General features: G+C 38.4%; 3 protein-coding genes across 8 annotated transcripts; 1 reads left to right on the top strand and 2 right to left on the bottom strand.

Moving 5' to 3' along the window:
• Positions 1–33,089: 33,089 nt before the first annotated feature.
• khdrbs1b (KH domain containing, RNA binding, signal transduction associated 1b) lies at positions 33,090–43,173 on the bottom strand. 4 transcript variants are annotated; one of them, XR_008905969.1, is made up of 12 exons: positions 42,721–43,173; positions 41,109–41,230; positions 39,979–40,095; positions 39,688–39,834; positions 39,093–39,229; positions 38,806–39,016; positions 38,653–38,720; positions 38,340–38,398; positions 37,871–38,066; positions 35,804–35,868; positions 35,613–35,731; positions 33,090–35,181 (listed from the first exon to the last, which is right to left on the bottom strand). XR_008905969.1 is itself a non-coding variant. In XM_056741740.1 (9 exons), the coding sequence occupies exons 1-9, from the start codon at positions 42,812–42,814 to the stop codon at positions 37,954–37,956; spliced, it is 1,068 nt and encodes a 355-aa protein (XP_056597718.1). In that variant the 5' UTR covers positions 42,815–43,172; the 3' UTR covers positions 36,844–37,953. The 4 variants fall into 4 exon arrangements, 1 of the variants encoding a protein (XP_056597718.1); XR_008905967.1 differs by lacking the exon at positions 35,613–35,731; XR_008905968.1 differs by having other exon boundaries at positions 33,090–35,731.
• Positions 43,174–51,272: 8,099 nt separating this feature from the next.
• On the top strand, positions 51,273–57,170 carry tspan13b (tetraspanin 13b). The gene is made up of 6 exons (XM_056741495.1): positions 51,273–51,470; positions 52,955–53,122; positions 54,733–54,813; positions 54,982–55,095; positions 55,277–55,387; positions 56,049–57,170. Exons 1-6 carry the CDS (start codon positions 51,408–51,410, stop codon positions 56,121–56,123), a joined length of 612 nt encoding a protein of 203 aa, XP_056597473.1. The 5' UTR covers positions 51,273–51,407; the 3' UTR covers positions 56,124–57,170.
• A 315-nt stretch (positions 57,171–57,485) lies between these two features.
• agr2 (anterior gradient 2) lies at positions 57,486–60,481 on the bottom strand. Of its 3 annotated transcripts, none has more exons than XM_056741526.1 (8): positions 60,437–60,481; positions 58,828–58,953; positions 58,486–58,549; positions 58,323–58,375; positions 58,138–58,214; positions 57,995–58,058; positions 57,829–57,912; positions 57,486–57,745 (listed from the first exon to the last, which is right to left on the bottom strand). In XM_056741526.1, exons 2-8 carry the CDS (start codon positions 58,943–58,945, stop codon positions 57,696–57,698), a joined length of 510 nt encoding a protein of 169 aa, XP_056597504.1. In that variant the 5' UTR covers positions 58,946–58,953; positions 60,437–60,481; the 3' UTR covers positions 57,486–57,695. The 3 variants fall into 3 exon arrangements, with proteins under 3 accessions (XP_056597504.1, XP_056597505.1, XP_056597503.1); XM_056741527.1 differs by having other exon boundaries at positions 60,411–60,474; XM_056741525.1 differs by lacking the exon at positions 60,437–60,481 and adding an exon at positions 59,130–59,221.
• Between the last annotated feature and the right edge of the window lie 579 nt (positions 60,482–61,060).

The following is a 61,060-nucleotide window of genomic DNA, read 5'->3' on the forward strand; positions in this document are numbered from 1 at the left end:
TTAAAATTACGATTAAAATTATTTTAAGCTTATTGTGAATTAGTTTTCAACAGAGATTTTTTTCATGTATATATAATCGAATACTACTAATATACATATAATAAATACTTCTAGCCAAAAGTAGTTTTTGTTTATTTTCAAGCTAAAAATAACGATTTTCAGCTTTAACACTTCTAAGTAATTGATCAGCTTAGAATGTTTATCTAATCAAGTCTCAGATTCTACTTAATTTTTCAGATTTAACATGAGTTACTTCTTTTCTCTGACAGTGAGTAATCGCGTCACATTCACCGCATTGAATATGCATATGTTAAACAACTAAAAAAGTGTATTTTATCTGGAATGGTAATCAATCTAAAACGCAAATGTAGTTGCTGGTTGTTGATCTGTCATAATAAATCTGCATTTCTGTCACAAATTAGACATCTCCAAGAATAGATCAAATATGATTAAGTCTTAACAGATGCTTCTTTCTACTGAACACCTCCTTGAATTCGCTGCTCCAGACTCCTGCTAATTACAGCAAAATGTTAACTTACAATAACTTCCAAACTCACAGCCTTAGCAATGTATCTGACACTACAATATGTTACATGCGACACGTTTTCCATGTCTATTGCAATGCAAAATCAGGAGGCGGCAAAAACCTAATTTGGGAGATGGATGCAATAAACATTTATGCATGACAGCGTGACCAATTTTGCGTGTGCTGAACACCCATTTCTTTCTTCAAGTAAACATGTACCTTCACTTCACTACTCTGTATTCATTAGTTATTCACGAGCACAGTCATATTTGCATGCATTCAGCCATGAAGGCCTAGGGATTTTAGATCACACTGCAGTTTTATATCACAGTAGTTGAATCCTTGACTCTCGCACACATTATTATGGAGTTGATTGTTAACTGTCGACAAAAAAAGTCCAGGTATGATAACAGTTGAACAGGCACTTTTCAATTGTACCATGCATCATGAATTATTAATGAAGGTATTATTTATATTTCAATTAAGTACATGAACAAATTTATAAATATACAAACTCTGGTGTGTATTTCTTATAAAAAATGTAACATTCTTACATCAATTAATATTACTTGCTAAACAGAAAATGACTCAAATAACTGCCCCTATTGTACCTAAAGTATGAACAATGCAGTATGTTAACATTCTTTCCCATCACACACTTATATATTTCCATATATATGTTTAAACCACATGTTTTATTATTATTATGTTTAAATTGATGATTGCTGTTTAAAAAAGTACTGCTTTAAATGTACAAATAGTCACTGACATCTCATATGACAAATACACATAACAGTAAAGGTAATATATTTTTTCCCACACTGTAATTTTTTTTTAATTTTACAGTTTTTCCACGTATAATGTAAGAAAATATTTTTGTTTTGTACAGATTTGATTTGTATGTATTTTTTTAAAAATGTGTAAAATATTTGTAATATTTTGAAGTTGGTCTTATCTTACATTTGTTGTTTTAATTTATTTAAATTTAAGTTGCATTTTTAGCACTTGTCATGAGCCTTTTATGATTTTATTGTTTATTTGTTTATTTTTATATTGCTATATGCATTTAATTTTATTCATTTATTTTCAATTATTAATTTAAGTGCCTTAACATATTTCTTAACTTACATTTATTTCAATTTATTGCTGCGCCAACATTTATAGATTTGTTTAGTTCAAGTAATACTTAGGCTGCTATTTTTATTACAAGATTTTTACTAGTTTTGTAATCTATAATAACTTAAATCAAAACAACTTAAATATGTTATAATAAACTTCTGAATCACATCCCTGCTGATATTCAGTACAGTAGCGCTCTTTTCTTCCAACATTACTTATTTCTATTCTACATCTGGGTACTTGACAGATTAATATCCAAATTTGTCCTTGGGTGTGAGGAAAATGAAAGAGAAAAGCTAACAATGAAGATAAATCTCTATAAAAAGAAATATTAATAATATAAAACAATGTAATATTAAAAGTTTGTTTTGTCGCTATATTACGCCATAGGACACATGTTTGGTTGATTCGTCAACTACCTACAGTCCATATTTACAGAAATATTGTTTTTTCATTCATCACATTTTTGTAACCAAACCAATAGTGGTAAACTAGAAATCATATCCTCATTTTCACCTCATGCAGGTGAGGTCAGGGGTCATTGCCTCACAGTTTCCTCGCAATTTCAGGTTAGAAATACAGGAGGAGCAAAGCCCCTCACAGAAAACCTTAGAAAACAGAATCTTTAATCTGCTTTTATTTCATTCCTATTTTATAGCTATCTTTGATACTGAACTCCTCCTGTGACAACACACCACATATGTCTGAGCGCAGACAACCATCTGCTAGAATCTACATTACCACCTCAACACCATTTCTACATATGTACAAGACAAATATAGCAAACGTCTTCCCTACAATTAGAAGAGACGAGAGGGGCCATGGGGTGGATGTATGAGACAAAATTAATACTGTACCTGTCAAGACTGTGAAATTATTACAATCAGATCCTGAAGCGAGCCGGAAAGCCTGTCAGATCGAGCCGTCTCCCTTTCAGCATACAGTCGCAGCTAACAAGCAAATGGGCCGTTCTGCGCCGAGAGGTGTGGGGAGCAGGTTCAAAGGTTCTCATACATGACAAGCCTAAATTTACTCTAAACTTGATGAAATGTGTTAGTATAACGAAAATTGTCATGCCGTAAAAATGCACGTGGGCTTACAATCCTGTTTGGCAGCTCTGAGTCGATTCCAGAGAGTCGGCAATATGTAAGCAATACATCTTTGTCATCTGACAGTGTTGTTTCTTTTGCTTCCTGCACAGGGTCATGACTTCACCTACTTGAGAATTTACAAGTAATGAATTGAGCGGCTAAAGAAAAAATGGAAATACAGAAGCTAAGTATCACAGATGCTTTGCTCCATAACCTGAAGGGTTCTCTTCCTGAAGACATCACAGATATGCTCTCTATGCAATTTCTTTAGGATTTAATACAAACTACAAAACTACATTCTTGCTGAAAGATGTTGAATCTTATCTGCCTGATAACATCCCACCAACTAAACCCGACATATTATCACAAGAGACCATCGGAGACCATTTCAATTAATAACCAATGCAATTCCTATGATTACCATAAAACCCATTTGAATTTATGTGATGGTTTCTATTGTGTTTCTTTGCCGCAGCATTAGCAAATATTGCATGCTGTGAACTATATAACTGCTGTAAAGATGCCAAACATCATGTGGCAGAAACTTTCTAGTCCAATGGATCAAATACAAGAAACGGAGAATGAAAAATTGCGTGCACAGATATCGGGTAATGATTCTCTTTTATACGAAGTACGGTTGAGAGACAGAAGAGCCTGATGTCTTTCATTAAAATGCAAAACAGGTACAAAGGTGCAGCTGGTAGACAACGTGTTTGATCAATGCGACCTTGCCATTACATCTCTGCTAGAATGAATCTTTCAAAAGAATGAGATCTGGCTAAATCTACAAAATCTGACATTAAGAGGGTAATTCACCAAGAATGAATTGCACCCACTAATAGTGTAGTTTATTTGCGCACGCCATCTGCGTCATTTTAGTACCCCATGCCAATGGATAATAGTCTAAAACAATGACTTCATTTAAATACACACGGCCCGGTGCGATACCAACTAGATTGCGTGTGGGTTGTGATTAAGATGCAAGGCTTCACACTGAATAACTGCTTAGTGAAATTCAACCCGTTTTTCACGGGTGGAAATTTGAATATCTAATATGATATTCATGTTTTAAATTGATACAAATCCATTAGATTGTTGCTGTAAATGTAGGAGTAGAAAGACAACAGGTAAGCACAATGAGACCTTAGCATCAAAGAGTGATCAGCGGAATGATTATACTTGCTCCAAATATGACACAATACAACTCATATACACTTAATTATGTTTATAAAACAAATTTGAATTAGTCGAACTCGAGCACTTCCAACCTAAACTTTGGAATTTTGTAATTGTTTGGGCTGTTCAATTCTGAATGTTTGGAGTCGATTCCGATTCCCGGTTTGGGAATCGAAAGGATAAATTCCTTGAATCGATTCCTAGCTGCTGTTTTCGATTTCTGCTCAATTCTCTGTTTTACTGGAGATTTTTATTTAATATAAAAAATACACAATTTAATGCCATACAATTTTCAAAGCTGTCACTTTTGACATTTATTAATTGTTTATGGTATGATGCAATTCCAATGTATCATTAATAATATAATTATAAGTGTTTTAAAAAAAATACAGGTCAAATTACTATTTTTAAAGTTACTCAGCAGGGTACACAAAAAAGCTTGAGGAATAAAGATAGACAGATCGATAATCAGTGAAATTTATAAAAAATATGTAAGAATACTGCGCGTATTAATATAACTGTGAAATGCAAGCAGTGCAGCAGAAAGGTGTTGGAAAAGTTCTGTCCTATTTTAACAGTTTTAAACACAGTAAATATGTTGTGAGACATATATACATACATGTTATTCTCTTCAGGCACATAGTAAAAGAAGATTGTCCATTTTCAGTCCACCTGGAAAGCAAACTTACTTAAATGATTTGTTAAATGTGTGCATACATGTAATTATATCAGCATTGTGTGTGCAAACAAAACTTTTGCTTTTATGGATGCAGAATATTTTAAGTCATTCCACAGCTCTAGACTTCATCCATCAGTTTTAGACAAGAAACTAATGTGATTTTATTGCCCAATGACATCAGCTAAGGGGCGGGGCTTGTTCTTATGAAGGCACTTAAAGAGGAGTCGATTCCTTTATTGGAGTTGATTCCAACCTTTGGAATCGACTCTCAATTTTAACTCATTAGAATCGAGGAATCGCTTCTTTTTGGAATCCATTCCAAGCCCTACTGTATGTAACTACTTTACAATGAGGCCAACTTGTATGAATTTGCATGATGTGAATCCAACAAAAACGTTAGATTATTCAAAAAAATGATGTGCGTTTTCTTAAAATGACAACTAAAATCCAACATACTGATGAAAATGCGGGACATTTTCTCAATATTCGACGTGCGGGACAAGCGATGAAAATCCTACTATACCTACTATTACTGCAAAGCGGGACGGGTGCTCACCCTAGTGTATCTTGATTTAGAGTTTTAGCTGTACTTGAAATCAAGAAAAGTACTATTTAAGAAATGTGTAGTTATGATCCCATCAGAATGGAACGTTTATGTGTATCAATCCAAAATGTATGTCTGATCTGCGATTAGGTTTCTAACAAATATCGTCTGATAATGATCTATGACTAATCTATTGGTGCATACCTATTTTTATTATCTAAACACTCAAACCAGGACTGTTCAGTAAGTCTGTTTCTCATGGTATAACGTTTGCTTTTGTTGGAGAGAAGGATCCGATGACTGTTATTTGCATAACTTTAAGATAGCCTAAAGAATGCTTCTCTGCAGACATTCACACGGCAACGTAATATATTCAGGTGGCTGGGAACAAACTAAAGCCAGATCATGTTTCGGCGCTGAACGTTCTTGATTTAACGTTTGAGAAGACAGACGTGCTCTTTGTACTTCAAAACCAACCACCTGCACTTGACAATCAAAAATCTCTTCATACGCACGTTGCACACATTCGCACATTCACACAAACATTGCGTGTAGGCCTGCAAGATGTTTCTTGATAACGTGATGCGATGCTAAGATAAGTCAGCATGAAGTTTTAAAACAGTTGATATAAATAGCCTATCTCCGAGGAATATCTGGCATGGAAAAGGAATATTTTTATCAAAGGGCTTGGGACATATTGAGGTCAGTCTGATGTGGTGGAGTTTGTAGATAGAAGCGGCAGGAATTAAACGCAGTATGGTTTCTCTTTAATACTATGCTATTTACGAAAAACACATCTAGTTACATCTGTAAACAACACATCGCACGCACAATTTTGTGCAGTGCTGCTTTACGTTTGGAAAGAGATTCGTAGGCCTCTTATCGGTTTCTATGTTGTGATGCCCCCTAACTGAGCAGAGACAGGCTAATGCATTCCCTTTGAACGTCCTGGATTGCATGGACGTGTCAATCGGATGCTAAGTTGACTGCATCCAGCCTCTCTTCCTCGCTTCTTTACACACTATCTGGACTGTTCATCCAGTACTTGCCTTGACAAAAGTCAAATAGGGGTGACTACAGCGACACAGCGCTGAAAACACAGCCGGTCTCAGGAGACTGTGAGACTGCTAATAACCAAAACACAGCCCCGAAGCGTTTTACTGCTGTCCCTCCAATCATTTGATAGAAATCTGTATTTCAATTTAATGTGCAGTGACAGAAATGGAAAATTGGTGTTGAAACTCTTCTTGTTTTATTCCTATCTATCTATAGTCATAATTTACTCTCATGCAATCCGTATATGACTTCACTAATATTTAAGTTCGTGAAAATAAATTTGAAACCAAAATACATTCAAATGCAAAAATCAAACATGATGATAACATTGATTCAACTCTCATTTGTCATTGCGTGTCTCATGACAAAATACATGACAATAAGTAGGAGACACAACACACGACTGAGATGTGAAGTTATCAACCACAACAAATTTAACAGGGTTTGTTCCAGTTTTCCAGCGGCCGGATCGAAAGCTTCCAGGCTGTTTGGGGTCATGAAGGAGGTCCAGGTCTGCGGTCGATGCCCAGTCGGACAGTTCTTGGTCATTGGGGTTTTTGGTTTTGTAGCCCCATTCGGTGTGCTGGCTATTGAAATCACCGATGTAGATTGGTGTAGTGGCAGAGGTGGAGTTTGCCAGGTTTTTGACGGTGGTTTGTACACATTGACGATGGTATACTCGTCTATTTTAACCGTTGTGTACAGCTCGGAGTTGTTGGTCATCGTTGCGGCATTAGTGATGCCAATTTTTAGGTACGTTGCCAAACCATGCTTTGCAGCGTTAAAGATGCTGATGATGCGTTAGCCATGGATGGTCTTCTTTACAGCTGGGTTGGTGTCTCCACTATGGGTCTCTGGGAGTAAGGCCACGTCGATGTCGTTTTCTTTGAGTAGTTATGCGAGAATTTCACACTTTGCTTTGGTCAGGCCTAGACATTTAGCTGAAGGAGGCGGAGAGAATAGCCCAACTTCATTGTTGAGCGTCCAGGTTGGTGCTGAGAGGCACCGTTTGTTCTTTTATCTGTCTGCGGTCGGGGTCACCGGACCGACCGAGTCATTTACTGAGATGACGTAAGGGTAAGTAAATCATAAGAGAACACTTTTAAGGTTTTCACAGCTATGCCTTAGAAGAACCATTTAGAGATTCAGGTGAAGTCTCCTAGAACCATAGAGGTTCTTTCGGATGTCAAAACATTGACACTGTTACATTTTTATTTTAAGAATGTATTTTCATTTTTTAAATAAACATATATTTTTCTTCCATATATTAACTTATTTTATTCAATATATTCAATAATTTAATATTTGAAAATATATAGCGAAATAATTTGTTAATATATTATATATGTATTGTTAATATATTCAATATTACAATCTATTGAATAAAAGCCCTTCATAAGAAATTACCACTTTTTATATATTTATGTTCAGTATAACTTGGTTCCAATATATAGAAATGTATACTATTATTACATATATTGCATTAGATTGTCCAGTATATTCCCATATATTTTTGTTTTGTAAGGGATTCCTTTAACTTAAAAGATTTGTGTTCAGAATAGCAAATACATCTGCTACTAAACCCATTCATCTCACTTTTCTTGTTCTTGTTTGTCTGCTATGATGGATACAACCAAACAAGTCCAGAACCCAGTACAGAGCTGTTACATGACCTCTGTTTTTTACTTTGATCTGACAGCGTGATGCCAATCAACACTACACTAGCCTCACTGAGCCGAGCTAGATTTAAAGCAAGACAAAGAGAGAAAACAGACCCCTCTCTCCACAATCTCATCCGTGTCTCTCTTTCTATGGCTTACTACCTTCCATTTTCTTCGGGAATTGTCAGAAGGCCAGCGGGATGCCCTGAGAGGGTCCATGCAGTTGTCACAGACTGTTGTTCTGCCTACTCCCTGTGACAGACTCCCCATCATGCACTGGGCCACAAGTATCAATAACCAGGAAAGGGCAGAGGATGTGATTAAGTAAACAATCTGAATCATAAACAAAGATGAATAGTATCATGAGTTTTATTCCACTCAGACTGCAGACGGACACTGCATCCTCTCTGACTGGTGTGTTATTGCATTAGGATGGATTGGAAAGCAAAGCCGACACACAAATGGAGGAATATGAACGAGTGATTGCTTTTCTTTTTCCCCACTCCATCAACTACACATTGCGTTCTCTTTTTGCGAAGTAAACTCTGTCGGAAATAGGCCGAAATTTCCGGCCTCTAAAAAAGGCAAAAGATTCAGTTACTTCTTGTTTCACTTTTATTTTTCTACCCAAACTAAATTTTCTTGCAGCTTTTAAAGCAACCATCTCAACCTGTAATTCTTGATTAAATCACCTCTCTATTCATAGGTCGGTAAAACTCTGTGTATGATGGGGTTATTGAGTGAATGAATGCGTTTGAAAATAACATAATCAATGATCCGATCGAAACAGAAAAGGTTTATTTCTTTTGAAATCCAAAAGGAACATCAGGTTTGCTTATCAATACAGTTTCCCTCTCCTTCCAGATAGACAACTAACTTTGTAGGCATAGTTGTTTAAAGGTGCTATGTGTTTTTTATGGAGCATCCATTGACAGAAATGCAAAAAAATATACATAACTTTGTCTTTAAAGGTGTAAGATGACCTAACATAATGAAGCGATATGTTTTTATAACTTTAGAATGAGCTATTTTTATCTACATACACTGCGTGTCCCATTGCATTGAATGCACCATATTGTTTCTACAGTAGCCCTTAAAGGACAAACTGCTCTACAGAGCGCTTTTCATAAATACGTTTTCTCCCTCAGCAAAGAAGCTAAAACTTGATGACATCTAAGTTCTGTGTCAGCCACCGTAGTGATTTGAAAGGGATGGGTGGAGTGAGCCATTGGTTACAATTCGACATCTCACCACTAGATGCCGCTAAATTTCATACACTTTACATTTGAGACAGGGAAAACAGGTCAGTGTGCATCAAGAAATACAATAAGTTGTTTTGGAAACCAAGAGAAAGCTTTCTTCAAGGGTGAAATTGATGGAGGAGAGAAAGAGCGAAAGAGTGAGAGAGAGAGAGAGAGAGAGAGAGAGGAGAGAGATTGTGTTTGCTGGATGTGTTTACCAGCCCGTTGTTTTCCAGCTCCCCACGGCTTCAAATCAGAATGTTTGACCCCCCGGGTTCGGATAGACAGAGAAGGCATTCGGTCATTTCACAGCTCATGCGTCCTACATAACAATGCTGAAGAAATGATGTCTAATTGCATTCTAATCTCTCTCTTTCCATCTTATATCTTGAATTGGCTGTGGCGCCCAAACCCTCACTCCAGATTTCAGACGGCTGGTATCAAAATGGACTCATTCCAAATTTGGAGATCTCTTTATAAAACCTCACAAATTGACACGATAATGCAGTTGTTATTCCTGTTTTATGTGTTTGATATTCAAACCGGACATTTGGGTATGTCCTATCCACGGGCGTATCCTTTTTAAAAAGAAATAATAGGCTGTGTACTTCAGAGGCTTGTTTGCTACATTCTACATTCTTACAGTGTGTCTACACCGGACGCGACATCACAACCTGCTTGTTCATAATGGGCTTGGCCGGGTGGGTTTGGTTAATAACGGGTCATGCCGGATCCAGTGTGAAGTTGTAATGCTGTTTATTTGCAAGCATTTGTCCAAATATTTTTCTCTGTGTTCAATCAAACAATGACATTTATACAGATTTGGAACAATTAGAGAGTAAGTAATTGATGACAGAATTTTCATTTTTGAGTGAACTATCCCTTTAAGGCAAATATGCAACTCTGGCAAAGTTATTCATTTTATTTTGATCGGTATGCATGCCTGTGTTGTTTGTAGTTTCTGTAGTTCAACCGGTAGAGCATTGCTCTAAGAATGCAAAAGTTAAGGTCAATTCCCTGGGACAACACATACTAATAACAAAATGTGAAGAGTTTGCTTCCAAAATTAGATAACTCCGTTTTCCTATTTTTAGAAGTCAATAATATCAATCAAACTGCAGTTGGTTGGGTTTGATTTAAGCCATAATAACTAAAAAATGCAGCTAACTAACATAATAAAACACAATTAAAAAAAGATTTTTAAAAAGTCTTGTTGAATGAGAAATTTTCAGATATGTCAGGAAGCATTTGTCCTCTTAGAAGTAAAAAAAAGATATTATTTTGCAGAAAGTTTACATTCCTGCAGGTCTTGTAATGTGGCTTAAGTTTACACTGACATTAAGATGTCAATCACATGACGAAAGATCTCCATTAACCAAAAGCTGTAACTGTTGATATGCCCAATTTGATACCCTGCCTCATACTAGAACATATACTTCTGTGATAACCACACAGTTACATACCTGTACGTAAACACTGAAGTTAAGATTGTGAGTTTATAGTTGAAAGATTGTCATTACCATGATGCACATAACATTTTTTCAAGTGAAGGAAAATGATTAAACGTTTTGCACTGTGTTGCATCTTTGTTATTCATGAGGAAAATTGTTTCTGATTGTTTAAACACGGTGAATAAGTGGTAAACTGATTTGAAAAACACAAAGGACAGATTTGAAAATAAAATGTTCTTACATTTGCTTTTAAAATATATGTTGCTTAAAGTATTTGACATTTTATTTGCGAGTAAAATATGAACACGTACTGTAGGTACAGTAACAAAACAGGTGGAATGGCCGGCAGGTAAAACCATTGGGGTGGAAACCAAAAGATCTTAAGTTCACACATGAGTCATCACCATTGTGCTGTCAAACGATACGGTTTGCTTCAGAAAACTGTTCTTGATAAATGTACCGACAAAAGCCAAAGTGTCAGTAACATGACTAGTTGGATTGGTTTTAAAAGGTGAAGTGTGTTGCCTTTTTTCTGTTGACACAGTTTGCTAGAACCACTTAATATGCAGAAATAACCAACTCTACAATGATTTCCACCAAAATATTATTAACATTTTGCCTCACCTGCATTGCGTTGTAAGCTGCTTATATGTTTGCACTATTAAACAGCGCTAAGTCAAAAGCAGAAACCCGGCTCACTTTTTAAAGCCTGGCTTTCATCCAATGGTTGTGAACTTGTCAAAAGAGGCTGTGACGCTGTCAAACAAACTGTGGTTTGGCTGAATTTCTCACATGTCATAAACCAACTTGCCGGTAACATGAAAGTTAATTTAAAAGATCAAACAAAATAATAAAACAACTAAGATTTTGTGGGCCACCACAGTGACTTTAATAGAGTAAAAAAGGAGTAGCTTATTATTTTCATTTGCACCCTCTCTGACAATATGGTATGGTTATGATCTGATATAAACACTTGTCTTTATTTAATTTAATAATTCATTTTGTAGTTGAAATGGACTAAATAAAAAATAACATTACATAAATAAAACGTAAAATAATAAAACCGTTCAATGTTGTCCCATGTCCCACACAATCTAAATACCTGTCCCACATTTGTTTTGTTGGGTGGTGGTCACACTAAACCAGAGTGAGGTTTTCAGGAAACCTGTATGAGAAAGTTGTTTCAGCCAATTGTTTAGGTGTCACTAGATTGACTAAATGAGAATTTACCTACTTCATCTTCAATTTGAACTGTTATCCCCCACTGACAAAATTGTCACAACATTCCTGTATACTTGTGCAGTAAAGCAAAAACCACAAACTGAATTGTTAATGTGCTTCACTGTAGTCACTTTAAAGCCAACTTTCGCCCTAGTTTCTTTCTGCACTTGAAGTTTTCTTTTGGTTGAGCCATCATGCTCATGACAGAGCGAGCAGTCAAGCAGGCGTAGACAATGAAGAGTGCATTAGGAGCTAGGTTTGTTAGTTTTCCGCCTGCCTGCACCAAACGTTGGAACTTTTTTTGGGGGCTTTTCATTCGAGGAAGCCCGCGGCGCCTCTCTGCCTACTTTCTGTCCAACACAGATGGGCGCACAGAGGCGACAGACCCCGAAAAAGACAAACAAAACAACAGAGAGGGTGAAAGAGAGAAGCATTTGCAAATGGAGCTGACCCTATCATGCGTAACAAATCCTTATCCTGACATATTTGTTGCACAAATCTAGCGCAATGGTTACTTGAGATGATATAGCTTTTATAAGACTGTTGAGATTGTAAAATAACGAAAGCTAAAATCATTCACGTAGTGATTAGAAGGATTTATGCGAGCCGAGAAAGCCAGGCATCAAAGCGAGAGTCCAAGGTCATTTGAATAATAAAGCTGGATTATGCCATCTGTCACAATAAGAATGCAGTCTCAACCCACCAGACAATGTCCAATACTGAAGGCAAGTTCTGTAAAGCAGAGACGAGGACAACTGTCCCATGAGGACAATAAGATACAATGTCTTCAAATGCAGATCAGCTCTTCTATATGCTTACTCTTAAGTGTCTCGAAACTCTGCTTTGTCCAAATGGGGGATAATATAATCGACGTTTCTTGTCACAAATGGACAGTACATACACATTACAACATTACACAACATAGCAAAATAGTGACTCCACAAAGCTACAAAGAAAGGGCGTCTGCCTATAAAGATCGTTCCATCATAAGATAGATGCTTATTAAGGTAGCACTAGCTTTTCAAAGCAAGCCCTGATGGGAGAAAGAAGAATTCCCAAAACCGTCTCCATTACTGTACATCTGTCACCGTGGCAACGGGGGTCCACTGCCAGCGGTGATGAAGTAAAGACCAGTGGAAAGCAGTTAAATACTTTAGCACGCCTGTCATGGACCCGCCTCAACAGAGTGAAGACAGCCGGCAAAAGGAACATGAGAAGTCCATTATCACACATCCTCTCGCTCTGTGTTTTGCTCTGGTACAGGGTGCTAAACATGCCGTCTGGGTAGAAATGCTCTCTTATCTGGATAAAACATCCCAATCATTTGGCATCCGTGAATAATTCCACATTTTAATTTTCTTTTCTTCACGACAGTTTGAGGCCTGAATCGAGCCATTGAAGGCAGATGTAAAATTTCCTGTACATGACAAACGTCCTCCATGAAATAACAAAAACGACTTGATTCTTCACTTAAAAGAAGCCAATGACACTATCATAAGTAAATAGTTTCCCCCATAAATGAAAAAAATGTCGCCATAAGACCTCTTTTGGAGAGGAATTGTAAAAATGATAAGATATCATCTGTTTTTACGGACAAACAGACGTCAGAGATGGTGCAATAAATGTTGAGGTTCAACATTGTGACGAAATGTCATCTATTCACCCTTATTTTTCGAGTCAGTCAGAACGACTTTCGGTTTTAAGGTTAGAAACTACCTTCAAATGTCACAAACAGACAGTTCGATTTTATCATTTGTAAATGTAGTGTCATATGTGTCATTTAAAGACATATTTATATTCAATTTGTCCAAAAACATGTAAAAATGATTTGCTGTATCCGGGTTATTATTTTGTGCTGTAAGTTTTGAAAGGTTGTTATCTGAGAATGAGCAGAGTCATTGAGAGAGAGAGTTCTGCCAATGGAAACCCTGGAGCGTCACGTGATTCATGGAGCCTTCAGATAGCTCCAGGAAGTAATATGTTCTCTTTAAATGCTTTATTTATTACATTTTTTATTCATTATATAACTTTCGACTTTAAATGGGTTAAAAGTTTACCTCAATTGGTTTGTTTAGTCGCAGCTTAATGCGTAAGTAGTGACTATTGAGAGCCTCGATGAACCACCATTGCTGTGAAAAAACTGTTCCATTGGCGTCAACACACGCCACCTTCAATGGCTCTGAGAATAACGAACCTGCAAATGTTGTGACTGGCCAATCAGAATCTAGTATACCACAAGTTGTTTACTAAATTATGTGATAAGAGTATCCAGTCCTCAATATTTCCTGCACATCAGTTGCATGCGATTGGCTATGATGCTCAACGCTGCAAAGCACGCTGCAATTAGCAGCTCTTCAGACAGAGCTTGAACACAATAAGAACAAAAAATCAGCTTCGTATCTGAGTTGAGTGGAAATACTCTTGTCTACTGGGACTGCAGCTCCTGGCGACATGTTGACGTTTCGTGAAGCGAATCATTTGATATTTTCATAATACTGAATGCCATTTTTTATAATATTAGCTATAATGTGCAGCCTCTGCACACACTCGCAATCTTCTTCTTGTAGTATTTGGTGGCGGATGGCATACCAGCATCTGGTACGTTTATCGCCACCTGCAGAATAGGAGTGTTGAGTCTGTACAGGATGGCTAATATTATTAAAAACGAAGTGCAAATTTATGAAAATATCGAGAAAGTCACTTAACGAAATGTCAAAATGTCGACAGGAGCTGTTTTTTGGAATTAAGTGCTTTAGGAACTCTATGACAGGTGGACCCCCTAGACTCACATTATATGAAGCAGAGAGGGCTGTGGATTTACCAAATAATCTTCTTTATGGTTCTACTCAAGAAAAATTTCACCTACGTCTCGGACGGCCTCAGGGTGAGTAAATAAACGGCAAATTGGAGATTTTGGCTGAACTATCCCTTTAACAGACTGTCATTTGTAACTGCAGTTGCTACTTTACGCCACAATGGAGGCGCTGTTTCGATATCAGCACACTAAAGCGCTAAAAAAGTTGCAGAACAAGAGCTGGCTGTGTTTGACGGCTGTTTGTTTTGCATTCAAGTACGTTAAATTTCTTGAAATTTCTTTAATGAACATGACGTACATCATTGTTATGTCTTTAGCTTTGCAGTAGGATCGTTGAATCAGCGTATACTGTGCACAGCGAGTTCGCCAGTATGAATTGCGTTCAGAACGACTCGCACACGAATGACTCACTTTAACTGATTCATTTAAACTATGGAACTTTTCAGTCTCTAGCGAATATAAGAGATCATCGAATCGTTTAAAGTGAACCACAGGGAATGCAAGATGTTTGCTTTAATGTTTTACATAACTTAATAATTGTCATTTTCAACTAATTTTATTAGAACTTTTAATCTTTCAAAGTCACTTAGGTTAAGCCACTTAAAGGTACTGTAGGCCTATGTGTGTGTACAAGATCAAGATGGCACCACCTCCGCCTCATTTTGAGCCTGGAAAAACCCTGGCTGTGCATTGGATAAAGTGCATGTCATGAGGAGGGAGGGACGAGACGTGAGGCAACCATGCAGGGCCGGTGACGTGAGTGATAGTGGGAATCAGATGTACGCACACCGGTCCCGCATATCTTACGGCTCTCGTTCGGCCTTCCTCGTTACAGTGCACAAGTATTTTTTATACTTTTTCCATTTGTTTTTGCTTTTTTTTGTGCCACAGAATAAAGTCACAGAAGTTTGAAATAAAGTGAAATAAATGGTGACTGAATTTGGAGTCCTCGTGAAATTAAAATTGCTAATGCAAGTCTAAAGCTTGACAAAACAAAGCTGTACTGTGTAAAATTTACAGTCTTTCTCTTTCTTTACACAGATCAGACACTCTCTAAATACCGCCTACAACTGGTATTTAATGAAAGGAGCCGCAGCTTCATCTATCAACACTATTTCAAATAAGTCAACACTGGAAAGAAAACTGTGCCCATCGACCTGTTTCAAGGGCTCTTTAAGGCCATTCTTAAAAAAATAAACAGCCTTTTCATTTACACTATAAAGCATCCTTTTAACCCCTGATTCAATCCCACTAGAATAAAACATGACAGCGGCATTGAAATATAACGTGAGCTGGTGTGTCCTCAGGAGGATGGAGGTCTTTCTTTGAAACTGTGTAATGATGGCTGGATTCAATCAAGTGCTTATAGGCACAGGTGCTCTGAGTCAGCACTTCACAAGGAGAACTCCTCCTGATGGATCCGGACTGCTCGCTTTCTGTACAACTGCAGTCTCCGAGTCTGATAACTGCTTAGGCACAGAGACGGAAATTAAAGCTGAATTGCTTGGGCTGATAGTGTTGTTTATTCTCATGCATGTTGGTTTAGCACCTAAAGGTGTTAAGCGAATTAGGAAATGACACAAATACAATTTAGTTGTTGACTACAATTAAGGTGCATGTTCTGTTTCTCATGCTGAAGATAGAGCAGATATTTTGAGAAATGTGTCAGTGGTTTTGAGTTCAAACAATGGAAGTAAATGGGGTTCAATTTTGTTTGGTTACAACCTTCTTCAAAATATCTTCTGTTGTGTTCTGCAGAAAGAAAGTCATGCAGGTTTGGAATGACATGAGGGTGAATAAAGTATGAATGAATTTTCTTTTATGGCTGAACTATCCCTTTAAGTGCTTAACATCTTTAACAAGGTACTATGCTGATACAATGAGAACTTCTGAGACATTTGCAAAATTTTAATACAGCATCACATCTTTGAAATATGTTTAAAAATGTATCAAATATTTGAAATGTATGATGTTTAAAATTGCATTTAAGTTGCAAGTAAACAAAACCTTCACAACCAGAACAGTATACATTGATTGCTTTTTTTCTTGTTATTTATTTAAATCTTTGTTCAAGACATGTCACATTATGCGACATGTGACTGATTCATGTTTTGCATCTCGACAAGCTTGAAAATGTTATGCAATATAAAGCATTTTCTCACTCGCTCTCTTCCACATAAGCTAGACATCATCCAAATGCCTGGGGCCAGAACTCACACTATAGTGCTAGAGAAACAACCTCATCTTTGTGTTTACAGTACATAACGCTTATTGTTTTTTCTTCTCTTCTGAAAATCCACACAGACAATCGCTCTAGTTTTCTTTTATTTGGTATCTCTCCTCTTTATCTTGACCGTATTTGTGTATGTGCATGTACTGTGATGTGAAACCTTTCAAATAGCTTGAGATCTTTTTACATTATGTCAGTAAAACAGATTAAGTATATTATTTATCTGGCTAATTCAACCCTAGCTGCGTTTCAATTCATAGGGTTCCTACCAGGGCTGGGCTGGTAAGAAAAATCGCCCCCCCTGGCTTATTTTTGGGGGGGGTGCATGTTCAGGTCTGTCGACCGGGGGAATGCATACTTGTCTTCTGCATTCGCATTTATAATACGTCAGTCTGAGCGGCCCAAGCCTCTGGCATAAGACCAGTCCACCCCTGGTTCTTACGCAATGTTCATTGCTCCCACTCCTTGAGCACGGGATATCCATTGAAGTGAACTACCTTGAAAATCATTGCTCATTTGAAATGCCCTGCAACGTCATTAAGGAAAGTCAATGGTAGGGTTGCGCAGATTATGGTAACAAAATAAATATTGCATTGTACTATGCTTTTACATTTAAAATTAAAAAAATTGAACCATGTATCTACACAATATAATTATAACGTTTTATTTAAGTTTGTATATTATTTCTTTGACTGCTGCAGCTTTGACTATTCTGATCTCGTGAGCTTTTTCCCCATGTGCAGTGGAAAACAGTCCTAAGGTAACTAATACAAAATTATGACAAAATGCATTTACATTAGTTTCTACAACAGCAATACTCACACGAATATGTTAACTTTATTATAATTGCAGATTGCAGTTGGGTGATTTTCCCCCTCCACTTTTGGGGAAGTGATGTGTCGATGTTCCCTTATTCCCTACGCCATTCCCAGTGCCCTTCTAACTGAACATGTTCGCTTCCAGTGGACGATGAACAATGAGATAAATCTTGACAACCTTTTTCCAAAGGATAGAATTTAAGTTATTCACTCTAAAATCAAACCATTCATGCAAAACTATTATGCACTTCTTAAATTTTAAAGGAAGGAAATGCAATATAATATACATAACTGTCTTCAGAGGTGTATAAAGACCTATGAAGCGTAATGTTTTTATTACCTTAGAATGAGCAATTTCTATCTACATTCACAGTGGGTCCCCTTATAACATGGAGACCCTAAACGAACAAAGAGAATTTTTGTAAATATGTTATCTCCCCGGATTCAGGAGGAACAGTGTGGTTTCCGTCCCGGTCGTGGAACACTGGACCAGCTCTATACCCTCTCCAGGGTGCTGGAGGGTTCATGGGAGTTTGCCCAACCAATCCACATGTGTTTTGTGGATTTGGAGAAGGCATTCGACTGTGTCCCTCGCGGCATCTTGTGGAGGGTGCTCCAGGAGTATAGGATTAGAGACCCTTTGCTAAGGGCCATCCAGTCCCTGTACGACCGGAGCAGGAGCTTGGTTCGCATTGCTGGCAGTAAGTCAGACTTGTTCCCGGTGCATGTTGGACTCCGGCAGGGCTGCCCTTTGTCGCCGGTTCTGTTCATAATTTTTATGGACAGAATTTCTAGGCGCAGCCAGGGGCCGGAGGGCGTCGGGTTTGGGGACCACACGTTTTCATCTCTGCTCTTTGCGGATGATGTCATCGTGCTGGCCCCATCAGACCAGGACCTCCAGCATGCACTGGGACGGTTTGCAGCCGAGTGTGAAGTGGCCGGGATGAGAATCAGCACCTATAAATCTGAGGCCATGGTTCTCAGTCGGAAAAGGGTGGCTTGCTCACTTCAGGTAGGTGGAGAGTTCCTGCCTCAAGTGGAGGAGTTCAAGTATCTGGGGGTCTTGTTCACGAGTGAGGGAAGGATGGAACGGGAGATTGACAGACGGATCGGGGCAGCTTCTGCAGTAATGCAGTCGCTGTACAGGTCTGTCGTGGTGAAGAAGGAGCTGAGCCGCAAGGCGAAGCTCTCGATTTACCGGTCAATCTACGTTCCTACTCTCACCTATGGTCATGAGCTGTGGGTCATGACCGAAAGGACAAGATCCCGGATACAGGCGGCCGAAATGAGCTTTCTACGCAGGGTGGCCGGGCGATCCCTTAGAGATAGGGTGAGAAGCTCGGTCACTCGGGAGTAGATCCGCTGCTCCTCCACATCGAGAAGGGCCAGCTGAGGTGGCTCGGGCATCTTTTCCGGATGCCCCCTGGACGCCTTCCCGGGAAGGTGTTCCGGGCATGTCCCACCGGGAGAAGACCCCGGGGAAGACCTAAGACACGCTGGAGGGACTATGTCTCCCGGCTGGCCTGGGAACGCCTCGGTGTCCCCCCGGAAGAGCTGGAGGAAGTGTTTAGGGAGAGGGAAGTCTGGGCATCCCTGCTTAGACTGCTGCCCCGCGACCTGGCCCCGGATAAGCGGAAGAAGATGGATGGATGGATGTTATCTCCGACGGAAAGAAGCGGAAACGTGAACATATTTCTCCTGTGTCAGCCACCCTAGTGCTTTGAATGGGGTGGAGTGAGCCGTTGGTTGTAATTCGCAATCATACAACTAGATGCAGCTATATTTCATACACTGCCCATAATAAACCGTAATTTATACATATCTGGTAAGATGTTTCTCTTTTGTGGAGTGCTGGGTAAGATTTTTTTAATGTTAAAAGATTTTAACTTTTTTAACAAAAAACTTTTTATTGATTTTAACAAAAAATGCTCTCATATTGGAAATTGTTGTTATGGCTATTTGTTGGTGTTTAACACCAAGATAATTTGGGTAAACTGTCGCGTTTAATACAAAGAAAGTAAAATCTGGAACTGCCAGCGTTACAGTGACTGAAATGTGCACTCTACAAATGCAAAGTGAATCTAATTCATTTATTAAGTCCATTAGAGTTTATGGGGCAATGGACTGTAACTTACTGTTTATTACTTTCCAATCCCATATGATAAAAGTGCCATATTTGGTTTCAGTGCATTAAAGATAACTCAATGGCAGGGAATTCGAATGTTAATCACACGGCAGATGTGTTGTATTTAAAGACACAATATGGAAGAATTTTGTTATGAAATATCTATAAATCACTTGCACAGTGTCATATATTTCATGCAGTTGTGTACTTACATTATCCCAGATGTCCCAAAGAAATTCCTATTTAAAATAATGGCCCGTCACTTGTGTGCCTTGTATTTGTCGCATATCATTGACTTAATATCCGGTGCTCCGCACAACCCTCAGTTTCCGGTAGTAGAAACTATTTTTATTGTCCACAAAATACTCATGCACAGATAATTTGAATAGTTATGAATGCAGTTACCCTATGAAATCCATATTGTGGCTTTAATAGTTAATCAAAGCCTCACATTATATATGGATAAGATAGAAACCTGTTACTAACAAAATGACCATTGTTAAACAGATTTCTGAAAATGTGAAGATCCATTAAAACATTTCCTCAGTTTAACTGCCCCCTAGTTTTTCACATCCTTGTTCTAGACGTTACCAAAACCCATGCATAAGTGTACATGCATATTCCTGAGCTTTCGAATGAAAAAACACCACCATTTCAATATTTTACTGTCATTTTTACTGTTATTTAACTTCGCAGAGCTCGGCATACTGCTGGTTTCCCTCCTGTGTTGTATTGAGAGAGCGATCCGAGACTCCAATACTTATGTGTTAAATCCCTCAGTTCAGCCAAGCCTGCACTTATAGCGACCGGTGCATCTTGAAACAAGTCGGATTAGGCCTGGGGATTAAGACAATATAAAACTTGAGAAAAAGAATCCTCTTTCCGCTCTGCAAGAGATGAAAAGACGCTTCACTACAGCGTTAACTGTTTAGCACTTCACGTATGTAAAGATAATGTACATACATGTTCACAGAGTGTCCCTAGGGATTACAGGTATAAACCAAGATAGAAGCTGATGACTTGATTTTAGAACAAAATGTGGAATTTAAAGGGATTTAATAAAGCAATAAACTTTTAAGAAGTCATGGTTTAGTGAATCTATAAGGGGGAGTTCTTATGATGTGTTCATACTAAAAGAAAAGCATTGCGTTTTACGTTCTTGATTACTTGTTTATCTTTTTCTTGTGTTCGTTTCTTTACATTGACTTTGTATGTAATCTACTCATGCAAATAATGAAATTTGCTTCGGTGTGTCCATAGCATTAAGCGCGACCGACATTGGGAATTAACATAAACAGGATACAAAAAACTGATACATTACCGATACAATACAGGAAACGTAATCAGATTAGTTACATTTTGTAAAAAAGAGGAATACCATCACGATAACAATAGTTTCATCTAAAACGAAACAAATCAGTATTTTGCATGATTCTAAAGTAGTTTCTAGTTCTGTTTTCAGTGATGACACATGTGAGCCAGAGATGGCGATAGAGAGACGAAAGAGATTCAAGAGGCAGGAAATATGTGGAATACGATGGACATTCTTATTCTGAATTATTTTCTTATTTCTTCCCTTTATAGCTGCTTTGAAACAATGAAAGTTGTAAAACGAATAAAACTGAATTGAATTCTGCAAAAATAAAGCTTTAATGCTGTTACGCTAAATATCAACACTCTTTAAACCCTGTTTGGCCAACGAAAAGAAGTAACTGCTCTTAAATTGATATTACCAAATCCAAAAGGAAGCACGCGGTGGCAGGATGTTGATGAGCAGTTTTTTCACAAGACGTTCTGGACAAGTGAGAAGAAGCAAGTGAAGTTATTACTTTCGTTTAGGTCCAGCTTCTCTCACCTCACCTAAACACCCACAAGACGAAGACACATCCAGCTCACTGCTGATGGAGGGAGAGTCAAAACAGAGGTGCTCATAGAAGAGAGAGAGGGAGGGAGGGAGGGAGGGAGGGAGAGAGAGAGAGAGAGAGGGAGAGAGAGAGAGAGAGAGAGAGAGGGAGAGAGGGAGAGAGAGAGAGAGAGAGAGAGAGAGAGGGGGAGGGAGGGAGAGAGGTAGAGAGAGAGGGAGAGAGAGAGAGAGAGAGAGAGGGGGAGAGAGAGAGAGAGAGAGAGAGGGAGAGAGAGAGCGAGAGAGGGAGGGAGGGAGAGAGAGAGGTAGAGAGAGAGGGAGAGAGAGTGGGAGAGAGAGAGAGAGAGAGAGGAGAGAGAGAGAGAGAGAGAGAGAGAGAGGAGAGAGAGAGAGAGAAGGAGGGAGGGAGAGGTAGAGAGAGAGAGAGAGAGAGAGAGAGGGAGGGAGAGAGGGAGGGAGAGAGAAGTAAATATCAGGAGAGAGAGAGAGAGAGAGAGAGAGAGAGAGAGAGAGAGAGAGAGAGAGAGAGAGAGAGAGAGAGAGAGAGAGAGAGAGAGACTCATTAAAACACGTGTTGCTGGGGTGTCCAGTGGGGCCCAGAACAGAATCCAATTATCACCTGTTTTTTTCCTCAGCACCATTGCATCAATACTTCATTACAAAAGAAGCATCCAGAGATTCAGTTTCAACAGGGCCGTGTCTCCAGCTCTACCAGTGCAGCTCTGACGCCTGGCCCTCATCTCTCAGATCTGACGCAGATGCTCATCCTACACCCTGATATTTACTTCAAAATAGCTAGGTGAAAATACCAAGTTACGAAAGCATTTTTAAGAACACCAAGTTCAGGTCTCATAGCAATACACAAGCAGATTGTGAGAACCTGGATTTCCCTTTTGCACTCCTAAAGTAAACTGTGCAACGGGACTGAAAGCGTTAGACTTGTGTGCTATTATGCTGTTATTTGTGCATTTAATATTGTTACGTTTTATGGTGCTACTTTTCATTCAGTGGGGGTGTGAGACCCCCCTTTGCCATTCCTTTTTTTATCTAGTGACTGGATATTTTTGCATTTTTCAATTGGCACAACGGCATACTATCACTTGTGGAAACAGTCGGTTTCTTACATTTAGCTAAAGAACTTTATCTGTGCCAGTTAAAAAAGTCACTAGAAAAGATACTTTTTTACTCCAACAAATTCTTTCCGCTAGAAAGGATCTATTCAGAATAACATTTTGGGTGACACCCTGTACACCGCACATGGACGGAGCATTGAGACAAAGAACCAATTATAAACAGAAAATCTGTCATATGTTTTAGTCAAAAAATACCGTTTGCCTTAAGAAATAACTCAAATTCTTCCAGCCTTTAGAGAAAATTCATTCTTCTACTTACTCATCCTCATGTCATTCAATCTGTATGACCTTATTTCTCCTGCAGAACACAAAACAAGATATTTTGATTGAACATTGGCAACACTGGCCCCTATTCTATGGAAACCACTGAGACATTTCGCAAAATATATTTTTTGTTCCACATAAAGAAAGAGCCATATACAGGTTTTGTATGATATGAGGGTGAATGGAAAAAAATATTTCATTTTTAGGGGAACTATTCCTTTAATGAATCCGAGGAACTGAGGACCTTTTGAAGAATGTAAAGAAAAAAACTCACAGTGACCTACAATAGCACTATTGCTAATTTTAAATGTTTTTATTTATTAAGTTTCGCTCTCAGAATTTTGGATCCTGCTGTCCATCCCCAAACCTGCTTATCCCTCACCTGTTCGCTTGAGGGCTTGAGCTCATCCATACATGTTGTGCAACAAGCAGGGTACACCCTGGATAGATTGTCAGCATCCGGGCCATTTGTCAAACACATTTTTTTAAGGTCAAATTTCCTTTCAATAGCTGTGATATGCAGTGGGGCAAAGTCAAACAGAATCCACACTAATGTTAGCTTCCGCTAATTGGCTGCAAACAACAAAATAAATATAATTTAATATTTTAATACCTGTTATTATATCACAGCAGAAGGCCTGTGAAAGCCCACATGCAGAACAGCAGATGTGATTGAATGGTGTTACATCATCCGCCGCATTTAAGCTACCCACAAGCTCCGGTGGTTCTGAAATAACCTGGGGCGTCCAATCAAAGTGCTTCGTTGGAAAAGTTCAAAGGTCGGAAAGGTCACACCAACAAGACCGCTCACAAATTGGATGTTTGCTTTTTCAAGACATTCGCAGTGCATAATTGAGGGGCAATTTCAAACGGATCGATTGTGCAAGCAGCTGCTAAATGGCAAAGGGAAAGCGAGAGCAAATAAGAGAAAAATATAAAGGAACGTATAGATTTATTTATCTTTTACAGTCCATATTTTTCACAGGACTTATTTTAAAGGATCTGTGTAATTTGGTATTCTGCTGAAATGCGTGTTCATTGAGTGCCTGAAATAATGGAAACAGCGTGATAGCATTGATTTAGTGTAATGCAAGCAGGTGCAGTCATAAAATGACAACGTGCGAATGTGAAAAAGACTTTTTAATGACACTACATGGCAATATGACCTGACGGACATGGATGATGACACAAAGCTGTGTTACTTTCTCACCGAATACAATGAACACTGACAGGATGATCGTGTCATATTACCCGTTCTGGCAACAAGTAATATTACCAATGACAATTCACTCATATACTCTCGCTTATTTAATAAAATCATATCACTCTTATTGATGCACTTATTTTGCTTAAATGGCCAATTGACTGGACATTATTAAAGGGCGGTCTGCTTTAATTCAGTGGACCTGTTCTTTAAAACAATTGGTTTCGAATTAAGAGGCCGTTTACACAGGACTGTTTTCAACTAAAATTGGAAAACGTTTTAATTTACACGACAAAAGTGCTTATTACTTGTTCAGTCAATAATGGCGGCCTCCATGCTGTATGTTTGTGCTGCTTGACATACTGCATGACATAAATGACAACATTTATATAAATGACAACATCGAATCCACTGGCCTGGCATGCATAATAGAGCGTTTTTACTCCAAACCTTTCAAAAATACGAAATAATATTTTTCTGTTTTTCATTGTGTAAACGTACTCCAAAACTCTGATTTTTTTCACCATACTGTATGCAGTCACAGTGAAATAAAAAAAGATTAAAACCAACAACACAGAGTTGGAGCTTTATTGGGGATTTTTAAAGCGGCCCTAACATATTTATGCATTTTGGCGGACACTTTTATCCAAAGCGACTTATCATCATATCGTCATATTCGTTTATACATAGGCATGTGCAATACCCTGGGATCGAACCCACAACCTTGCGTTGTTGACGCAATGCTCTTACCAATGAGCTGCAGAAAAGCTGTTACAAACAGGGTTCTGCCAATCTCATATTAATCTTGAGTACCTATAGAGTAGTATTGCATACTTCGTATCTTTGAAGAGTATTAAGTTTGATCACATTTATGAAAGATAGATACAGCTGTACAATTACTTCCGAAATCATACGGACCTTGCGGGGGGGAGGGGAAGGCTGGACCAAAGCACATTATCGTATGCTCTCTCTCTCTCTCCTGCACCCAAGTGAAAGTGGCGTCTGCGCATGCTCCTTCTCCTGCTCTCCTGTGGCCGTGTCGCGTGCTTTTCCAAACGAATTGTCCAACAAGGTACTAAGAATTATTGTTTCAAAGCAGTTTTATATGTTGAGGAAAAAAATTGAGCACAGAAATACTACCTAAAACGACCAACTAGTTTTTTGACAAGTTGACCATGTTAAGCATGAGAAGACAGCACGTTTAAGATTGTAAAGAGGTCAGAATGCATGACACATGGTTGTAGCATCCCTTTAAAAACAACAAAGATGAAAAAATGTAAATATGTTGCTCATTGTTAGTTCACGTCACCTAGTGCATTCATGTTAAAAAGACAGCTTACCAAAAATAAAAATTCTTTCATCCTTTACCCATTCTCATGTTTAACTTTTTTGTTTTGCAAAACACAAAAGATATTCCGAAGATTGTTGAACCAAACATTGTTCCCCATTGACTCCCATATGTAAGATAAGAAATATGTAGAACTTCACAAACAGCCCTAACTCCAAAGATGAAAATTCCTGAAAGAAGCAGAGCACCCTAGACTGAGGTGGGATGGAGAGCCTAGAGTTAAACACTTTTGGCAGCAAAAAGTAATGACCAGACAGATTTTTTTCACAATACTTGTTCTAATTGACTCTTCAAGTTTGGTTAAATCACCAAAACATGAGGTGTATGCTACAAAATGGAGAAAATTATATACTTTAAGGTCCAATGTAGGATCTATTAGGATCTGTAGGAAATGCAATATGTCTTCAGAGGTGTATAAAGAACTCACATAACGAAGCGTTATGCTTTTATTTCCTTAGAATGAGTCATTTCTATCTACTGTACATAAACCATGGATCCCCTTACATGGAATTCACCATCGTTCCAGTTTGGCAACTTTCAGTCACTCCTGTAATCTTCTGACTGTAATGCAGACAAAAACTCATTTTAATTATTGTTATCCAACAAAAATCTCTCCATTACAGTAACCATCCTATTATCAGGGCTGATTTTAATTACAGCGCTACATGAATGAGAGAAACGTTTTTTTTTTTAAAGGATTTTTGAAAAAAATGTCCTTCATTTTATCAAGAAAATACTTATACTTTCAAAAGTAAAAAGAGAGAAGTCAATGTCCAAAATTGGTCAAACTACTGGTGCTCAACCCCCCTTCCAATCGCACCCTCCATTCAATCAGGTCAATGCACAATTGTGACGGACATCCCTCCGGTACGAGCACGATTCAGACGAATGACCCGTGGACCGTCTGGCAAGCTCCCTATATAGCCTGGCCTTCTGCTCACAAGCCTGCCAGTCATTCTATCATTGTATTATGAAAGAGTCATCCAAAACAGCCATCTTAATCCAAAAAACTGATAAGAGCCAAAAGCAAAAACCAAAAGAGCCAATTTTTTGTACAACTTAGAACAGCAAACCTTAAATGAAACCCTCGGGCAAAGGTACCTGACCAACGCAAGCAGAAGTGCTGCGATCATCAATCACAACTTGGACCGGCTTCTCAAGCACCCAACAGCAGAGAAGCCGGCGGTACCACAGCATCAAGCCCCCGCTGGCTCTCCCTCCCTAACAAGGATAGAAAAGGCTTCGGCGAGATCAATAAAATGAGACGACCCACAGGAGCGTGAGTGTGGCAATCCTGCGACTCTGAAATAGGCAGCCTGTCAGACATAGCGCTGCACAAAGAGAGATAGAGGGAGCTAAACGAAGACAAAACAGATAGAGACAGCGGATTCCATGAAAGAGAGAACAAGAGCTTAAACCGAAGAGAGAGACGGGTCAGGTAGCCGTGGTGAGCTAGACGGATAAGGGATGGGGTAAGAGATGCAGACAGGATTGTGTAGTCGGTGGTTAATGACATCCCTTGTGACAGGTGCTGGCTTTCCCTAACAACAGCTGGTTGATTTGCCAAACCCATCTCTGCATCTTCAAAAGAATGAAGAGAGCAGATGTGACTCAATTTGGTTTGACAGCTCGAGAGGGTGGGAAAAAACAGGCTGCAAAAGTCGACACTTTCTATTACCTAAAAGTGGGAGCATGTTGAGCAATACATTCCTTGAGCAGGTCTCGGTTGTGTGGGGGTGAAAGACACATTGAGCTTTCTCTTGGTAGGCTTCAAGCATTGATTAAAAAGATTCTACACAACCAAGCCATGTGGAAGCAGGGATGCATTTCTATTCACTGTGTCTTGGAAAAGGTGTAGAGTTCAAACCACAGATTAGTGGTGTTATTGAAAGCACTGAAGTACTACAATTACAGTAGAACACTTTAAATGATGCCAGATTGATTTCAACCCATTGGGTGAAATATAAACAAAGCAAACCTAAATTTACCTATGATGAGATTTTTCAACCCATGTTGACCAAGCATGATAAAATGAGTCACTGAGAAAGAATGTATAGGTGTCATAGTATACCCTTTCTTAAAGAACATCTGAATGGTGTTTGTCTTTGCAAAGGTCGCTGCTACAATGCCATTGTGTTTGGTTAGTAGGGGATTATGGGGTTGCCAGGGTATTATGAGTGGTTGCTTTGTAATCTATGTAAAGACGAAGACAAGTGCTTAGAAGAGTGAACCGACCACGACCAGTCAACAAGCTGCATGATATGAGGCATCAATAACAAACATATGTGCGGAATTTCATTACTTATAGGGTAAGGATTTCAGAGATAAAAATGGCATTTGTGCTAATGCGTATTATTTTGACAATGTTGTTTTCGGTACGTGAAAACATGTATGTTGTTTACTACCATGTTGTTGTGTTCATGAACCCTGATAAGCAGATTATTGACGATGCCAAAAAATCTTGGTAGCAACCACATGTAAATGCAAATGACTAAAACTGGCTGTTCCCTTATCAGTTTAGAACTCAAAGCCTCCAGCATAAACATTTAACCAATAACTCGGCTTTATCCAGCTTGTAGGTTATAAACCTTTTGTTCAGGAGATTATATCAACACAGCAAAACACTATTCTGGCACTTCTCATGCGAGACACTTTTGGTGTGGGAGATAAACTAGTTTATACTTATAAGTGACTCATTAATTGGCCAATATTTGGAGTTAAAAGTAACAATGAAATATCAAATAATATGAAAGCTATTTTTTTCTATATACTTAAAGTGTTCTTGGAAAGATGTGGCTGCAATCTCTTCTTCTTGGCTTTTAATACATAGAAACCTCATTTACACTTTTTTATCATTATAGTCTTAATTATTGTTTCACGTTTTTATCTGTTTTGATATGTTATTGTCAATTGTACAGCAATTTGGTTGGCCTGGTCCATCTTTTAATGTGCTTTATAAAAAAACTTTGACTTCGAAACTATGAACTCGTTCCTGCGGTGCCCAAGCCCCTATAGAACAATTTATGGCTCCCTAATGAACCATTCACACAAAGGGTTATGTAAAAACAAATTGACTACATAGAACCTTTACTTAATTCTTTACAGATTTTTCAAATGCAAAAGATTCATTTTGGATCCATACAACCAAAAAGGGTTCTTCTATGGCACTTATGTGGCACCTTTAAACTAAGAGTAGTTTTGCAGTCAACAATTCCTTTCCAACTCATTTTGAGTCAACCCACAAAAGATTGTCTCGTCATTTTTAACAAAACTTTGCTTGCGAACAATTTTACCGTATAAAAACAAGCCACACCTTCCATCTTTATTTAATAGTCCTTTTCACTCAGAAAAAACATCACAATAGTGGGTATACGTTGACGTCACTTTCCCACCGGGACACACCTCCCTTGAGCGCCAGGACACTTTCCCCTGAGTGGTAAAACACAGCATAATGGCTAAGGAAAATAGGAGAAACCGGGACTAAAATAGGCAATTATTTGCAGAAATTACAAGCAGCTGGACTCGACGGTGATCCTTACGGTGTCTCTACAACTTGCAAGGGAATCACGTTCCTGGACAGTGAAATGATGTGCGGAATTGCGTTTCCTGATATTGTAAAGTGACGACACGTCCATACCCTCTATATCAGGGGTGTTCAATTTAAGTTCCGAGAGGTCCTGTCATTATATTTTCTTCCAAACGGAGGTAGTGCATTTGGCACTAAATAAACATATTAGAGGATAAGCGTCAAAAGATAAATTACATAAATGTTCCCTTAGAGCGCCTGTGATGTGTGTAGTAGAGTAGGCGGGGCGAGACCGTGGTTCGAGTCCGGTGAGTAATTGTGAATTAGCGCCAGCTGTGCGCACACCGGCATCGAATCACGTAGGAGATAGGGAGCATATAAAAGGAACGAGCGACCGGACCGTCGAAGCGAGAGGACCGGGCCCGAACTTGTGTTATGTTTGTAGTTATGTTTATGTTCATGTTTTGTTCGCCGGCGGTCGTCCTTGAGGGGCCGCCGGCTGTTAAATTACTTTATTAAATGTTTTGAATGTTTGCCGGTTCCCGACTCCTTCCTTCCCTTTTATGGAGATTTGTTACAATGTGATTCTCCGTTGTGAAGACACGCGGCTCAATTTAAACTAAAATAGTCAAACGTTTTAATCGGTTTATTAAGCTATGTCTTGGGGTCCGGGTGGAACGAGGCAAAGGTCCGGATCCGGACCGCAGTCCGCCTATAGAGGGAATGCACGTGTTGTCACTTTACCACGTGAGCACACCAGAGCGTGCCCTCCTGGGTGGCAAAACATTCAGCAAAATGACTGCTTACAATATCAGGAAACGCAATTCCGTGCAACATTTCAGCCGTTTCCTCTGTAAGTCGCAGTGAAGCCGTAAGTGTAAGTGACTGTAACCGTCAAGTCCAGTTGCTTGTATTTCAGCAATAATTGTGTGTTTTAGTCGGGTTTCTGTGTTTCTCCTATTCTCCTCAGCCATTTTACCACATGTTTTACCACTCAGGAGAACGTGTCCCGGTGCTCAAGGAGGGCGTGACCCGGCATGTTCACGTGGGAAAGTGACATCGATGCATACCCTCTATTAAGGATAAATGCTCCATATGGACACAACTTGCGGTTCACAGACTTTACCAAAAGAGAAGCTTGTGTGAGTTTGACAAATCCTAAGGATTGGCCAAATACTTTTCAATCTTGATTTACTTCCGATTTCTACAGAAACACCGGTTACAAAAGACAATTAAATGTCTAGATCTCATTCAAAAGTTCTGACGTATTAAGATACCGAGTAGGCGCCATGTCTTCAGGTTGAGTTTGCTGCAGGGAGGCTGATACTGAGCTACTTGTCAGGTAATTAGGTTGGAAGTCCGACTCTCGCAGACAAACCCCTTTTCACCTCTTTCTCCGCTAGACTTTCTTCAATCCCACTAAAATTAGAGTTGAGCCGAAGGCAAGGCTTACAAAGGCACAGGAACCAGAGGGGGTCGAATACGAGAAAACAGAGTAAAAACGCCACAGGTTAGCGGGATAGGCGATCAAGGTGAATTCCGGAGACCTGAAGAGAACAAGCAGAAGAAAGAGGAATGCAGACACAGCCTGAGGTGGTCCATGTTGTGACTAAAGCACAAGGGATGCGTGGGAGCCTGCGGTTCGGTGGAGCACACATTTCCCACCCCCACACCTTATTTCAAGGCAACTATTTAACATAAAAATTGATTTTTATCGAGCTTTAAATTGCTTCTGAGGGATTCACTCCTGCGGAGGCTCAGACAGTGCCCCGGAGTCAAGCGAGTGAGCTAATGAGACCCAGGGTTACCATGTCAACAGGGATGAAGATAAAACCACGTCCGTACGTGAGGCATACGCTTATACCACAGTTGTGACCTGTGACGAACTACTGGGTTTCTATTACAAACTAAACAAGAACGATTTTTGAAAGGTGACCGCGAGGTTATCTTGAGGAGGCGGCTTGGGATAAAAACACAAGCGAGAGAAAACCAAAAATGACATTAAGTTCTGCATCTCTCCAACTAATTTCCACATGAAAACCACTCCGAGGCTTTGTTGCCATTTCAGTCTCGCTCCGCGCGAGCACGCTGGCAGCAGACCAGCGAAGAGAAAGGCATTGGCAGATTCGTGCTGTCGGCGTGGGTTGGAGGTCAACGAGAGAACAGTTTCCTTTAAGCAAACTTTGCCAAACTATTTGTTGAAAACGAGGATGGAAGTAATTACTCGGCTATAAATACATATAGGAGTGATGCATGAGAGTTCAATCGCAACGCTTTACCACCATAAAGACCTGTAGAGTTTAATGCTGGTTTAATACAGCGGAAGTGCAGACTGGCACACACTTGACTTCAAACTGCACATCGCCGTATAGATGTCTTATTGATTCTCATTTGCAATTGCGCAGGATATTGGAGCGCGCTCATATTAAACACACATTCCATAAAAACCCCACCATTGCTCAGGAGCTCTACTTACATCAAGGTTTGATCTAAACATAGTTTTCTAAGTGCACAATCCATGAAAGTGCTTTCAAGTCTAAATAGGATTGTTTAATTATTCATGAGGGCCGCACAGTGCCGTTGTCTTATTTACCCTCATTGGTTTCACAATGTCTTCGCACAGCAACCAGTTTCACCGCAGAGCAACTAGAATTTATTGCTCAGGGCCGGTATTCACAAAACATCTTAAGGCTAAATTAGCTCCTAACTTGCTGGTTTAGGAGAAACTCTTAAAAATAATGGCCGTGTCAGTCCTAATTTTAGGACTCTTAAATGTTTGTGCTAAGAGTATTTCACAAAGTGTTTTAGCGCTAAACCTGCGAGATGTTTAGAGAAGTGAAGAGGACTCCAAGACCAACTCACAACAATCCTAAAGTATCTGTAGCACCAGCAGTCTGCCTTGAAACGTAAACATTTTAGAAAGATTTCATGACAGCGGAACATATACTTTATATGAATATATTATACTGTATATTTGCCAAAATGCACATCTTTTAAATAATTCAAAAATCATGTTGTTTATTGTTAAATCATGTGTTATCATCTGTTTTTAAAGTTATAGTTACTTAATAAAAAACTAAAAGTTTGATTGAAATTAATTAGAATGCACAATAAAACTTCAATTTATCTGTTCTTGTTAATGAAATCTTCACTTTTTGAAGGAGTTACTTTGTGAATATTTCATCATCATAATTTGAATATGGCAATAATCATACATTAATATATTTTATTTGAATTTGACTACATTTTCATTTTACGTCAGCATTTTAAATATGTCAGAGACCTCATTCTGTAATATTTTTATGATTAAATGACTGACAAGAGAACCATCCTCTATCAGCCAATCACTGTGTTCATAATTAGCAACGAGGTCAACCCTGCTTTTTCTCTTAGCCTCAAGATTTCTTTGTTCCTTAGTAAAAGTGGCTCTCAGCAGAGTTGTTAACATGTTTTAAGTGGAAAATCTTTACTAAAAACTTTGACTTGTATTTAGGAGGGTTTTCAGTGTCAAGAATGTCCTAAATAAGGGAATTCTGTCATTACTCATCCACTTGTCATTTCAAACCTGTTTGAGTTTTCTTCCGCAGAACACACACAATAATATTCTGAAAAACGTTGGTAACTCAGTGTCCGCAGCCATTCACTTGCATTGACTTTGTGTCCACACAATTGAAGTGAATGGATGCCATCGCGGTTGGGTTAACTTTTTTAGCATAGTGTGTTGTGCATGTAGGTTTTCATTCTGGTTAGAGTTTAGGGACAAAACTTCATTATCGCATTTTTCAACAATTGTACGTCGAGTATGATTCACACACTACGAATTCATACAAAAACAGCCATGTTTTAAAATGGTAAGAAATACTCATGAGATCAGCTTGGGTTGTTGAATTCAATGGGAGGCCTTGAGAACCCCTGCTTTGAACTTAGCACTACATTTCACCCAAAAGACTAAAAAATAGACAGATCCACTTTCAAATAAAGACACAGAAGCCACTGCTTGCATTCAAATCTTTATTTCTGACAACTTTAAGGCCAAACATTGTGTAGCACCAAAACCAATCAGGCGATTTTGCATTTCCTTCTTTCGTCATGTAATCTGACTGTGTATGAACGAGAGTTGAAATACTTGGATGCACCGATCTCCAAAAAGAATAATAAACAAGCAAGTGTCATTGTGAAGATATGAACAGAAATTGTGTCCGCTCACCAGTGATCAGTTTCCCTGTCCCTAAAGGCTCGATTGAGTAAAAGTCCAACTGCTGTTGACAGACGCTGTGTTCATGTGCTCGAAATCAGGTTTAGCCACATCAGGCAACTACAGGCACATAAATCACTTTAACACAACAAAAGACAATGCAGACGTCTGGCAGAGCCATTTATCGCTAATCCCAAGCAATCCCCAAGACATCCCCACATTGTACTGTGTGCATTTGCTTATGTGAATGTTGGAAAACATGCAATGGAATGTTACCACAGCAACAGCCGTGGTGGTTGTGTCAAACTCCAGTCCTGGAGGGCTACAGATTACTCAAGCCAGATTCCACATGGACAGATTCAATTCGAATACACCATGGCACACCGAGGAAGAAACCTTTATGAGGCCTAGTTATTTCCAACACCTTCATGCTGATCGAGGTGGCCGGCGTCCACGGTTTCTCCGGGACTTGAGCCAGAAACAGTCGCAAACCCCCAACCCCCCGGAGCGCGTGCACTATTAGGTGTGAAACTAACAAATAGCCATGCGAGTAAGCGATGCAGACAGCGTATGTGGTGTGAGCATGAATCTGCATTCAGGAAAACATGCTTCCTGTTTTTAGCATGCATAATGCGCCTTAGGAGCAAGGCGCTGCCAAACCTTACCCCCAGTAAGCCCACGAACCGGCATTGATGCATTTCCCTGCAGCTGTAGGTCACATGCATGCCCATGAATATGTAAACACGGACCCATTAACTCCATCTAGTTGGCTTGAATATTCTGTTCCGGGGAGATCGCTAGAATTTGTTTTGCCCCCAGCGTCCAAGATCTGCTTTTGAGATTCCTCATTACGTTATGCCTGCGTATGCACTGGTCAACCTCCTACCACGGCCAGCCATTTCCAATTGTTCAATGTCACTTGAGCACTAGCTGATGCTTATTAAAATGTGTGCCAAGGACTGATTTGTGTCTAAGGCAATAAGGCAGAGTCCTGTTAGTCCGTCAGCAACTGTGGGGGACAGACACACTGTCATCGGCAGTAATTGGTCCGAATGACGAGCCTGAATCCTGTGTGAGCTAGGGAAAAATGAGCAAAAGATCGAGTGGTGGGGAACCTCAACCGATATATACTGACAGTGACGCACGCGTTCATGCATTCGGTGCCAAAATCAGCCTCTCCAAAACAAGGATCAGAACATATAGCTTGTGCAAAATCCATTTCATGCCTCTATGGAGAAAAATGTTACCTTAATTTAGCTCAACAACCACTCTACACTGCAAAACCCTGGAGCTTTGCCTTTGCTTCATCAGATGCTAGATTCAGATTCAAACTGCAAGACAGCAGCAGAAGGAATAAAGCCATACAAACATATCTACTCCAGAGCAAGAGGAAAATTATCCAGCCAATTAAAACACAATGTCTGCGCTAAAAGATAGGAGCCGGTCAGCTCTAAATTAGCATGTACGTTCCTCTGAGTGTGGAAGCGAGCGTGTCGGAGAAGACATGCTTGTCTTGCAGAATAAAAGCGCTGTTCTGAGATATTTTTCTTAGCCTTTTGAAAGGATTTCTGGGTGAACATCAGGAAAAGAGGTCCAATCACTGATGAAAACATCAAGTTAACTGCATAGAAAGACCTTGATGTCATAAGCATTGAGGAACGCCTGAAATATCCCAGTATAGAGCACCATCTATAGCAAACCGAACACAACACCAGACACCAAGACTTGTCCGGTTTAACCTGGTAGACATGTGGTGATTCAATCTTTAATTTTCTTGTTTCTTTCTCCTCGCAAGGTATCCATCAGACCCTCCAGTTTGCCATGTCCATGGTTCCATAAAGACTTCTGGTGCTCAATGGTTAAGATTGCTCTTACAGCGTAAACACTTCTTTTCCTGTGGAAGAATTGCACTGAGGTGAGTAAAGCAACCAGGTGGGAGGAACGCATGTGCACACTTTTAATAGTGGGTTCTAATGCATTCGTTTGTCGCATCGTTTCACACGTATAACAGGAAACAAAAATGGCTGCTGTTGCCTAGACAACCAAGTTGTTTCATATGTACTGTTAAAGCCCAATTTTTTTATTTCTGCGTCCGACCTTCACCATAAATTCTATGCCGTAGCCTACATTTTGGTTTTCATTCTTTAAATTTATTGAAATAGTGGAGCTACTAAACTCCACCTACTTGCGGAGAGTTGTGGGTAATATTAGCCGTTACACTTTTGCGAAATAACGTGTTTTTTTTCTTCTAAATTTGCCATTTCTATTACGAAACTTCAAATGCACATAAAACCAGGGTGATGGAAACCCGGCTACGGACTGCACCTGTAATGCATCAGAGGAGAATTGGCACTCCCGGCTGAGACTCCCAAGGTTTTTTCTCTAGTTATTAATCGTAACTCCCACAGTTACAACTCCAAGGTTTTGAAGAGTTAGTTATCATTCTAAAAGGAGAAAATAAATCTAAGAATGTGTCCAAACGTTTGACTGTTATTTCAGGGTAATGATTAACTAACCTGGACAGAGGTCCCACATTCTTGTTAAACCGATTCCATTTCCAGGAAATGCCGGGCATCAGTACCTGAGGGAAGACAGAACATTGTGACCAAACAGTCAAACATTGCAGTGATGAACTATATAGTATTGAGGAGGAGCATGCAAACTGCAAAGTTTGAGTCATGCAACTCAAGCTTTCCCAGGTAACTTTCTTCTGTTAGGACATTTGTGGGGTTTTTTCAATTCGTTAAACAATCGCGCTGATTTTGCAAAAGAAAAAAAACAGGAGCAGCATTACAAATACAGATTTATCTACATTTTGATACTGAGCATTTTTATCATGAGTTGCATTACAAGTCTGATCTAACATGTTAGTACACAAATATTTTAAAGAAAAATCTATTACTGCGTCAGTTTGTAGATTTTTTTACTTTTATATTTTAAACGACTGAATATTTTAAATCATTTCACGCCGTTATCACAAAAGTTTTAAGTAAATGATAAAAGACACTACCCACTTACAAATTTAGGGTTAGGTTTACCTTTACAATGCTAAACTTAACAGTTTAACAGTCCTCTCCTGCCTTCTTTACTATAAGCATCCGACACGTCTTTGCATCAGACTTGACAAATATGGCCCCTGGAAGCTTAACTTTTAAATTCAAATTATTTCAGGCTAATCAATACATTTCCCATTTTCTGAGTAAGACCAAAAATAAAATGTCATTCAAGAAAAGTTTAATACATACCCAAGCATCGAATGCTTTAGCTCTCTCTATAGACATTAGGAAGCTATCCAGGTTATTTTAAAGAGCACAGGTCTTACCTCTAGGGTCCTTTTATAAGTATAAAAAGAGAGAGAAACATTAAAGGTGTGCTTTTAATGGTCAAATCAAACACTTTAAACAGAGTCCTTTAGTGTAGTTTACGTCTTCAGACTACATGCATTGGTTTAAATTTAAAATCTGTTTTTGAAGAGGAAGAAAAGTTGTTACCGAAGGTTATGAGTTATTTAAAAGGCCATTTCAGATTTTATGATGACAAAGAAAAATAAACCAGGTTAAAGTTTCATAAAAAACAAACTAGGCTTTATTGACAACTGCTGCAAAACATATTTTGGACAGATTTAGTTACCTATTTAGGCAAGCTTACACATGTCATTCTGCATTTTATGGAGAGGATACAAATACTAAATGGCAGTAAAGTACAATTTGGATGTGTTGTTTTTTCCTTTTTCCCTTTATTTAACTATGTACAATGTGAGTCGGTTTTAGCTGCAGTATCCCTTTACATAAGAAAGAGATGACCCTTGTGGAGATTGTTGTCCAAATCCTTTTTAAAGCAGTTTGTGCATGCAGTTTATATAGCATGGTGTCATTCATGATGATCGGACTTATTTGATAAATACTTTTGCCTTTTAGCAAAACAGGTTATTCTACAGAACATTTTTGTAGAGTAAATGTTTATTTTAACAAATTAAGGATTTCAGGACAGTCCATCTCAACAGCGTCTAACTGGGCTATATTTCAAAACTCTAAAAATACAAGGAAAAATATTGAGACCTAAATCTATGTTTACAGCTTTTAAGACTATTTAAAACAAATGAGGAATAATCAATGAGTGTTGGAAGCATCATTAAAGACATTTTCCTTTCAATAATTTATATTCCTTATTACCAAACAGACACTTTACACGTTTAGGGTCCTTTTGATACGCTACTATTAAACAGAATTTTGAAATGTAGCCTATATGGGAATCTGCAACTGCACCTCAGCAGAGTTTTTAACGTAACACATATTAAAGAACTTAAGGGGTGTCCTGGGACACATAAAAAGTGGCTGTACAGTTGTTAGGCTTTACCTTTCGACTAAAAACTTTTTTCCATCCATTGGAACACAAACTTTTACCAACGACAAATGCAAAAAAGCAAGGGTAGGTAGGAGCAGAGGAAGAGATATTGGCAAAAAGAAAAAAAAACAGCCATCTTTGAAATCTATCGAGTTTAAACGTTCTGTCGATCTTGAGTCAATCAAATGCCGATTTGTCGAGATGTCTTTTAAAAAATCCAAAAACAAACTGACAATTACTTTTGTTGGGTAGCTTAAAGCGTGAGCTGCCATGGGAGACAGTTGTCATGGCGACGTGTTGGGTGACGTTCCGCTAGTCAGACTTAGTATCGTCCATAGGGGTGCTCTCTGTATCCGGGCTTAGTCTGTCTCTGAGCGGGAGCTTTCCCACCAGTGGTGGTAGAAGTGCGCTGTGTTCCGTTCCAGTCATCCTGAGCTAAAGGTGCAAACATACGAACAAAGGGTGAGATAACATCAAACAAACAGCTCAATTGTCAACAATGGAGTTAATAAACTGATGTTTGCCATGGAAAATGGAAATTGTAAAATCTTGCAATGTTCACAGCAGAAAAGGCTGGACAAAGTTTGTAAAAATAAATGTATAAGATAAGACCCATTCATAAAATCAGGAAAACAAAGTTTTGGACTTTACCCCTAATAACACCACAAATTCATTTTAATAGCAGTAAATACATTAGTAAAATCTTACCGTAGCTTTCGTACCCCTCCTGTGGCTCTCCATGCCCATAGTCGTAGTATTCCGGTTCTCTGAAAAAACAACAAGCAATGCTAAACTCACCACTTTGTGCCAAGAAAGAACTGCGAACACCCACAATTCTCAATCAAGCAAATTGCTAGAACTTCCAAAAATATAAATCTAAGCCAAGAACATTTCAGGATTGTTTTTTAAAGAGAAACTGGGACGGTTCCCAAAAAGCCTCAACCCATAATAATCATAAGCAAAGTCGAGCTTTTTAGGGAAACTTGGCCATCTCTTCATATTTTATGTAGATTTCACTTACGCCTGTGGTTGAGTGTAGTAGCTCTCATAGGATTCATATGCTGGCTCTGTGTAGTTCTCATCATAGGACTAAAAAAGCAGAACAAACACAATTAATACATGACATTAGCAACTTCAGAACGTTTGATAAATTCAAACTAATAAAGAAACATACATATTCTTCATATGTCTCTTGCGCTGGAGGATGTGGGGGTTGCGGAGGGGGCATCCTCTGTCCTGAAGGGGCAGGGGGACGGGCACGTCCGGCAGCTGCTCCTCTTGGAGACTGGGTCGGAGGCCCGCCTCTTCCTGCTGGAGCCCCCCTTACAGCTCCTCCTCGAGGGGGTCCACCACGAACCGCTCCGCGCGGGGGCATACCGCGACCCCTGCAGCCACACATTCATCAGATTGAAAATTCTAAATAACTCTGTAAACTAAATCAGTCATATCTTTAATAGGTACCTGGGTGGTCCTGAAGGAGGGGGGGCTCCACGGCCTCTGACGGGCGGTCCGCCGCGGCCTCTGGCTCCATGCTCCTGTCCCCCATTTAAATATTTCATCTCCATAAACTGCTCTTGGCAAATATCATCCATCATGTCCTGTGTAACAAACAGAAACGAGAAGGATTTAAGTAAATGACAAAACAAATGACCCGGCCTTACAGTCAGGACAGCAACTAATGTGACTCAGCTATTCACCAAATGAAAAGCCTAAACAACAATGGGGACAACATGACTCGTCTCATGGTAACAAGAGAAACCCTGCCTTTCACAACTCTCATATGAGGTGGTTTACAAAGTGGACGACAGAAAAATCACTCTCAGCAGCACCATTCGGCTATGAGAGTGGCTCGAAAACAGCTCCTTTATCAGATTAAATATTAATCCCCTGCCACAGGCAAAGGAATAGAGTTATAATCCGACAACGCAGGCGGTTCCGAGTTAAACAATGCCCCATTTGAAATACATCAAAATAAAACATCAGCACAACACTGCACACCAAATGAACACGTCTGGGATGCTATTCCTGGACCAAAAAGCGTTTTCAAAGCACTCACAGGAAACAGAAACTTCTTGATCTCTTCCATAGCGTGCGCCATGCGCAGATATGCCTCGGGAACAGGAGCAAACACCTCGAGGAACACATGGAGCTCCATGGACAGATGTGCGTACTTCGGCTCTCCGCTTTTCCTCAAACCGTCCTCCTAGAGAACAGTTTTCAAATTTCTGTTATTTTACGCCATCTATCAATACACAGTTCATTCAGTCCTTGAGTTTAGATCTTCCTTCTCAAGATTTTCCAGCACCAAACGTGAACCTTATGCTAAAAAAAATCTATAGCACTGTACCTTAGTTTTGTCCCTCATGGATCCCTTCCCAAGAACCGAGATCTTAGCACCCGTCTCCTCCTGCAGCCTCTTGATGGTGTTCCCCTGCGGTCCAAGGATCTTCCCCACAAAGTTAAACTGCGCAAAGCAACAGGTGAAATAAAATATTAAACCCAATGCGTTTGAAGAAATCTATAGAGTTCAATTTAGCTTAACTGAACTTGTTTTTAAGAAGTGAAAGCTCAATAGTTTGGATCTCCCTGAACAGTATGAGATTAAATGGAATGTGAGGCAGATCAAAGGCTGGCGCCTTAGTGGATTTTTGCTCCACTCAACATGTAAGTAACATTTAAAGGTTTGACATCAAAGCACGGGTAAGCTCGGCTAGAAGAGAAGGGGGAAAACACACTCAGAAGACAACAGAAAACATCTGGTTTCAATGAGGCATGCCACTCAAAAGCAATAGATGTTCAATGTTTACTGCGGAAGTAACAAACAATAGTTTGAGTGTGAGATCTCACAATTGAATGCACATGTCTGTTTGTATGACGCTGAGAGGTACAAGTTCCAGCGCACTTTTCTGCCTCCAAGGCATCTGTCATTTATACAGACTCATTTGTAGACTTTCTGAGGGCTCGATATATTCTATCAATCTCAGTGCATGTCTAGTTTAACACTTCGTTCCAAAAAGAGCCTTTTCAGGTATCTATCTAATTTTCAAGAATGGATTTTGGAAATGGACGTAGCTTTCCATTTAGCTAGCTAACAAACAAGCAAAACTACAAGGGGTGTAGATGCACCAGTGCAAAAAGCCCACCTAAGCTCTCCAAAATGGTAAAAGACGCATAAAGCTTCCAAATGTAAAAACATTAATGACAGATTACAGGCTTTTAACAGGTTTTGGTAATCAAAGGTTGGAAACATTCTCAACGCACCTGCGATAAGCACAAGCACCTGCGAGTACATAAACCCATTAGCTTCCGAAAACGTTTCGCTCTAATGGCTCCTTTCCAGCACAAATGAAATTCCTAACCTGAAATAAACCTCAAATCTCTTCCAAATGTTGGTGCGGTTTCCCCACATCCTTTTATCAAGTATACGAGTGGTCAAACAAAGCCCACGACATCTCGCTGCATCATGAAGACACTCACCTTAGGGTACTGTTTGACAGGTATGAGGACCCTTTCCTTCAGTTTGATGTTTTTCGTTGTGAAGAGGTCCAGGTAGCTTTCTGTATCTTTCTCTGTGTCGCCTTTCTGGACCCTCTCGATTTCTGCAAAGCACAACGACAAGATGACTTTTCCAAAAACACCCAATATTGAAGCATCGGGTCACTAACTTTCAAAATCTAACTAAACGGCAAACACCCTCTTGGACTCTTCGTTTATTCGTCAATCTGAAAAATTTACGACTACGAGCTCTCAAAGGATCAACTCCTAATGGATGCGTCGCACGCAATGACACGTGAAAAACTGAGATATTTCATTGATATCAAAATCAATGAACCCGTCCATGTCTGATTGCATTTAATGGGATGGCATGCAGCACACAGTGCATGATAATCAGCGCAATCCTAACAAAACGACTTCACTCATTATAGCTGCAATCAGCAGCATCATGTTCACTTCAATGATCAGACAATACTGTCCAATAATACAGAGAAGCTGATTTAATCGGCTCTGATTTCACAGCCATTTGTGCCTAAATGATCATTTCACATCAATGGCACATTTAGGTTCACAGCACGTTGCAAATAAAGGTGCTCACCCCAGAGTCACCATCAATCAATAGACTCAATAGATCCTTCTAAAGGGGGTTCTCGGCAACTTCGCCAAACTTGAATTGCTTTATGGCGTCCGCCCAGTAACATTTACACGCATTGTAACTTATGGAAGTGATTTACTTAAAACTCGAAGTAAGTAAAACTCAAACCAGGCCGGTGAGTGTAACGAATCCAAGAAAAAGACATTTCCTTCAGCAAAAAATCATTTATCTCCAGATGCAACACTTCCCACAGCAGGACACATATGGTCCGGGACATGGTTTTTATTAGTACGACAAATCTCAAACTTCATATATTCATCCGTCTCCATTTCATCAATCCTGGCTGACTTCTTCCAAAGATTTTCTCAAGGTCCAAACACGATAAGTGCATTTAGGCTGGGACTCACTCGACGCATACAAAGAAACGCCACGTTGACCCGTTAGATACGATCGCATTACCAGAGGCGATGCTCGAGAAATATCGCGTAACGGCGTTATACGATCACATGGCGCATTTCGTTTGAATTGGATTGATACGCGAATTGCAAATAAAACACGATTTTAATTACGTGCGCAAAACAAACACGTTGTGGCCAAGCGCGTAATTTGGTTACAAAGTTTCTAACACAGTTTCAATGCAAAACTGGTTGACCGTTAAACCTAATTCAGCGCGTGCATCATAATGTACCACAAGCGGAAACGGGACTGCTGCCCAGGGAATGAGGAGGATAAAACTCTACACAACGACATGGAAGTAGAACACCACACCGAGCCGACATCCAAACAACTATGTCTCCACAAACCCCTGAAACGGCTTCAGCAGCACGTGCCTGGATTGCGCTAAATAAACGCATACTACGATGAGACTTTGTAACGGTCGCGCGTCGTCGTCCCGGCAACGATAACGGAAGATTCTCCGCATTTCGTTTCGACGACGCCGCGACCTAACGTTGCATGCGCCCAAAAAGTTGCGCGATCACACGTTTCTGCTCGTTTTACCTGCCGAGATAAGTTTCGTGGCGTGTGTGAACGATGAGTCCAGGCTGTCGCGCTCCGCCAGCAGCTGAGGGAGATATTTACTCTCGGTCTCCATGTCGGGCTTGGAAATAAGTTAAAAAGAAGAATGAATGCCAAAAGTCCGCTGGAGAGACTGTTTTAGTATCCACGTCCTGTAGGAGGCGATGCGAGTCTTGACACGAACACGCGAGTTGCTTCGGCAAACAAACGCGTTTTTGTCCGGCCGCTGTAGCTTCGTCTCTCCGGTGTGCGGTTGGTAACTGATGAACAAAAGCCAGAGACGAGCGCGAGTGACTTAAGCCAGCGGAAGTGATGTCACGAGTGGTACCGCCCCCTTGTAATGCGAAGTTATTAGTTATTATAATGGCGTCTGGGACGGACTTTGTTTTTATTTGAGAATTACAATTTTATTTAATTTAAAGAGTAGGAGCTGTCATAATATATATATATACAGTAAACATTTTTACACGCTAGTAGAGTTGGTCATGCTTAATTGAAATGTTTTTTTTTTATTATGGACAATAAATCAAGACATATGGGTTGATATAATGTATGTAATTAAAACTTTGGAGAAATACTTAGGGGTTTGTATACGTTGGTGTGGTGTTTGCGCCACTGTACAAACTCTAATGTTTGCTGCCCCCCTCTGGACAAAAAGGGAACAAATAATTGGCGCTCGGACGTTCTCGCTGAAATTTATTGCATAATTTATACTCCCAAATGAAAATAACATTTTCACAAGATTTGACCTTTCTGCTCTATTAAATGTAAATAAATGTGATTATATATATTAAAAGTAGATGCTTCATTCATTCATACAGTTTCATTAAATTCCTTTCAAATCAAATTCTACACAGAAGCAATGTTATCATAATACTGTCATCATTTCTAATAAAAAAAAACACAAACGTGGTTGTTTTCCTTCGAAACGTGGACACATTGTTAACCACGTCTCTCGTGAACACAGCTTCTCTCTGCCAGCTCTGGCAAGTGGTGAGGTCAGCTGTGGTTTAGCATAGCCAGGAGGCTAGTCAAACCTTTTGGTCCTGTGAAAGCTTTCAGAACTGTCACACCTGCTTAGGCCTTTAGCACCACTAACAGTACCCTCGTTCAAGGTTAACACGCTCTGTTTGTGCATGTCAGACTGTTCAGACTCACTTTGAGGTAAAGGCTTGGATGTAGCAGATACACGTGTAGGCTTTTGCTCAGTTCCTCTACTCAGCTCTGTCTCTGCCCGTCATAAATGTGTTTATAAACGCTGAAAACTTTTTAAGAGTTTCCTAGGCATTACTTGTTGATGACCAACTTTATCATCCTGGGCTATTGTTCATATTGTTCATAAGTCATAGTTAGTTTAAATGTCAAACCGTGTCGTGATAATAAATGCTTTTTTAAGATATTAAAGAGAATTTTAAATGAGCTTTGAATATGTTTTGTAAATGTGCTTGTGTCTTATTCGTGATGAGTAATTGATCATTTTTACTGCCGTTTGAGTGACACTTTAACTTTTTTCACATTTATACTATAATTTCATGAACTCTGTCACCCCGCAGTCCAATATTGCATAATCAAATCTACAAATTGTCATGTAAGGGTCAAACCTGAAATTTAATTTGTTTTCATATAAACAAAATATGCGTCTTCTCTAAAACAATGCTATTTCAAAAATGTATAAAATTTGATATAAGATTGTTTATAAAGTTGTATTATCATGTGAGTTATGTTGTAATCATATTTCAACAGCAGCAAACTGGAAGAGTGACAAACATATTCAGCCTGAGGCAACCACTTCAGATTCCCTCCGTAAACCACAGCACCAGATTCAACTGATCCTTCTGTCTCGGCTGACAAGTAACAAAAAAATCTATCACACCCAAAAAATAGGAAGCTTACGTGAAAAACACAGATCAGTTACAAGAATGCAGAATATCTTGTTTAGTGGAACAATTAAATTTGGCATCAACATAAACCAATCTTATACTGACAATCATGACAAGATCAAATATTTCATTAACTGCAATGGCACAGATTTTACATTAAGGCTTCAGACTCTGACTTTATTGTGCGGGCAAAGAATTGTGACTTTTCACACCAAACTGGAGGACAGAACTTTGCATTCATTATTCTCAACGATGTGACACTCTCTTAACCTATCTGGAAAAAATCCAGAAAAAAGAAACACAAAAGCAATAAAACATTAAACCATCAATTTGACCTCAAGGAAAGCCACTAAATGAAGAACCGTAACAAATAAATGAGTAGTTATTAGATGCCTAAACTATACAGCACCTGCTGTGCAGAAGACTCAGATTGTCTCAGAAATAAGAATAACACCATTTCCTCATGACGTATGTTCACAAGACCTCAGATAATGAACCAGCACAGATTTTGATTCCCTTAAACCTGCTTAAGGGACCCGGGATAGATCTGTTTCCTGAGAAACAAAGAAACGCACAACACCTTCATTCACATGCACTAATGATGCTGAAATAATCCCTTCAATTGTGTTTTTCAAAGCTTTTCTGCATGCAGAAGTCCTGCGTAATGTGATTTTCCTGTTTTCTTTTTGATCAGTTTGCATGTAGATGTCGTGCCATTGTGTGTGTGTGTGAGTGTGTGTGGAGTGTTTGTTTCCTGCACCTTTGAGCTCTGGTTTCAGCAACAGACCTGTAATGATAGTGAAAGTTTGAAAAGGCAGCTGCACTTTGTCGGTTCTGTTTCTGAATCGCCGGATTCTGCATAATGATCCCGACTAGAGGAATATCTCTCTAATGGTTTGTGATTTCTCAGTTTGGTTGCTGTTGTATGAGGTTAAAGTGCAGAAGTGGAGGTATTGTGCTGAACTCGCTGTGCGTGTCATTTGAGGTTCGGATATATAAAGGATTTAAAAGAGGAGCTGCTGGAAATTATAGGAGCAGCATATTATAAACGATGGTTATTGTGATTTAGAAATTGTAATGAGCAAAATGCAGTATTGATTGATTTGAAGTCAATATAGGTTTCAGTTGCTCTTTAAGGGGGATTATTTCAAGGTTTTAAAGGAAGCACAAAGCAGAAAGAAACAGATTTCTTATGGGATGTCTTCTAGAATATAGTGAAAGAAAAAAGAAAGCAATGTTATTGCAGGTAAAGTGCAAATGAATGGGATTACTTAACCAGTATACACTATTAGAAAAAGGGGGCCATAGAAGAACATTTTGGTTCCATAAAGAACCTTTAACATCCGAAGAACCTTCCTCTTTTACAAAAGGTTCTTTGTGGCGAAAGAAGGTTCTTAAGATTATACAAAGGTAAGAAAGTGATGGTTATTTAAAGAATCTTTGACTGGATGGTTCTTTGTGGAACCGAATTGTTTTATTTTATGGCATCTCTTTGATAAACCTTTAATGCACCTTTATTTTTAAGAGTGTACATCAACGTTTTTCTATCTAAACATTTTGTTGGGTGGACACCTTATGCAAAAAATTACATTTTTATCAAGTCAATGCTCTTTTTATCATTTTTCATTGGTTAAATATTTGCAAAACCCATAAACAAACATGAAGAATGAGTATTTCGTCGCTATCCTTTCGAAACCTGTCCAAATTCGCTTATGATTAAAATGATTATAAATAATGCTTCGACACTAAATTACTCCACCGATAGCCGAGTATTCACAGTGATATCTGCCAATACAGATTCTGAAGATCACATTTATACTTCTTAACTTAAATTAATTCATAATGACTTTTAACATTAAACATCAAACTACATTCACAGAGGTTTTCTTTGTCTAGTCGAGCATTGTCTAACTGGATCAGTCAAGCTCTGCCTCCGGTTTTGGTAAACGCTTGTGGCTGAACAACACTCTCTCTCTTTCACTCTGGTGGTCCACCGGATTCAGTCAAAACACACGTTGACAAGCAGTTTTAGTGTGCGGCCGGCACGGTCCGAACTAAAAGGAAACAGCATGCTGCCAGCTTTGCTTTGTGGTCTGCATGTATACTTACTTTATACCTGCAGCCCGGATTCACTCTAGTGTGACAAACCAAAAGAAGTAAAGAATTTCTCATGTCCTTTAGGTGACCTCCATCGAAGGTGTTTGCCATTCACAGCGCTCACCGTAGGCCTTGATCGGGCGGCGTGCCAGTGCATTAAGAGACTTTATAATTACTCGTGCATCAGGATTAGCTCCCCGGTTGCCCATCTGAACGGTTTTCCATTCTACGTCCTGGCTCAAGGCGATCTGTGTATTTAAACAGAGAAGACATTTAAGTATCTGCAAGGTCAATGACATTTAGTTCCTTAGATTCCCCGGGGGATGTACAGCGGCTACAGGTACTCATTTCCCGCTTACATGCAGCACATTTTTGCATGGTGTGTGTCTATGCATAATTCAAATGCCTGGACTGGAAGACATGACGGGATGAATACGGGCGTAACGGAAATCATCTACAGGGTGTGGCACAGATTAACCGTAACGGAAAGAAAGAGTAGAGTAAACGATGACACGCGCACCAGGTCAGACCGTGTCTGATCCTGATCGCCTGTCAACAGATCAACAAGGGCCCTCGGCAGTTGACAGCGAGACCTTGAGTGCGGTTATCACCCTCGAGCTCCCGGCTCAATGTCAGCATGACCGTGTTCATGCGCGTGTACACACCCACACGTTCACATGCTGCCAACGAGACAAACACTCTGAGGATGGAGGGTGTAGATGACCTTTCAGAGCCGAGGCCTGAAAGACAGCAAAGAGCAAAGCGGAATAACAAATCGTGTTCAGACGCTGGTGGAAAACATCAATTTGCGTAGTTGCTTTGGGTCTTTTTGTGCTTACTGCACATTTTGCTGACGTCAACATGAGATAGTCTTCATAGCTTATTTGACTGAGTATGAATGGTATTCTATATGAAAGAGCCTATGGGCAGTTGTGTTGTGGATGTGACATTTTCAGTCAAAACTTGAAACATAAATTCTTACAGAATTTATTTATTATAATAAATCATCTGTTTATATTTGAACAAACCCCTGATGATAGAGTCCAGACATCAGAAAAATATCAGTCTAAGCATGCGTTTTCTGTTTTTAAAGAGGGAAAACAATGTGTTATGGGTGTGTCAAAAAAGGACGTTTCTGGGAGATAACATACTTTATAGGATTTCTGTGAATTGAAATGTGCGAAGAAGAAGCAATAATACCAACCAAATGGCGAAGTGATACTTACTTCATGTGCCCCTTTTTGAGGAATGTGGACCATTATGGATGTGACAATTTGCTTACCTGGCTATGAAAAGTATACTTTGATATAAAAAATGCTTTACAATTTTAAGAGAGACTTCAAATGGTTATTCACACCACAAAATATTGAATAAAGTATTACATCCTATTGGAAAAATACTAAAAGACATTTTATTGGTATTTGATTGGTATTGGAAGTTTGAATGGTATTTGTAGTTAAAACCATAAGAATCTGGTTGGAATTGATGTTGATATTTCAGCATGAATGTATAACAAAATGTACACTTTCAAGAGCTAACTCAATATTTTACACAGGCTGGTAAAGAATGAAGAGTGTTCTACTTCAAAGTAACGACACATGTAAGGCCGCACGATTTTGGCTTAGGAAGCATCACTAATGTTATTTTTATTTAATATTTACTGAAATATTTTTCATATTTAACTGACTGTAATATTGATGTGCAATTACATCTCTTCCTGCACTTGCATGCTCGAGTCAAAAGCCCTGTTGGCTTAAAAGATGGAACGGGAGGTCGAAGGCGAGCTTTTAAGACGGCAGATCATTGTAAATGGATGGTGTCTTGCCTTCTGAAAGCTTTTGAAATCCTCTCTTGATCAAACAGGCCTGTAAAGATCTGCGTGGCCGTGACATAAGTGAAAGAATGTGCTGTCAGGGGACTTCTGAGAGCGATAATGTACCATCAACAGCCAACGGTACCGGAGAGATACGGAAGAGGACCTCACGCTGTAGGTTTTCCACTCCAGTGAGTTTTATGCCGATGCGCTTGTGCGTATCATCAAAAAAATAAATTGCTTCGAAAAGAATCAAGATAATCCTTTTCTTTTTACTTCAGGTTGGGGATTTCAAATCTGTTACTGCCTTGTGTACTTTTTAATCTTATCATATCACAATCTGTATATTTCTTATTCCATTTATTTGACTTATTTATCTCGACGCAGACCATTTCCATCAATGTCAAAAGGCCTCTGCAATAACAGAAGCAACATCTAAACTACACAACATTTCAATAGGCCTAAATATAAAGAAGTTGTCATGTTTTTCACCAAAGAACTTGCAAATCATTTTTAATGTCCTTCTCATGAAAGACGTACATTTTTCGTGTTCCAGACAAGCAAAATAACTCTGGCTTTAATCTCGGCCGGTTGCTGAGCAAGCTTTCTCACTGTGTTGCCCTGAAGGCGATAAAATACTGGCCATTTCCAAGGATTATGTTATGATTTTCTGTTAGAGCCAGCAGTGCGAACAAGAGTTTGACAGATTCAGGACGGTTAGTGTGATTTCTTTTTTGCCGCACTCCTTTCTGGTGGCTAAAATAGGACGAGCTGAATAAGTACGTGTGCCAAATCTGGATATATCACCCTCTGAAGGGCAAACCAGTCACTGGGGTTCTTTAGAATAACTAGCACGTGTTTCCTCACAAACTTTTTGTCTCGTTTCCACATGATCAAGGGTGATATATACATCAGCAGAAACTGATTTCAAGGAATAAATGTGATAATGAGTTCACAACAAGTCAGTAGGCATAATGTGACATTTACATTTGATGCATAGCAAGTGCCAGTTGGATATTTATCAAATGTTGTGAATTTTACAAACACTTTTTTTCATTATGTTTTTTGTAATATTTACATGTGTGCCATTAATTCAGGACTTATTCTGATTGGATGATTAAAAAAAGTCCAACCAGAGCTTTGAAGCGAAATCACTTCAACATCATTTTGTTATGTTATTCAATGGATAACAATGAATGCAATGAATAAAATAAATTGTAATGTGTTAGATCAGCAATGTTTTGCTCAAGCGACTAGTCTGAATATATTCCATAGTGTTTCTTTACCCGAACATGTTTATATAACAGGCTTTGCTACCACCCTGTGGTCAATTGATAAAATACACTAATAAAATATGATTTTGCACAAATGCATGTCGTTTATTTTTAATACCATAGTAGGAAAATCTGCTTTATAAATATCTTTGTTCAAAATATATTTTGAAGAATGTAAGGCAAACAGTTCTGAGGCACTTTTGACTACCATTGTCATTTTCCTTACTGTGGGAGTCAATTGGGTCCATGAACTGTTTGATCATAAGACTTCTTTCGAGGGTGAGTAAATGATAAACTTGTCATTTTAAGGACAAAATAGATGAGTTACTTTTAATTTGTGTTTCTATTTTATTTTTTCAACACAAAATTACTCATAATGTGCTAAATTTGTTAAAATTCCATTACACTAAAAAATGTTGTTATTATTAAACATATCCTTTTTGAGAGTGCATTTATTTTTTATTTAATATTCTTTTCTGTCACATTTATAATCTGGTGAGACCTTTTCAGCTGTTGATATCTGATTGTTTTTTATAGTCTCTAGATCGCTTATAAATGTTAATTGATGGCGAAACGGATTTTATTTTCTCTATTTCTCCTCTTATCACTTTATTTACTTTATAGACAGACAGACAATCAAACATATACACAGAAGCAGACAGACAGCTTTTTCCACTTTTCATATTTGTCTTCTCATATGATAATGCAGTGGAAATAGACGCGTCTCCTCGCAACAGTTGCTAAGGAGAGGCGGGAAGAATTCGCTTTTGTCAATCAGGAAAAATTGACCAATCGACTGTACCGTGCACAGTCAGTCCCGCCTCCCTAAAGGGTGGCCATGTTGGAATAGAGTCTGCAATCAAGTCAGTACTTTCATCAGAATAATATTTTTTTTTATATTTTTTAAGAAACCACAACAGATTGTGTATCAACATGTCACAAATTATATTTTAGATGTGTTGCATTTTTTTACGTTCACAATAAAATGTACATTTGAGTTGGTAAACACATAAACCTGAAGACAGAAGTGTAGCGAAGTGCTTATTCTACCACAAAGACAAAGCTGTGCTTACTAACAGATTCGCAGTAGAATATACAACACTTAAAATATACATTTTAAAATGATATTTGCACATATATTATATTATATTTATTTTACCCTACATGATATTTAGAATAAACACCAATATTAGTTCAAATAAACACGGTATTGTGTGTGCTAAGTATTAGTCTACCAGAGTTGTCATGCATCTTTTTTTTTAATTGCGACCAGTGGTTGTGTGTTTAAAGTATTATACAGACACACTTTACACAATAATCAATACTATAAATTTGCACTAAATTCAAGAAATCCAACATGTAAATTCTCTGCAGCTCAAGTCCAAGAGAGAGCATCACTGTCTAGCAGAAGGGAGGGATGTGATGAAGAAAGATCTGGCACCCCTATGCATCAGCGTTCACTCTCTGAATTGGTGCGAACCGCACACGAGTCTTATTTTATCGTTGCTTAGCTACATTAACCTCCTCGTGCGTTGTTCTTGTCATTTAACTGATATTTCCAGAGATCCACACAGCGGAGAGCTTCTGTCAGAAAACACGATCAAGATGGTTTGCGCTGGATTCACCTGCTCCAAGAATTCCCTGTGCGCGCTCAACATCCTCTATGTTGTAAGTAACCATATGGACATCTTTAGCTGCCTTTATTGTAACGTGACCATATCCAGATGTGCTTTACGGATGAGTTGTGTTTTGTAGGCTTTTATTGCAGTATGGGCTGTAGCAGTGTTCACATGAATTATTTAAAGAGATTCTTTGTGTGGAATGAGGCCGACGAGCGCTTCTGGTTTCACTCATCAGCGGTGACTGTAGAATAACATCCCAGATCGCGGACCGTTTCCTCGCAACTCCTCTGTTTTTGCAGTCATATCCTGTCTTTGTTCTGGGTTTTGTAGACATGCAATGAATTATTATACTTGAGTCGGATATGTGAGCGTTCTGCACTTTTTTCATGTATGTTGCACATAAACGCGTTGACCTTTGCACTTGTTACTTCACAGATGAAAGGAGAAACTCACAGGCTCATATACTGTAATCTGTACACCTTTACCTTGACACATACTACACTTGGGATCATTTTTTCCCTCGTTTTGAATTTAAATTTGACTTACAAGCCTGTTTTATGTTATGTGTGGCCCATTTTGTGTTACTGTTATTTGCTGATGTCACAGCTGTTGTTTGGTCACTCCATCCCATTTGTTTTTTCCTAAATCATTACTGATAGAATAGTGACTTAAATCACACTTGATGATGAATATAACTTAAATAGGCCTACTTATGTAATACGTTTATTTTAAAAAGGTTATTTTTCAGTGAAATATCAGCCAAAGTGAGTCTCCTATTCATCGCATATTTTGTAAAAATATATTTTCTAAATATATTGTAAATAAACGGGCAATTCTATGCAAATGCCAAACTTAATATTAACTTTGAATTTTTACCAAAGGTTTACACCATACCGGTCTGATGTCTATATTTATATTCTTGCTTTTTAAAGCATAGTTTTTTGAAGTCAGTCAAGTAAATTTTCACATCCATAACAGAGTTGTCCATAGAGGTCCATATTCCTCATATAGTAGCATATGAAAATTAAAATAAAATCACTGTTTTTTGTTCAATAAAAATCCATCTCTCCTCCATTTGTTGGGTATAATAGCTTCTGGTTTGTACATTTTAATTCGCAGAAATTCTACAAAGAACGCTGTTTCTCAAAAACATCCGTCCCTTTTTGACATGTCCCTAAAGTATACAATTTTCTCTCTAAATTAGAAACCCCATGCTTAGACTAATAATAGATTAAATGTTATCACATTTTAAGATTAGTTTTGTTCTGTAACAGGGTTTATGCATCATTTTTGTTTCCCAAATTGTTCCCCAGTTCAAGACATTGATTTATTCAAAAGTTATCTCTTCAAAATAATGGGCTCTTTAGGATTATATTGGGTGTGATAGTTAAAACAAATGTGAAGTCGCCGCATTTCATGACATGGACATATTTGGGGTGTGAGATAGTTTTCCGAAATAATGTTTTCATAATCTGTTATCTTTGTTCCTGTTTCCCTCGCTTATGATTTCTCTTTCCTCTCTGACCTCAGATGGTGAGTTTACTGATGATTGGCATCGCCGCCTGGGGGAAATGCTTCGGGCTGGTGTCGAGCTTCCAGGTGGTGGGGGGCATCATCGGGGTGGGAGTCTTCCTCTTCTTTGTTGCCCTAGCTGGACTCATTGGTGCCATGAAGCACCACCAGGTTCTGCTGTTCTTTGTATCCTTTACTGTGCTCGTGCAGACAGTGTACTACAACTTTGTGCATAGTGTTAAGACAGCGGTAAGGCTTTACATGAGAAACAATCAATTAAGCATTTTATCGATAGTATATTATGTGCAATATTAACGTTGAGGAGTGAATGTGAAGATTGTGGAGGGTTTGGGTCAGCATTTTCCATTCATGTTTTAAGTGAATGCAATGAGATCTATGTGGGAAGTGTCCAGTTTCAGTGTAGTCTATTATCAGCCGAACCCTACTGACCACAGACTGTGTGCTCAGTCAAAACAAAAACTATCTCAACTAAAAACTAAAAGCTTAGGTACTCACATTTAAAATAATTGTTCAAAAATGTCCTTGGAATTAAAGTATTATTTTTCTTATGTAAAATATATATAATATATAAACATAAATATATAAACAACTATATTAATATTATATTAAACAATCATGTCATTTTAAAATGTATTTATAAATATGATGTAAAAATATCTCTTCATGGATTATTATCTACACATGCATGCATTTCACTCTATGACCATAGAGTGGTGCAGTTAACATGTAATATGAAAATGCAGATCAGTGAACTTGTACCACATAAAATGAAATACCCTTATCCTGAAATATTTGTTAATATAAAGTGTAAATATAATAATATATAATATAAAATAAAATAAAATTCGGGATGAATGGATTGTTTAACTCTGCTGGTGGCTGGTGGAGTAATAATGATGTGATTATTTCAGTCATTTTTAACATACATACGCAGTAAAATGCAATTTTGTGTTTGCTATTTGTATTTATGGTATTCTCAAGAGCACAATTGCCAACTTATTACTTACATTTTGATCAATTTATTTATTTTTCTTTCATTTCTGTGATTTCTAAGGATTAAAAAGTTATTTTAGAAGTTTGAAGGCTTAATATGATCCGTCTATAAATGTCTCAATATTTTAAACCCTGTGGGGCGGTTTCTTGGACAGGGCTTAAGTCTTGAGGTGTCTTGATCGAACTTGCTCAAACTTATTATCTTAAAATATATCAGTGCGATTGTTTTGTCTGAAGATGCATAAGGTAAAGTTTTTGTGTAAAGTATGTTTTTTTAAATGACGTAAATATCCTAATTTAATCCGGACCAGAGTTATTATAGTTTTGATATTAGTTTTAATAATACTTTAAATTGCCTTTTATTTTTAGATCTGTAGTTTTATGTAAATTTTTGTTAAAGTTTCACAAATTTTGTTCTATGCTTTGTGTTTTCATAATTTATTTGTTTATTTTTCTACATTGATTAATTATATTAATTCATTTCTATTTTAGTTTTATTTTTGTTACTTTGTATTACTATTTTAGTGCTTTACATTTATTTAAATTAATTTTTAAAGCAACATTTCAAATATTCCTTTAGTTATGTGTTTCCCATAATTTTTTGTTAATATTTTATTTAATTTCAATGAACAGAGTCGATTTAAACTAATCCTTGTCTGGGAAACCCCTATATCGTAACATATATTTCAATATAATTCATTGAAACTCTCTTGACTGTGATTTTACTATGAATATTTCTTCACTGTTTGTTTGTTTTTAAACCCTTAATTCATTCACAACAGTACATGATCATACTGTTCCTGGTGTTTGTAGTTCAGTTCTCTGTGTCGAGTGCGTGTCTGACTATCAATGAAGAGCAGCAGGTGGGAGAGATCACACTCGCGTTACATTTACATGATCTTTGGGATATTAATACATCGAAAAATATTTACTAGTCACAACATTTATGATCTGTATCTACAACAAATGACCAATTGAAACATTCAGCTCTGTGTATAAAGAGTCACATTGTATGTGTCTGTGTGTTGTAGAATAATCTTTTAGAGGTGGGCTGGAATAATTCTCTGACCACCCAGAGAGACGTGGAGAAGAGTCTGAACTGCTGCGGTTTCTCACACATGGTCGTCAATGGAAGCTGCGCTGCTGTAATTGATTCTTATACACACACAAATCACTCCTTTGTTGTTTTACTGTTTTCAACAATATATTTCTGCATATTATTTCAATGCTGATTATTATTTGTTAGTATAGCACTCCACATACGTGAACTGTTTGTCGTATGATAACTCAGTGATCTTGTGTATGTCTTTCTTCGACCCCATGCAGCCCTGCTTTCATTACAGCACCTGCACCACCTGTGCAGCAAAGATCCAGGAGCATGCTGGGGAAGTGCTGAGATTCGTGGGAGGGATCGGACTCTTCTTCAGCTTCACTGAGGTCAGCCTCCTGAACCAAACACTCTTAAATACGTTGGGTCATTTCAACCGGGCGTTGTGTCAAAAAAGGACAAACTCAACAGTTGGGTTATAAATGATCCTGTTTTGTTTCAAGCCAAAATGCTGGGTCGGTCAAATATAAATATTTTCTGGTTTAATTCAACCCAACTTCTTTGGTGGGTCCATATTTTCGACCCAACTTTTTATAGTTAACCACCATACTTGCTTTGCTCTTAAATCTCATTCACAAACTCAATTTTAAGGGCACCTTATTCCCACTTATGGTACCATTTATTTATTTGTCCCTTTGATGTTTAGAGGGAAATGAGTTCAGACTCTAAATTCGGATGGAATGAAAGACATTTATAGCCATTGTGAAATTACAATCAACACACACTCTATAATAAATGCTCTTATAAATTAAATTAATAAATAAAATTCACAAATTAAATACACTTTCATTTTCTAATAATAATATACTTTATTCAACGTTAGTGCCTTTTATCATATTGCTTATGTGAGATTTATTTTAGAGTGAAAAGAAAATTGTGGCACTTTTTGTTAAGAAACATATACCAGGATGTTTCATCCTTCGTCACCATTTAAATACCAACAACTATCTCCTTTTACTCATGTTTTTCGTCTCATTCTGTTTGATTCAGATCCTGGGTGTCTGGCTGACATACAGGTACAGAAACCAAAAGGACCCGCGGGCGAACCCCAGCGCCTTCCTGTAACCCGTCCGGGTTCAAATCTGACATCCGAATTCTCTCGATCCGTCCTGAGCACTCGTCTGAACACTGGAATTGGAGTTTTGTCTGAAGGGTGTGTGTATGTGTTTTCCCTAAAGAGGAGACCAGCCTGTGTGTTTTTTGCTGCTATATATACTATGTGCTTGATTTTTCAAGAATACGGTGTGCAGACAAGCTTGTACTTGTGTTTAAGGAATACCAGTAGGGCGTAAACGTATGACACTAATGGGCTAAACAACATTGATATTTATATTTAGTTCTGTTTTATTTGTGGTACAACAGGTGTACGCATGTAATGTTTTTGTTTGACTGAAAGTATTTCTATGTTCTGACTATATCGGATTATAATCGTTACAGTTCTAAGACATGATTCTTAAAAATGGACAAACTACTCATTAGCATGACTGATATACAATAAAATCACACTGAATCACTGTTATGCAAAAAAGTACAATTAGCATAAACCATTTTAACAAAGCATTTTAAAATATGTCAAAGTGACAGTCCACCCAAAAAAAATTCATTGTCATTTATTTGCACTCGTGTATTTAAATCTGTTTATAACTTCGGTATGTCCATACAATAGAAGTCAATGGGGCCGATTAAGTTTGGTAACCAACATTCTTCAAAATATCTTCTTTTGTGTTCTGCCGAAGAAATGAAGTCAAACAGGTTCAAAATGACATGAGGGTGAATAAATGGTGAAAGAATTTTCATTTTTGGGTGTATCCCTTTAACAATATGTAACTATCAACCAGTGAGATGATCAACCAGAGTGATAAGAACAGAATTGGCATGAAATATTAAAGTGGTGGATTTGTTTTCCTTGAGTTTTAAATGTCACTGACACATGTCACATCCCACTTGTTTGTCTGCCTACTTCATCTCTGTTTTGTGTGTGTTTTACTGGCTTTAGTTTGCGTTTTGTTTTGTCTTCTTGCATGATTTCGTCGCTGAAATGTACATCTATAGTTCTGTGAACTATGCTGTCATTCATCTGAAAAGAACTCAGAAATAAATACCCTGTAGGAACCATTTTGTAATTCGTAATTGCCGGGTTTTAACAATGCTTTCGGTTGTTGGTTTTATTGTGCGAAATTTCAATGGAGCTTTTAAGAACAGCAACTTCCTCCAACCTTGAACCAATCAGAGACTGACACACTCGGCTTTTCTCAAGCCAACAGCTCGCTGAATAACAAAGGCTGCTTGTAACCAGGCAACCGTGTGACTCAGGAAAACCCGTTGCTTTGCCACCTCCCACCCGGATATTAGCCGGAGGCACCACTAACTGTTAAAAGCCACTGTCACAGATCATTGATATGAAATGAATCACCACGAGAGCCACACTGTTGAACAACTTCATTTATTTCAAAAAACAGGGAAATACATTAAAAGAAATGGAAAGCCTGAAGGTGACCGTAACAGAGAGAAAATGTTTTAAAATTTGTACAGGACTTTACAGTGCGGTTTTAAGTGTCAGTAAGCAAATGACAAAGTAAAAGTCACCCTCAGGGACGTCATTTCCTCTCTGTGAACAGAAGGGTCATGCTTCTGTGTTCACAACTCCGTCTTCAAAAACTTCAAGGCTCTTTGCATGTTGCTTAACACTGTCGGTAAAAAGATAAAAAATACTGTTAGTGGGGTAATGGCTGCATTTAAAAAGAAAGAAACATTGTAATTTCAGACTTACAGAGTTTAATGTCGCTTGGCTCATAGGCGTACATGCGGTTAGAGTAGCGACCAGTAATGTCAGCCCGGACGGTCATGGAGGGATCTGAGATGCAAGAAAATGGAATTTCAGTTAGATGTTTAGCAATAATTGATAAATGTAAAGGTTTGAATCATCACCAACTCACCAACTAAAAGGATTCTTGGAACGTACTGGCCATCGGGAGACAAGTGCTTGTCTGTTGTTTCATACTGTAAATGAAATAAATCCCATATTAATCTAGACATTCCCCTCCGAATCTCTTAAAGATTAAGGTCAGCGTTCACTCACCATCAGGTTCAAGACGATAAACTCTTCATCGGCCAACTTCTGGATCTCTTTATCCTCAGCGAAGGCCTTCTTCAGAGCTACAAAAATAAAACAAACGAGGGTTTTAGCTAAGTTTTGGGGCACCTTAGTCGTTTTTTATTACGTGACAGTAAATATAATAGTAAATATTGAATGTAAAGTCGTACACAGGCTGTGTGGGCAGTCCTCCAAGTGAAATATAACCATGAGGGGCTTGTTCCTGATAACATAAAAATATGCATTTTAGACAATATGCCAAATCTTATACACGTGATAAATCAAGCAAACCGCCAAAATGATTTATAAAGTGCAAACTTTCAAAAATTCTACCTGGATCGTGACCAAAACAAGGCTTCCTCGTATGTCTGAGCCCAGATCAACTGATCACCCCAACCTAAGAGGACAAGCAACAATACTGAGTATGCATACTAAAACATGTTTGCTCATGCATGTGAATGACTGTTTCTACAAGAGCCATTCAAATAAAAAAGATGTCATTAAAGAATCACAGTAATATTTGTTTAGCATCATTTTGTTCAACTCAATGTTTTGAACTGACAAAATGTTTAATTATAAAAATTGTCAAATATCATTCTTAAAATTCTTTAGATTAACAAAACATTAACTTAGATTCTACAGTGTGCAAAATAATGTTTAATAAATGAAACCCACCTCTGGAGAGAGTTTGAGGGATCCTCTTCTCTTTCTTTGGAGTGGTCTTCTCCGGCTTTCCCATAGTGGAGGTCAGGGTCCCCAGGACCAAGAGCACTGATAACAATCCTTTAAGCATCTTAGAATCTACAGCAAAAAAAACATCCATTTAGAGCTGTTAGGAATAACATACATTTAACATGAGTCCCACCGTCAACTGTAACCGTTCAGAATCAGGAATATACAGACACTGTGTCCTCTGGTATGCTTAAGATTGGTTGAAGCTTGTATGGAGAAAGTTTTTGCATCAGTTCTTTTCTCACCTGTTTTCGGTTTTCCCCTTTAGTTTTGTCACAGTGTCCTGTCTGTGCTGTTGCCCTTACTCGCTCACCTGAGCAACATTTATACACCTGCTCACCTGAGGCTCCGCCCACCCCCTGTCCCGTCCTGGAATGTGATCCTGCACTTTCATGCCATTCAGTTCAAACTTCCTATTTATTCTTGTATTTGTCTCTGTGCCAAGGCCAGATCAGCAGAGAGTCACCGTAGTGATTGAGTAAAAGCATGATTAGGCTCTTTGTGATTGGCTTAGATCTGACCCGTGATGTCAGACGGGCACATTCGTGGGATATCATTACTTTTGGCATGACGTGGTCTTAGAATAAGAAAGCAAACTATGGATGACTTAAGGCTTCTATGCATATATATCATAATGAGAATTCATTATTAAAGTTTTAAAAGTGTGAAATGTTATGCTTTGACAGGCCAGATGTAAGACAAGCTAATAATGTGTGAGTTTTACAGATTTGATATCTAAATTCATTTCTTATTCTGTGCTATTTACATTTCAAGGAAATAAACTCATTAAATGCAGAAAAATCTTCAGCAATTTGACATTCGCATGTTGCATTAGAAAGTAATCTCTGAAAAAAGGATTTGTTGTTTTAAATTAAAAACATTTTTTACTTCAACTTAAAAATATTAGTTGACATAACAATTTTGCATCAAATTTATTTAATAACTAATATCTTTTATGGTAAATTAAGATTCAATTTATCTTAAAAAGTTAACCAACAAATCAGTTTTAACGGTGTAGAGTTAACCAATGAAAACCCATCCCTCCAACATTTGCTCAATGAGGCATTCAATAGGAAGTTTCCTGAATGGAGTCATCTCAAAAAACTGACGTGTCCTTAAGAACTTCATTTTACCTCAATTCAATTTAATACATATTTTAAGGCCCTTTTCAAAATTTTGCATTGTTACAAAGCAACTTAAGAGAAAATACACTTTAGCAGTAGAGACATTCAAAACAGAACTAGCAAATGTATACATATATGATAAGATGCATGTTATTATGGCAAATTTTCTTAATAATATACATAAGCGCAACTAACTGTAAATCATCCTGTAATTAGATGGTATATTTATAACAAAATTTTGCTATGGAATAAATAAATTATTTATTTGCTTGTTTTCTACACTTTCATTTACATAAAAATGTCCAGTATGTCTATATTTGTACTATTGCATTATATTTTATTCATTTATTGTATGTTTTATTTATTTTCTCAACATCATTTAGTATAACTACTCAATATTACCTCTTATTAATACAAAAAAGCATTACCAGTAGGCTTGTCCTGTTAATCCGACAGTTCGAATCTCATACGCCTACATGCAACTATGACCTGAAGACGCTATTTTGCAACATCCTTTGCATACAATGAAACACTTAAATGTCACAACAACTGTGCATATACAAGCAAGAGAAAAAGGACTTTACAGTGTTGCTTCTCAAAATATAATGTTGTAACTCAGGCCTGAAAAAGTGATTTTTCACCGGGAGCTCTAAGATAAAGTATCCAGCGGTGGATCAATGGTGTCTTTGTGTGGAGCAGGGCCTCTGCAACGACCCCACGACTGAATGACTGAATGACTTCACTCTCTGTGTCCTTCAGGTGGACATGTGAGGGTTTCTGAATTCAAATTGACCGATAATCAGACCAAACTGCAGGTCTATCAATGACAGAAGTCTCAAGTCTTAACATGAATACAATTCTTTCATGCCTCAATTTGTGACAATCTCAGATTTTGATTTATTAATATATTTGTTTGCTCTTAATGAATGTAAAACAAGATTTGAACTTTTTTACATGTTGTTAAAAAGATTTTCAAGAGATCTGTCCACTGTAACCTCTATAGGTGAAAGGATCAAAGATTCTTGTAAATGTTAAAAAAATGCTTGGAATGA

This window comes from Triplophysa dalaica, chromosome 25 (genome assembly GCF_015846415.1).
Source record: "Triplophysa dalaica isolate WHDGS20190420 chromosome 25, ASM1584641v1, whole genome shotgun sequence".
NCBI lineage: Eukaryota > Metazoa > Chordata > Actinopteri > Cypriniformes > Nemacheilidae > Triplophysa > Triplophysa dalaica.

What these genes read in the sequence shown, in the direction of transcription:
- tspan13b (XM_056741495.1), top strand. Translation starts at nt 51,408, where the DNA reads ATGGTTTGCGCTGGATTCACCTGCTCCAAGAATTCCCTGTGCGCGCTC. An exon ending in CGCTCAACATCCTCTATGTT is followed by an intron (nt 51,471 to 52,954) that starts GTAAGTAACCAT and finishes CTCTGACCTCAG; the next exon opens with ATGGTGAGTTTACTGATGAT. An exon ending in TCAATGGAAGCTGCGCTGCT is followed by an intron (nt 55,096 to 55,276) that starts GTAATTGATTCT and finishes GACCCCATGCAG; the next exon opens with CCCTGCTTTCATTACAGCAC.
- agr2 (XM_056741526.1), bottom strand. Translation starts at nt 58,945, where the DNA reads ATGCTTAAAGGATTGTTATCAGTGCTCTTGGTCCTGGGGACCCTGACC. An exon ending in CCCTCAAACTCTCTCCAGAG is followed by an intron (nt 58,550 to 58,827) that starts GTGGGTTTCATT and finishes TTGTCCTCTTAG; the next exon opens with GTTGGGGTGATCAGTTGATC. An exon ending in TTATCGTCTTGAACCTGATG is followed by an intron (nt 58,059 to 58,137) that starts GTGAGTGAACGC and finishes TTTCATTTACAG; the next exon opens with TATGAAACAACAGACAAGCA.
- khdrbs1b (XM_056741740.1), bottom strand. Translation starts at nt 42,814, where the DNA reads ATGGAGACCGAGAGTAAATATCTCCCTCAGCTGCTGGCGGAGCGCGAC. An exon ending in CACGAAACTTATCTCGGCAG is followed by an intron (nt 41,231 to 42,720) that starts GTAAAACGAGCA and finishes TGTGCTTTGCAG; the next exon opens with AAATCGAGAGGGTCCAGAAA. An exon ending in TACTACACTCAACCACAGGC is followed by an intron (nt 38,399 to 38,652) that starts GTAAGTGAAATC and finishes TTGTTTTTTCAG; the next exon opens with AGAACCGGAATACTACGACT.